This window comes from Tamandua tetradactyla, chromosome 12 (genome assembly GCF_023851605.1).
Source record: "Tamandua tetradactyla isolate mTamTet1 chromosome 12, mTamTet1.pri, whole genome shotgun sequence".
Lineage (NCBI taxonomy): Eukaryota > Metazoa > Chordata > Mammalia > Pilosa > Myrmecophagidae > Tamandua > Tamandua tetradactyla.
This window is the reverse complement of record NC_135338.1, coordinates 20,993,566-21,065,654: the sequence shown is the minus strand read 5'-3', so window position 1 is coordinate 21,065,654 and position 72,089 is coordinate 20,993,566. Positions and strand designations below refer to the sequence as shown.

At 38.9% G+C, this 72,089-nt stretch overlaps 1 long non-coding RNA gene across 2 annotated transcripts; it reads right to left on the bottom strand.

The window, feature by feature from the left end:
• Positions 1-28,432: 28,432 nt before the first annotated feature.
• On the bottom strand, positions 28,433-35,587 carry LOC143651860 (uncharacterized). 2 transcript variants are annotated; one of them, XR_013160293.1, is made up of 3 exons: positions 35,431-35,587; positions 33,817-34,070; positions 28,433-33,080 (listed from the first exon to the last, which is right to left on the bottom strand). It is a non-coding gene; the product is annotated as an uncharacterized LOC143651860 (long non-coding RNA). The 2 variants fall into 2 exon arrangements; XR_013160294.1 differs by having other exon boundaries at positions 28,433-32,064.
• Between the last annotated feature and the right edge of the window lie 36,502 nt (positions 35,588-72,089).

Genomic DNA, 72,089 nt, shown 5'->3' with positions numbered 1-72,089 from the left:
AGTGTGTTTAGATAATGGAAATTTTAATTCATTTCAAAGCCTCTGCACATGGGAGTGATTTTTCTCTTAACAGTAAATGTATTAATTAGAGGGAAGTGTGATTTATTCACTTATGAGCTTTTGCATAATAGGACTGTGTTTGCATAAGTAGCATTTATTTCTGATGACAAATATTTGATGTCAAGCAGGTAGTAGGCCACAAATGATTAAGCAATTTTCCTTACATGGGCATACCACTGTTTCACTATTTTTTTCATAATGTGAACAAACTCCTTCATAGCTCCAGCATCTAAGCCTTAACTAAAATCTGGATACATACCTTGCTGTAATATTCCTTGAAATCTCCTTCAGTGAGGGATATTTTCCCCAAATTATTTTATTTCTGGAATCAGATCATGGCTCTACAATCACTGTTCCATGAAATTTCTCCTGTTGAAGCCCACATATCTTTTATGCTATTTTTTTTGCCCTCCTGAACCATACTGACTGACCTTCAGTATGTAAAAGAACATTCTAAACTTAATTCCTCACTCATAGCCTTATTCTCACACTGTCATTTACATTGTCTTTGGTGACCATGTTCAGGCTATGTTTCTCTAACCTGAATTTCTCAAAGGTTTGGCCTCTAACAAAGAGAACTTCCCTTGTATTAATGCTTCCTAAGTTTGTCTCTCACCTTTCTTATGTCTGTTGACTCTACCCTCTATTCTCAATCATCACAAAGTTCTCACATGCCTCCTAAAGCCTTCTGGAGCTTCTAGTCAGCAATATATAGATAACATTGCTCCTAATAATAATCTAAAGTCATTGCCTCAAGACTTGATACCTAATGTCTGACTTCTAAGTCAATTCCTTTGCTTTGTTTCTCTGCTCTTGCTTTATGCTAAAAATAGCCATGTACTTGGCAATTGGTTCCCTGCAAATCCGTATCCCCTGACCTTAGCCATATCTTCTATGCATTCTTTTTTGTGTCCATCCAAGTGCTGTTCCTGCATTCTGACAATTCTCTCTCCTATCCAAAGACATCCTGTCCTCTTCTTTTCTAGTTAGCTTTCATCTGGTAAGATCCAATGGATGTGAGTCTTTCTTCATATTTCTTCGCCTCAAAATTTAACTTTATATTTAAACATCCTAAATCTTTCTAGTGTGGGTGTCAAGACTTTGGACAGCCTTGTCTGAAATCTTTTCTCCAATGTCATTGTCCATTTCAAGTTTTCTAGGACTCACTTTCATAAATTTAGGGCTCCTATCAATCCTGGAAACCCCCTTCCCCAAATGTGTTCTGAACATTCCCTTATCCATTTTGGCCATTCTTATCACCGTGTTCACCTGTGTATGTTTAATGGGGACTTGTACTGAATGCATATTTGTGTGGACTGTGGATGTTCATATGGCATGTTTCCCTCTGTATGTGTGTGTTTTCTCTCATTTGGACCAGGATAATGTGTTGTTTTCCTTGTACATCGCTTAGCACGGTGTCAGTCATCAAAAAGAATGGTTTCCTCCTCCTTTCTCCTCTCACTAAATATTTCTCCATTATAGAAACTGTGACATATATTTGTTAATCCTATTAATTGAGAATACTGTAGGATAGGTACAATGCTTTATTTATCTTTATTTTGCCTCTACTTTAAACAATACTGTGACATTTTGAAACCATTATGTACCTCAGAAAAGTCATGTTTTAATCTTGATCCAATCTTGTAAGGGCAGCTGTTCCTTCTAATCCTGATTTAACACCACAGGGTGGAAGCTCTTGATTGGATTATCTCCAGTTGGTATGACAAGTTGTGGGTGTGACCTGTTGATAAATGGAGATGTGACTCCCCCCATTCAAGGTCCATACTAGATTCCTTTAAAAGGGGAAATATTTCGGAGAAACTTCAGATGCAAATGCTTGGAGAACAGTTGCTTCACAGCTGTCAGAGACACAGATGTTTAGAGATGCTTGAAGTGCCAGCAGAGTGAGAAGATGCCTAGATACAGGCAGAGCCCAGTAGGCACATCACCATGTACCTTCCTATGAGATGCTAAGCAAGCCCAAAACCCAGAGTGTGTCCCAGATAAACTAAATGAAGACTCACAGATGCTTGGAGAGGAAACCACTGGCATGAGAGGCTGGAAACAACAGAGTTAGGAACAAGCAGATGCCAGCTACGTGCCTTCCTAGCTGACAGAGGTGTCCCAGATGGCATCAGCTCTTCTTGAGTGAAGGTAACCTGTAGTTGGTGCCTTAATTTGGACATTTTCATGGCCTTAGAACTGAAAACATGCAACTTAATAAATTCCCTTTTAAAAGCAATTCCATTTCTGATATATTGCATTCTGGTAGCTTTCACAAACTCAAACAAGTACCTAGCAGAAAGTAAATGATCAATAAGGTTTTGATGAATACATGAACCCTGGGTACTGGTTGAAGTTGATGGATGTCAATGAATAGCTTACTTTGGAAGTATTTAACATGCATTAAAATACTGAATAATGGGTCATGCAAGGCATTCAGCCATTAAGTTATGAAAGTAAGCAATAATGATTATTTTATAAATATTTTTAAATCTTCATTTATCCCTCATTTTATATATATTAAAAGAAGGTCAGTATGGAGTACTGACTTTTTCAGGATCACACAACTCATGAGTAGCAGAACACAAAGACCGGGAATCCCAGCATTTGGTTCTCTAGCCAATGATCCTAGTTCAATATGTTCTAAGGTGTTTTGTGTAATTTTGTGTTGAGATACTTCCAATTCTAGTTTACATATATTTTACATATATTGACGGGGAGTGAGGTAAGGGTACAGGGAATAGAGAGCAGAGGTAATAGGTTTTCTTCATATAAAGAAGGGGTATGTTAGAGGGAAATTCATGTGCACTTGGAGATCTGAGCCCACTGTAATATATCCTTAAAAGAAGAAACAAATTGATATATGTGCTAAGCTAATCTCCGTCTCTTGCTAGAAAATACTTTTACTCTTATAGGCAGCATACTATTTAAGTATTTCCTCTGCCCTTTTTTTGTTTGTTTGCTTGTTTTTTGGCATGGGCAGGCTCCAGGAATCGAACCTGGGTCTCCAGCATGGCAGGTGAGAACTCTGCCACTGAGCCACCATTGCCCACCCTCTATCCTTTTTTTTTTTTTTTTTTTTTTTTACATTAAGAATATATATATATTTTTTTATTTTTTTTTTGTGGGGTTTTTTTCCATTTAATTTTTTTTTTACATGTACAATCAGTAATTCTTAATAACATCACATAGTTGCATATTCATCATTTCTTAGTACATTTGCATTGATTTAGAAAAAGAAATAAAAAGACAACAGAATAAGAATTAAAACAATAATAGAAAGAAAAAAAAAAAACAAAAACAAAAAACCTATACCTCACATGCAGCTTCATTCAGTGTTTTAACATAATTGCATTACAATTGGGTAGTATTGTGCTGTCCATTTCTGAGTTTTTATATCCAGTCCCGTCCATTTCTGACTTTTTATATCCAGTCCCGTTGTACAGTCTGTATCCCTTCAGCTCCAATTATCCCTTCTCTTTTTTTTTTTTTTTTAATTAACGGAAAAAAAGAAATTAACCCAACATTTAGAGATCATACCATTCTACATATGCAATCATTAATTCTTAACATCATCACATAGATGCATGATCATCATTTCTTAGTACATATGCATTGGTTTAGAAGAACTAGCAACATAACCGAAAAAGATATAGAATGTTAATATAGAGAAAAAAATAAAAGTAATAATAGTAAAGTCAAAACAAAACAAAACAAAACAAAACAAAAACCTATAGCTCAGATGCAGCTTCATTCAGTGTTTTAACATGATTACTTTACGATTAGGTATTATTGTGCTGTCCATTTTTGAGTTTTTGTATCTAGTCCTGTTACACTGTCTGTATCCCTTCAACTCCAATTGGCCATTATCTTACCCTGTTTCTACCTCCTGCTGGACTCTGTTATCAAGGACATATTCCAAATTTATTCTCGAATGTCTGTTCACATCAGTGGGACCATACAGTATTTGTCCTTTAGTTTTTGGCTAGACTCACTCAGCATAATGTTCTCTAGGTCCATCCATGTTATTACGTGCTTCATAAGTTTATCCTGTCTTAAAGCTGCATAGTATTCCATCGTATGTATATACCACAGTTTGTTTAGCCACTCTTCTGTTGATGGACATTTTGGCTGTTTCCATCTCTTTGCAATTGTAAATAACGCTGCTATAAACATTGGTGTGCAAATGTCCGTTTGTGTCTTTGCCCTTAAGTCCTTTGAGTATATTCCCAGCAATGGTATTGCTGGGTCGTATGGCAATTCTATATTCAGCTTTTTGAGGAACCGCCAAACTGCCTTCCACAATGGTTGCACCATTTGACATTCCCACCAACAGTGGATAAGTGTGCCTCTTTCTCCGCATCCTCTCCAGCACTTGTCATTTTCTGTTTTGTTGATAATGGCCATTCTGGTGGGTGTGAGATGATATCTCATTGTGGTTTTGATTTGCATTTCTCTAATGGCCAGGGACATTGAGCATCTCTTCATGTGCCTTTTGGCCATTTGTATTTCCTCTTCTGATAGGTGTCTGTTCAAGTCTTTTTCCCATTTTGTAATTGGGTTGGCTGTCTTTTTGTTGTTGAGATGAACAATCTCTTTATAAATTCTGGATACTAGACCTTTATCTGATATATCATTTCCAAATATTGTCTCCCATTGTGAAGGCTGTCTTTCTACTTTCTTGATGAAGTTCTTTGATGCACAAAAGTGTTTAATTTTGAGGAGTTCCCATTTATTTATTTCCTTCTTCAGTGCTCTTGCTTTAGGTTTAAGGTCCATAAAACCGCCTCCAGTTGTAAGATCCATAAGATATCTCCCAACATTTTCCTCTAACTGTTTTATGGTCTTAGACCTAATGTTTAGATCTTTGATCCATTTTGAGTTAACTTTTGTATAGGGTGTGAGAGATGGGTCTTCTTTCATTCTTTTGCATATGGATATCCAGTTCTCTAGGCACCATTTATTGAAGAGACTGCTCTGTCCCAGGTGAGTTGGCTTGACTGCCTTATCAAAGATCAAATGTCCATAGATGAGAGGGTCTATATCTGAGCACTCTATTCGATTCCATTGGTCGATATATCTATCTTTATGCCAATACCATGCTGTTTTGACCACTGTGGCTTCATAATATGCCTTAAAGTCAGGCAGCGCGAGACCTCCAGCTTCGTTTTTTTTCCTCAAGATGTTTTTAGCAATTCGGGGCACCCTGCCCTTCCAGATAAATTTGCTTATTGGTTTTTCTATTTCTGAAAAATAAGTTGTTGGGATTTTGATTGGTATTGCATTGAATCTGTAAATCAATTTAGGTAGGATTGACATCTTAACTATATTTAGTCTTCCAATCCATGAACACGGTATGCCCTTCCATCTATTTAGGTCTTCTGTGATTTCTTTTAGCAGTTTTTTGTAGTTTTCTTTATATAGGTTTTTTGTCTCTTTAGTTAAATTTATTCCTAGGTATTTTATTCTTTTAGTTGCAATTGTAAATGGGATTCGTTTCTTGATTTCCCCCTCAGCTTGTTCATTACTAGTGTATAGAAATGCTACAGATTTTTGAATGTTGATCTTGTAACCTGCTACTTTGCTGTACTCATTTATTAGCTCTAGTAGTTTTGTTGTGGATTTTTCCGGGTTTTCGACGTATAGTATCATATCGTCTGCAAACAGTGATTGTTTTACTTCTTCCTTTCCAATTTTGATGCCTTGTATTTCTTTTTCTTGTCTAATTGCTCTGGCTAGAACCTCCAACACAATGTTGAATAATAGTGGTGATAGTGGACATCCTTGTCTTGTTCCTGATCTTAGGGGGAAAGTTTTCAATTTTTCCCCATTGAGGATGATATTAGCTGTGGGTTTTTCATATATTCCCTCTATCATTTTAAGGAAGTTCCCTTGTATTCCTATCTTTTGAAGTGTTTTCAACAGGAAAGGATGTTGAATCTTGTCGAATGCCTTCTCTGCATCAATTGAGATGATCATGTGCTTTTTCTGCTTTGATTTGTTGATATGGTGTATTACATTAATTGATTTTCTTATGTTGAACCATCCTTGCATACCTGGGATGAATCCTACTTGGTCATGATGTATAATTCTTTTAATGTGTTGTTGGATACGATTTGCTAGAATTTTATTGAGGATTTTTGCATCTGTATTCATTAGAGAGATTGGTCTGTAGTTTTGTTTTTTGGAATATCTTTGCCTGGTTTTGGTATGAGGGTGATGTTGGCTTCATAGAATGAATTAGGCAGTTTTCCCTCCACTTCGATTTTTTTGAAGAGTTTGAGGAGAATTGGTACTAATTCTTTCTGGAACGTTTGGTAGAATTCACATGTGAAGCCATCTGGTCCTGGACTTTTCTTTTTAGGAAGCTTTTGAATGACTAATTCAATTTCTTTACTTGTGATTGATTTGTTGAGGTCATCTATGTCTTCTTGAGTCAAAGTTGGTTGTTCATGTCTTTCCAGGAACCCGTCCATTTCATCTAAATTGTTGTATTTATTAGCGTAAAGTTGTTCATAGTATCCTGTTATTACCTCCTTTATTTCTGTGAGGTCAGTAGTTATGTCTCCTCTTCCATTTCTGATCTTATTTATTTGCATTCTCTCTCTTCTTCTTTTTGTCAATCTTGATAGGGGCCCATCAATCTTATTGATTTTCTCATAGAACCAACTTCTGGTCTTATTGATTTTCTCTATTGTTTTCATATTTTCAATTTCATTTATTTCTGCTCTGATCTTTGTTATTTCTTTCCTTTTGCTTGCTTTGGGATTAGTTTGCTGTTCTTTCTCCAGTTCTTCCAATTGAACAGTTAATTCCTGCATTTTTGCCTTTTCTTCTTTTCTGATATAGGCATTTAGGGCAATAAATTTCCCTCTTAGCACTGCCTTTGCTGCATCCCATAAGTTTTGATATGTTGTGTTTTCATTTTCATTTGCCTCGAGGTATTTACTAATTTCTCTTGCAATTTCTTCTTTGACCCACTCGTTGTTTAAGAGTGTGTTGTTGAGCCTCCAGGTATTTGTGAATTTTCTGGCATTCCGCCTATTATTGATTTCCAACTTCATTCCTTTATGATCCGAGAAAGTGTTGTGTATGATTTCAATCTTTTAAATTTGTTAAGACTTGCTTTGTGACCCAGCATATGGTCTATCTTTGAGAATGATCCATGAGCACTTGAGAAAAAGGTGTATCCTGCTGTTGTGGGATGTAATGTCCTATAGATGTCTGTTAAGTCTAGCTCATTTATAGTAATATTCAGATTCTCTATTTCTTTATTGATTCTCTGTCTCGCTGTTCTGTCCATTGATGAGAGTGGGGAATTGAAGTCTCCAACTATTATGGTATTTGTGTCTATTTCCCTTTTCAGTGTTTTCAGTGTATTCCTCACGTATTTTGGGGCATTCTGGTTCGGTGCATAAATATTTATGATTGTTATGTCTTCTTGTTTAATTGTTCCTTTTATTAGTATATAGTGTCCTTCTTTGTCTCTTTTAACTGTTTTACATTTGAAGTCTAACTTGTTGAATATTAGTATAGCCACTCCTGCTATTTTCTGGTTGTTATTTGCATGAAATATCTTTTCCCAACCTTTCACTTTCAACCTATGTTTATCTTTGGGTCTAAGATGTGTTTCCTGTAGACAGCATATAGAAGGATCCTGTTTTTTAATCCATTCTGCCAATCTATGTCTTTTGATTGGGGAATTCAGTCCATTAACATTTAGTGTTATTACTGTTTGGATAATATTTTCCTCTGCCATTTTGCCTTTTGTATTATATATATCATATCTGACTTTCCTTCTTTCTACACTCTTCTCCATACCTCTCTCTTCTGTCTTTTTGGTTCTGACTCTAGTGCTCCCTTTAGTATTTCTTGCAGAGCTGGTCTCTTGGTCACAAATTCTCTCAGTGACTTTTTGTCTGAGAATGTTTTAATTTCTCCCTCATTTTTGAAGGACAATTTTGCTGGATATAGGAGTCTTGGTTGGCAGTTTTTCTCTTTTAGTAATTTAAATATATCATCCCACTGTCTTCTAGCCTCCATGGTTTCTGCTGAGAAATCTACACATAGTCTTATTGGGTTTCCCTTGTATGTGATGGATTGTTTTTCTCTTGCTGCTTTCAAGATCCTCTCTTTCTCTTTGACCTCTGACATTCTAACTAGTAAGTGTCTTGGAGAACGCCTATTTGGGTCTAATCTCTTTGGGGTGCGCTGCACTTCTTGGATCTGTAATTTTAGGTCTTTCATAAGAGTTGGGAAATTTTCAGTGAAAATTTCTTCCATTAGTTTTTCTCCTCCTTTTCCCTTCTCTTCTCCTTCTGGGACACCCACAACACGTATATTTGTGCGGTTCATATTGTCCTTGAGTTCCCTGATACCCTGTTCAAATTTTTCCATTCTTTTCCCGATAGTTTCTGTTTGTTTTTGGAATTCAGATGTTCCATCCTCCAAATCACTAATTCTATCTTCTGTCTCTGTGAATCTATCATTGTAGGTATCCATTGTTTTTTCTATCTTTTCTACTTTGTCCTTCACTTCCATAAGTTCTGTGATTTGTTTTTTCAGTTTTTCTATTTCTTCTTTATGTTCAGCCCATGTCTTCTTCATGTCCTCCCTCAATTTATCGATTTCGTTTTTGAAGAGGTTTTCCATTTCTGTTCGTATATTTAGCATTAGTTGTCTCAGCTCCTGTATCTCATTTGAACTATTGGTTTGTTCCTTTGACTGGGCCATATTTTCAATTATTTGAGCGTGATCCGTTATCTTCTGTTGGTGTCTGCGCATTTAGACAGATTTCCCTGGGTATTGGATCCAAAAGTTTGGAAGATTTTTCTGTGAAATCTCTGGGTTCTGTTTTTCTTATCCTGCCCAGTAGGTGGCGCTCGTGGCACACGTTTGTCTGCGGGTCCCACCAGTAAAAGGTGCTGTGGGACCTTAAACTTTGGAAAACTCTCGCCGTCCGGGGGGTTCGCTAGCCGAAGCGGCTTGAGCCGGCCCGGGGTCCGAACGCAGGGAGGGTTGCTGGTCGCCGCAGCCCAGGAAAGAGCCCGTCCAAATTTCCTAGTCAGCCCTGGGCGACAAGCGTGGTGGGAGGGCGCCAGCGGCCGCGGCCCACCCGAGAGAGTGCACGTTCCCCAGGAGTCACGGGTTTGGAAGGGGCCTCCCCCACCCATCACCGTTCTCCGCGGCCTGGGGATTTCCGATCCAATTCTCTCAGTTGGTCCGGGGGGCTGCGCGTGGTGTGGGCGCCAGCCGCCTTGGTTTCAGGGGACCGCCTCTCCAATTCTCCCAGCCGGCCCGGGAAGGGGGAAGGGAGTAACTCCGGCCGCTTGTCACCCCTCCCGGTGAGGCCCGCGCGCCTCAGCGATCTCACCCGAGCTGCTTCTCTCAGCCAGCCAACGGTTCCAGGATGGGGTACACTGTCTTTTTTATCTCTGTTGTGGCTTTGGGCGCTTTCTGTATCGTTTCTACTCCCCTAGTAGCTGTCCTGGAGAAGAAACTCAGATCCGCGCGTCTTACTAAGCCACCATCTTCCAGGAAGTCTCCCCTCTATCCTTTTTAATTGCACTAAAAAATAAATCCATCTCAAGGGAGACTATACAACCAGTGCATTTACATGTACGTTTTTGGCAGAATTCAACCTATTCATTTCTTCTTTCATTAGAATGTATGACTTGCTCTGCTCAAGCCCAATACTGGGCAGAAGAAGCAACACACACAAGGTCAGAATGACTGGAGACTTCAGGAATTGTTTGGTGAATAGTAAGTTAGATTGCAGCAGCAGGACGATGAAGGGAGGTGGGAAGTGACCTAAATGGTGTCCTTATCATGGGGCTTTGGAGACTTAAGGTTTTGGAGGAAGAAAACCAATGGCTGCCATGTCTTAGAAAGCAGCCCTGACAGGGTGTGAGGGCTGATAGAAGGCCGTAAGCCCCGTCAGAGAAGACACCAGATCATTTTGTTCACCCTGAGTAAACCACCCCTTAATATGGTATCCAGTACACAGTGTGGATTTAATAAATATTTTTTGGAAGCCTGAGCGTAAGCAAGAAAACCCTTGGAAGCCTCTTATAATAGCTGGAGCAAGTGGTAACCAAAGGCATGATCTAGAGTGGTGACACTCAGAATTTTAGTGTTTGTCCTAATTTGAAAAATAGACTATAGGCTACAAAGAGATTAAAATATTCAAAGGATTGGTAAAGTAGCCACCATTTAATTATTTAATTATTTAATTAAATAATTAAAAAACCTTAAAATATACTTACATTAAAAAATCTTTATCTGGTACTGTTAATCAAACAGTACATAGTATTTCAGGTATGCAATGATTTTAAAAAGTGTAAGATCATACTTACTGTACGATTTCCAATAGAATGAACTGTTACAGCCTTCTGACTACATTATATTTTTAATACTGTTGGCTGTATATGGCTAAGGACAAGTTCATTCAAAGTTCATATTTTCCCTAATGCTGAAACAGTTGCAGTCAGCTCAGTTCTGCAACTGTGCCCAGACCCCAGACATCTAGTTGATGGAAATAGCAATGAGTTCTGACTCTCCTTCTCTCAGAATCCTCATCGAATGTCCTGCCACTAAACTGAAATACTTGAGACATTCAAAATATTATTTATTGTTTCCATTTGAAATGTATGCAAATTCTCATTTCACTTTGTTTTTAGAAGGACACATTCTAAACCTTCTGAGGGTATAGATTACCTTCCCTGCCACAGAAAAATCTCTTGATACATTTTTTTAAATATTGCAGAATTTCCAAAAAGTTCATTCAGCAAAGGCATAAGGTGCATCAAATCTTTTAGTTTTCCCATTTTTATGCCCAACTTGGTACGAGGACTATGAAAGCATTGGTAGTACACATACACCTGTCCCAGATCCTAATTTAGGGCTTGCATGCTAAGACCTGAAGTGCTTTTTCATTACATATTGCTTCATTTATTGCTCCCAGTTGATCTCAGATGTCTTTACTACCAACTGTTAGTGTGAAAGAATCCTCAAGGTGCAGTAATCATCAGTAAAATCCAATGAAGCTACATGGTTGGGATTGTTTCTCAAAAAGGAGCCTTGGGGTTGCTATTTTTATTTTTTTAAGAACAGCAGAAACAGAACAACAAAGAAACAAACATGCATCCATGGCAGGATTAAGTGGAAAAAACTTATAAATCCTTGTTATACACCAGCTCTGAGAAGATAGGTTCAATCTCTGCCACTACTTACTTCTGTCTTAATCCTATGATTTTTCTAGTTCTTTGACTTAGAGGGTTCAGGCACTTGTCAAGTAGCTAAAGCTGAAGAGCCCAAGGTTACTCGGATTCTCTGTAATTTTGTTTCACCGTTTGGGAAATAAACCCTACCACTGCTTTGTAAATTGTTCTCATATTCACAATGAGAAAGGGTTATTCAATGCTTTGGAGACTCAAAATGAAAATCTCTCTCCCTTAGAACATTAAGAAAATTCATTCCAAAGAATCAACTCTTTTAAACTTTGTCACCTATAACCAATTTGGAAAGAAAAGAAGCAGTGTGCAATTTCAAAGAAAGCTTCATTTAATTTCAAAATTGCATTTCGAGCGTACAGAAAATGTGAAGCACTCTTGTATCCACCACCCTTATTAACAAGTGTTAGCATTTTGCAGCATTTGCTGAACACTGTAATTTACTTTTCTTGTTTCTTTTGTTTTTTAAAGTTTTTATTAACTATTGAGCACATACAAATAACATGTGCAATATATGTGCCAAGTGTAAATAACAACAAAATGAATACTTTTTGTCTATCACCCAACTACAGAATTATAAACTCCTTTTATTAAAAAAAAGTTCATATTATTGTGAGCTTGCCAGTTTATCTCCACCCCTACCCCATCACCACCGAAAACTAGCACGTGGTTGCTACCTATGGCTGCTCCAAGAGAACAGCCATAGGGGCTCCCCATGGGGTCTCTCCAGGGGTGCTCCCAGTTCAAGGCTACCTTTGTCCTGTGATTCTTAAGGAAACTCCTGGGAATTGCATTCAGGTGGCTGCATTGAATCCTAATGCTCTTCTGCCTATGAGGGTGGGATGGGGGAGTTATGAGAAAGAGTTTTGAGACACTAACACTAAATGCCTCCATCCTGTTCTGGTCATCTGTGTTTCCTCATTACCCATTCAGCTTATTTCTGGGAAAATGTTCTTCTCTATATAAGTTTACCTATTCATTAAGCATGAAAATCGCAAGTGTCTATCAAGTACTGGTTCATCCTTTTCCAAGACACAGGGGAAGTCATCAATATCTGGGCGACACTGAAACATTCTTTGGGAAGGTTTTGAGAGTGGTGTGGGCAGAGAAACAGATACCCAGAAAAAAGTGATCATCTGGCATGCAGATCTGAACTGAAAATATGGCTGAAGGAGTATTTAACAATAACAGGTTCTCCTTCTTGGTTGTCTCCACCAAAAGTCCAGGGACCAAGCTGAAATGGTGTCCGTAGTTCAGAGTGAACATGCTGCCAATCCTCAAGGACTCCTTACTTCATGCATGATTCCACCCAGTTGTTGCCAGGTTTGAAGAGGAGAGCACCTGCCTTTTCCTCAACTAGTGTGTAAGGAAGTGCTTTGGGGTGGGAGGTCACCTATTTGCTGGACTACAAGAGCAAGGGTCATGTATCATGATCAAATGGGAGTATCTAGTATCATCCATCTCCAGTTAGGATAGTGGTGAAATTCTGTTCTTACTCCCCCCCCCCTTTTTTTTTTTTTGCTGCTGCTGCGATTGAAATTCATCTTATTAACAAAGAAGTGTGGTTTGGAGCTACTAAAAATAAAATGTAAGAATGATGTGGTCTCTGTTGCTGTTTCCTGCCCTCCTTGAGTAATTTCTGTAGACAGGTAACCCATTCAACCCTCTGTCTCTTTGTTATAAATGTCATGGCCACTCCCTTCTGCTTGAAGTTATATGAAGGCTCCTTTTGCAAGAGAATGACATAAACCAACGCATACTATGAGACTATAAGATATTATTGTGCTATCACCTTTTCTTTTGAGAAATATGTGAGTGACTCTTCCTCCAATTCAAATATACAGATTCTTTAAGGGTTCTGAAACATACATATCATTGAAAAATATTCTTAGTGTTCCTTTGGACAATACATAAAATTTTTAAAATATAGACCTTCAGAATTTATAATACTGGCCTCATCTAGGCTCCATTTAGGTAGATTCATTTAAATGTTTTATTTTTAGCCTCTATTATTTTAGATTGTTCCATTGGTAAGGGGTCTCTGAATCCAATTTGGGAAAATGAAATTTAGGAAGCACAGTAGCTATGGATTTGGGGCTGTGACTTGGGAATACTATTGTCCTCTCAGTTCAGGGATGGGTTTGGTGCCATAAAACAAACAGACATGGTCATTTCAGCCAAGTCTGTACATCACCCCCTCTGTCCTTGCAGGAGTATAAGGTGATGGCATTCAGCACCCCTAGGAGTGTAACAAAAATTCCTAGATTGATAACAAAATCTGAAGGTTCCTTCTGAAATATTTCATGTGACGACTTTAAAGAATTGGGTCTATCAGCCTTAGTGAAACTCTACTTCATGAATTTTCTTCTACATCCTTGAAATTCTTGAGTAGAAATTAGATAGAATAAGTCTAATAAATATGACAAAACTCATAATAAATGTTGAATGTTTCCTAACTTTAGATACTGGAATATTTATAAAAGTCTTTTGTTCAATTTTTATACCAATCTTTCAAGTAGATATTATCATTAGCCCCGTTTTTAACAGCAATAGAAAATGAGATATAAAGAATTGAGGTACCTGGCTTACATGCCAATACCAGGAAATAGGAAACTGGGATTCAAATCTCAGTTTGCCTGTTAGCAGCTGGTACTCCTTACCTCTCTACCACATTGCATGACCATATGCTCTGGCACAAAATACAACTGTGATCTCACAACCTTCTCAAAAGGGATCAGACAGTCCAGAGAAGGTATAGATGGCCAAAAACTCTGGTCATGTCAATACTGGTTGCTATAAGAGGATACTTGGCAAAAAACATCTTACACACATGGTGTGCAACCCACGCATCTCTATTTACATAGAGGCCCCAAGTGTTTGTGTTAACAGGTTTAGGAGATAATAAAAGAAGTTGTTGTTTGTTCTTTCTTTGTAAGTCTGCAATTAATTTTTAGGCATAAGTTTAAAAGGGGAATTCGTAAATTCACTAGACATTCGAGAGACTGGTGATCCAAGAAAGCATTTGTCTGTTGAGTTTAAAAGGAAGATCCTATGCAAAGGCAGTCATTTCCCATGTTGCCCACTAGGTGGTGCTTTGGTCTCACTGGTCTATTTAATGGGCCTGGATTTTTCTGCGTAGATGATCCACCCGGACAAAGCCCAATTCAAGGCTGATTAAAAAGACTGTGTCCGTTAGTTTGGTTCAGTTTAGGTTTTCTCTGTCATTATTCCTGCTTACAAGCTAGAGAATTAAACCCATCCACAAATTCTCGACACTCCTTGTACAACTTTATTCCAATAAATTATATTCACTCATTTTGGAAAAAGAATATCAATAGTTGGAACTAGCTTAGTTTTTTCATCAGCATGTTATCTGAATAGGCTACATGTGAAGAGTTTTTCCTCCTACAGAGTGAGCCGGTCATGACAAGTGTCTGAGACTGTGCTCAACTGAATTTGTTGTTTGAGTGTGCATGGAAAGCACATTGGCTGCTGAGATTGCTCTAAGACTTACATACACACACACCAACGTGATTTTCTTCTTTATGTTTCAATATCAGCAGAAACAAAAAGAGGAAGGGAGAAGGAGTTAAACACAGGTGATAAAGAGGACTGGGGGTTGGAAGGAAGCAGTTGAATGAGGAAATATAATTAGTCTAAGTTAAATAAAGTGAACCAACCTATATATGCTCAATTCACCCATTTCTGGGACCATGTAGGGATTTAATTTGTTGACTCTCTTATTCCTACCATCCAGGAATAATTTCCAGAGATATGACTATCTTGTAAATAAGATATGACTATCTTATACAGGCAGAAAACTTGCCTGGAAGTCTTCGGTATACAATAATATCTATTTATCTACTTATTTATGAATACCTATTATGTACCCAGCAGGGTGCCACTGGGGATACTATGATGAAACATTCAAGGAGCCTAAGGTCTAGCATGGAAGGTAAAGAGATGGCTGAAAGATAAAGGATTCAGTGCACAGCTGGATGTTTGTATGCACAGGTTGCCAGAAGGAAATGGAGTGGCCTGGGAGGACACAGAAAGGGCATCTAAGATGGGAAGGCAAAATGAGTGTGGAAGGATGGCCAGGGATTAGCAAGGGAACAAAGGAAAGGACTAAGAAGAAGGAGGAGGATATGGAAAAGCTAAAGATCTACGATGAATATGAGCAATTACGAGAGTCTGGTAGCCCACAAACTACTGATCTAATGGAAAGAGATTGGAAAGTGTGGACTGAGGAAGGGGCCAAAATCAGGGGGGCTTTGAGTAGGAAATTAAGGTTTTTCCCCTAAAAGCTATAGGAGAGCCTTGGAAGAAGGGTTTCATTTGCTGTCCACATAACTCTTAAGAAAGACCTGCCATTCATCCCCATTTTATAGGAAGCACATGAGGTTCCAAGAGCTCAGGTGTGTTACCCAAGGTCATCACAGAGCTTGTGCCCAATGGCCACTTACTATGCTTTGCTCCTCATGGGAACTTTAGATCTTGAACCTCCTTCTTGTACTTTATAGGCTGTTGAAGAATTGATTATGCAAGGACTGTTTGCTACCCTCAAATTGTGGACATTGAGGCCTTCGAAGGGTACAGCTATGATCATACCCATTTCACCTTTGGTGGGTGTGGTAGATTCAGCTGTCAGCTTGGCTAGGTGAAGGTGCCTAGTTCTATTGCTGTGGACATGAGCCAATGGCATGTGAACCTCATTTGTTGATGATTACATCTGCATTTGGCTAGGAGGTGTGCCTGCTGCAATGAATGATGTTTGATTTAGTTGACCAGTGCTTAAATGAGAATGCGCAATGTAGTACAGCCAAAGCAGCTCAGCATACCTTATCTCAGCACTCACAGCCCAGCCCAAGCTTTTGGAGATGCAGAAAGGAAACACTCCAGGAAAAGTCATTGGAACCCAGAGGCCTGGAGAGAAGGCCAGCAGAGATCGCCCTGTGCCTTCCCACATAAGAAGGAACCTCAGTTGAAAGTTAGCTGCCTTTCCTCTGAAGAACTGTATGTTAACTAAATAAATCCCCTTTTATTGAAAGCCAATCTGTCTCTCATGTGCTGCATTCCGGCAGCTAGCAAACTAGAACAGTGGGTGTATTTCTTTCAGCATTTTCCAATCAGAAATTCACAGTGATGTTTTTGACTTGGATTCTGAGTCCTACATTCCCTGCCTGTCTTACTACTCTTGGTGGTGGTGGGAAAGTATAGTGGGTATGTATGTTGGGGGCTGGGGAGTGGCGAGGACATGGTGGTAAAGATTTAGTTCAGGGACTCTTCAGCTTTTTTTTGCATGAAATTCACTTTATAAGATAATGTATAACAAGCAAAAAAAAAAAAAAAGAATTCCTGAATTGTTTTAATGCCCATTCCTGCTTGTAAATTCTTCCCAATTAAAATGTTATTTTAACTAATGTAGATAGTTTGATTGAATATCATAAGTACTTGGAATCTCAGGTAACACATGAGTTTTTGTTGGTTTATCCAGAGTGATCCCTTGATGAATCCCAGAATGATTTGATCAGTGACTGGAAAAGTATTTGCAAGCCCCCTTCAGGGAATGGTGAGAGTGGGGAGAAATTCAACTTCCCCAAGATGAATTCTTGATATTCTCACAAGCAGTGTGGACAACCAAAGCTATAGGCTGAGCCCCCAGTCTTGGGGTTTGTTCACATGAAACTTAAACCCACAAAAGATAGGTCAAGTCTACTTAAAATTTAGGCCTAGGAGTCACCCCTACGAGAGCCTCTTTTGTTGCTTAGATGTGGCCTCTCTCTCCAGCCAATATGATGAGCAGTCTCACCACCCTCCCCCTCTCTGCATGGGACATGACTCCCAGGGGTGTGGACCTTCCTGGCAACGTGAGACAAAGATCCTGGAATGAGCTGAGACTCAGCATCAAAGGACTGAGAAAAACCCTAGAATGAACTGAGAATTAACATCAAGAGGCTGAGAGAACATTCTCGACCAAAAGGGGGAAGAGTAAAATGAAGCAAAGTGTCAATGGCTGAGAGATTCCAAACAGAGTCGAGAGGTTATCCTGGAGGTTATTCTTACGCATTAAGTAGATATCACCTTGTTGTTCAAGATGTAGTGGAGAGGCTGGAAGGAATTACCTGAAAATGTAGAGCTGTGTTCTAGTAGCCATGTTTCCTGATGATGATTGAACAATGATATAGCTTTCACAATGAGACTCTGTGAATGTGAAAACCTTATGTCTGATGCTCCTTTTAGCTACTTTATCAATAGAAGAGTAGAACATATGGAATAAAAATAAATAACAGGGGGAACAGATGTTAAAATAAATTCAGTTTGAAATAGTGGTAGGTGAAGGCGAGGGGTAAGGGGTATGGTATGTATAGTTTTTTTTTCTCTCTATAATCGTTTTATTTCTTTTTCTGTTGTCTCTATTTCTTTTCTAAATTGATGCAAATGTACTAAGAAATGATGAATATGCAACTATGTGATGATATTAAGAATTACTGATTGTATATGTAGAATAGACTGATTTCTAAATGTTTTGTTAGTTAATTTTTTTAATTAATAAAAAATGATATTTTAATGGAGGACAAAAAAATGTCTCTTGCACAATATGATATTGGCTTGCCAAAACCCCCTTGGATTGTAACCATCTTGAAGTACTTTATTCTATTCTTGGCCTATCTATCCTCCAGTTTGCTTTGCTTTGACCTAGTGGTAGCATTCAATGCAGACCAGTTTTTGCTTAATCCTATATATACCAAAGTTACTTACACAATGTTGTCATTCAGTAACTGTCAGAACAAAAACAAAATCCCAACAACAGCCTGCTTCATTTTCTGTGGGTAGGCAATGCTCTCAGAGGAATTACTTAACTTATTCCAAAGTAGTTTTTGTTTTTGAAATGCTGAACGCACTTCTGTTCACATTAAATTTTGCCAACCACCTAATTGTCTATGACATGCTAAATCAGTCTTCATTGAACCAACTTTGCTTTCTCCTCAAAAATTGAGTAGTTACAGAATTTACTGATTTTTTTCAAATCAACACTCTGTGCCAATCACCAAATGCATGATAATCTGTAAGTAACCACCTTGGCTGATCCATCTGTAAAGTGAACAATGGTTTTAATGAATTTATTCATTATTTTTATACAAAGCAAAATACAAAGGGAATCTCTGTTTATCAGCTACATATAAAATCTCTGCTGTATAGCACCTACTGTGTTCAGATCAATAAATAAAATGGGAAACAAGACAAAAATTATCCCTGCCCTCAAAGGGTTTACAGCACCTGAAATTCTCATATGTTAGTGAACCACAGTTTCCTTTCTGAGGTGTGGTATGAAAAATCCATTGGGTCAGCACGTCTTTAAAAACAGAGCTGTATTCTCTCAAGTTGGTGGAGAACTGCAAATCTCCATGTGGGCTTGCTGAGAACTTGCTTCTCATTTGCCATGCTGCCTTCCCAAGAAACACAGCCCTCCCTCTGCTGCTGCACTGACCAGGTGCGAACAATAGATCCTCTCCTCAGTTCTCCAGATTCAGCTGAGACAGGCTGCAGCATGAAGAAGACTCCTCTGATGGATGAAGGTCCATGGAAGGGAGGGACACTGACCACTGATTATGGCTGCTTAGAGTCCACAGGCCTTGGTCTTCACCCATGGGGTCCCTAGAGGGCTCAATATGAGGCTACTTTTGAGTCTTAGACATGACTAGACTTCTGAGCCAAAAGCAAAGAAAGCAAAACCCAGAAAAGTACTTCCTTCTCTACCTTCCAAGGCCCACCTTCCAAGTCCTTAATTTCTATCCCAAGTTCTTGCTCACCACAGAGGATTGGTATTTGGAGGTATAACCTTGAGGAGAAGCCCTGTCTTCTGTTCAAAGGGATGAAATCTTGCCCTATTAAATACAGTAATACCCTACAGCAAGAACTCATTTCCTCATGGTTCTCTTGAGTCCTCTATCTGACCTCAGGATTTGTGACTTCCCTAGTGTGGGTGGCTGCTCTGTCCTCAAAATCTCATTGACCCTCTGCTCCATACTTTTGTTGGGTGCTCTTAAGTGTCTCCCTGATGTGTACGGCCAGAGTCTGAAAGATCAATCCTCCTTGGCTGCTGCTCATTTTCCACAGCAAGTGCCCTTCCCCTTCTCAGCTCACCAGTGCCCACTTGTGCCCTTTCTTGGTTGTTTCTGGATAAATAAACTGCCTAATGCAGAAGCCAGAAGCCAAGGACCAGGGACTGGTCCCAAGCATCTGTGTACAGTGGGGAGGAAATCTGTGAATCTGCACCCTCATTACACACACCTGGGATATCTTTATCCCCACCTCTGGTTCACACCTGTTTTGGTTGGTTTAAAGGTCCCCTGCTCTCTAAAATCTGCCTTGGGTTCCAGGCTCAGAAAGCAACTTGTGTGTGGGAAATAGTATTAGATTCAGAAAGCCATTTTCAGTAGACAGTTAGTGAGGGTGACTGAGGAATTTAAAATAAGTTCAACAGTTTTTTCATCTATCTGTTTTACAACAGGAATAGGCTAGTTGCCTGGGCTGGCACACTGAAATTGATAATCACTGTGTCAAATCTAATAGAGCCAATGATCATGTGGAGAACATGGACATTAAAGAAATAGTTACAAGTGTGATGAATGTTATGAAAGGAGAGATTCAAGGTATTATAGGTATATGGAGTGAATGAATTTAATCTAATCTAGGAGGTTAGGGACATTTTAGTTCAACTTACCCTTTGCCTAATTGAATGACCCGAGTAAATGATTTAAACTTTCTGTAATTAATAACATTCCTTTTATCCCTTCCCCTTAAGCCCCTCCTTGCTCCAGCCAAGACTCCGTGGTCTATGAACTGTTATGTCATCACAAGACATGGTCAGTGGAAGTCAGCCTGGCTAAAGAGACAAACCCATGGAACAAATGACACAGAAGATGTAGAATCAACTCCAGAGCACTGGGCCATTTGGAGCAAAAAATGTGGAAAAACAGCAAATTCTATGTTAGAGTTTGCATTTGTCTTTTTTATTGCAATATATCTGACACTTAGCACAGTGATCCTTAAACACCTGTGTAATGAATGGATGGCTGACCTCTGTCACTTTCTGTCCCCAGCTTCCTAGCTGACTTATAAGATTAGGGTTGTGTCTCCTTGGGAACCTAGGCAGGAGCAGATGACTCCATACATGGGAGAAATCATGAATTTGTGAAACAACCAGTGTTGTCTCCCTAGTTCAGGTCATCCGAGGCACGATGAGGTTTGCGTCCATCCATCCTTTCAGTGAGAACTTCTCCAGCCCTGACAAGCTGGGGTCCTGCTCATTATTCAGGGTTCACAACTCCATCTACTTCGGGAGATTCCTCCTTAGGTGAAAGTCTTCCTGCCGTGTCCTCCCTCCACTCACATTCTACCTCATTCCCTCCCAGTCATCTAGGTATATGTTGGATTCCATCATGGGGCTCAGATTCTACTAGGGTTGCTCGCAGGCTCTGGAGTTAGGGAATTCACTCAGGTAGTCTGGATGTTAGATGAGAAAATCATCCTGACCAGGAGTGTGCAGCTTCCACCCATGGCTAGGGTCAGCCACAGGACTCCAAGGCTATGAAAGCTAATTATAACAGTAGTTGGGGTAGCTTAGATGTCGTATGCCATAGATGTGATGAGGCAGACACCAGATTCTCATTTGTCAGCAGGCAGAGGCTCTGGGGATTGAATGATTGGCTGCAGGAAAAGGTTATAAGAAACTAAACCTTCTCCCCATGGGAACACTTGAAAATCAGCCTGTGGGTGTTTCCTTTCAGAATCAAGGGACCCTAGTTTGGCATCATACCACAACAACCAGTCTTCAGTGACAAGCAATTGAGAAAACAATCAGGGGTCCTACCATCAAAGGGAACCCATTGATGACCTTACTACAGGCTCCTGTTATAGTGAAGGGGGTTGGTAAATGAGGCAAGGTTAAAAATAAAGCAAATCCAATAAGAAAAGAAACAAAGTACATCAGAAGAAGTTATTTCTCCACTTTCTGATATCCTAGAGACTTCATGTGCATCCCAATGATAATTTTTATCATTCTGACCATTTTATATTAGTTTTATTGTTACAGGATTGTGCGCTTCTTCTGGTCATTGTTTTATTCATCTTTCTATCTCACTGTCCTTTGCATAGAGTAGTCCCCTTAATAAATATATGTAGGATGAATGAATAAATCAACAGAGGAGTGTGTGCTAAATAAACTTATCCTGACTTCCCTGATACTTTATTTTTATTTTTTTCTGTCTTAGGTTTTTAAGGTAGTACAATAAGCATCTTGATAATGTCTCATTATTTGTTTTAAAAAGAATAAATTGTCTTTTTAAGAATAAAATTTTTCTTTCCCTACATTGAGGGTGACATATATCTAGAGTACATTTAGGCTACTGAGCCTTTCTGATCCAGCATTTAGAAAATACAGTTGATGATCAAGTATCTCTCTTCCCACCTGTTATCCACTTATCAAAATCATATTCATCCTTTAAGAATGAGTTTGATTTTTACTTCCTTATTCAGTAAAGGCTTTCCTTGTCTACCAGAGCTGGAGAAAATATTCTTTGCCAATCTCTTTTACAACTAGTTAGCTGTCACTCATCTAGGCTACAGACATGGTTAAAACCCTAGCTTTGTCATTTAGGGCTAGTTAATTCCTTTCAGATCACGTTCCCTCACATGGATAATACACCTCTGTAAAGGCTGCCTGGTCTAGAGAGTGAGATGAAGGTATATATGTAAAATCCCTGTTCCAATAGCTGGCATTTAGAAAGGGTTCAATAAAGGCAGTTGCTCTTATTATTATTTGCACACATCTTATCTCACTATATAGATTATAAACTCAGGGATTATGTATCTCTTCCAGTAACCTAACACCTAACTTACTTGTTTTATGGGAAAGTCTATCATAGATACATAAGCATTTATCATATCACGAAAGTGATAAATTCTCTGAAGAAAAATGAATCAGAGTAAGAATGAACAGGATAAAGGATGAGGTGGTTGAAGAAGAGTTCTCTGAGGAAGCGCCATTTGATTAGTGAGTAATTAAAGTGAGGAAAAGAACCATGCTTGTGGTTGGGAGGAAGTGGTATCCTTGATAGATCCTGGAAAAATAAAACTAAAGAAGTTTCAGACATCCCAGGGGCTCAGAGACCAATGGAGTAGGGTTTTACGAAGGAGGCAGTCATCACAGTAGTCAGATGCAGCTGAGAGGTCTGGAAAACAACAACTGAGTATGTCCTTTGGGTTTGGCAAGAGGGAAGCCACTTTTGTAAGAAAGCAAGAGGAATGTCATGAAACAGTGAGGGAAAAACAAGGCTGTGTTGTTAAAAAGACTGTGTCGTTACCAGATGAAATGAGTAGAAGGGAAGATTATGGTTTAAATGGAAAGATTCAATTATGCAGAGGGAAAAGAAAGAGAAGTTGAAAATTTAAGATAGAAAAGATAACTGGTGGAGCATGGTCTTGTAGGTGCTGGAAAATGATGAAGGTAGAGGCAGGGGTGGGCGATTTGGCCTCGGTGGGAAAGAAGAGATATGCCACATGTAAAGAAGGAAGCATTGAATATAGGTAAGTTTAGAGAGGGCTTCAAGTTTCCTAAGAAATTCAAGGCAGAGTTTTCTACTGAGATTGAGGATGTGCCTGGTGAGTTTGAGGAGAGGCGCAAAAGTTTGAGATAGGTAGAACAGAGAGGAAAGCAATCCAAGAATATTTAAAAATCTAGTTTATTCATTTTGCTCTAGGGTGAAGTAAACCATTTAGTCCATTTTAGTACAAAAGGGCATCTCCATAGAAACAACCCCTAAATGGAGAAGATGATTTTTTTGCTTACCACCTTATCTTTATTGCAAACTTTTCTAAGTGAACACACCAATGACCCAAACTCTCTTTTAAAAAATGTACTCTGCTTATGCACATTACATACACATCACACACACACGTACATATGCATACACACACACACACCCCTACCTATACATCTTCAAGTCATAACTCATCTGAATAGTGGTGAATATTTTTAACTTCCTCTTAAATCTAGGGTGTTAGCATCTATAATTTTAAATATTTGTGTTTCCAAAATTAGGTATGTAATCTTTACTTGGTGCTACTTAATAGTGTAAAGTTGAGCCTCAGATCAGAGCTTAATTTGGCTAAGGAAGCAGCTGGTAACATTTATAGACATCTTTGCTTACTAGATCCAGGGTTTATAGTGAACACTTGGTCATATGTTGTCCCATTTAAAATCCTTACACCCATACTTTAAGCTGAAAGATGGGCAAACTGAGAGTCAGTGCTGTTAGGGAATTTGCAAGGTCACTCACCTTGTTAAGGGGCTTTGGGATTGTGAATTCAGGTCTTCCTGACCCTAAACACCATGTCACCCCATTCCACCCCATTGCAGCTAGAGGCTGATAACAATAGTCTTTACTTTTCATACTGAAGACACATTTCAGATCATGCTGGCTTGATTTCCCTGTTTAGTGGAGGGGGAGTGAAAAGTACATTTTAATAAGCTTCAATTAATTAATTTCATTTTTCTTCCATGGCTATATGGTCTCTTCAAAAATCCAATTCTGCTGAAATTTATTAAGTGCTTTCTATTCACTTGGAAAGGGCCAGGCACTTCAGGGTATGTATGGGTGAGTATGATTCAGCTCGGGCTTCAAGAGCTTACAATCTAGTGGGAAGATGGGGGTGTACAATTTTCTCTAATACTAGATTGAATGTGATAAGCACTGTAGAATGTGGCATTAATCCATAAATGCAAGGTTATGTGAATAATTAGGACTCTTACACAGGTCTTTATTTTAAACGTGATCATCTCATTGTTTGAATCCACACTGATGTAATAAATAAAGAATGAGTTACTTAGTGATGACATCATCTGCCCAGCTGAAAAGGTCAGCAACGTCAGTTCAGTTTGTGCCTTGGGAATGGGTGTTTCAAGGCTCAGTGGCACTGCATGACCTGCAGCTGTCCTGGGTTCTCTGTGGGTTTGGGCAGGCAACAGCTTTTTAAGACCTTGAATTACAACTGTGTGTGTGTGTGTGTGTGTGTGTGTGTGTGTGTGTGTTAGATGAAGTTGTTGTTGGCTTTTATTTTTCTTTTTCAGGTTGCTTTTTTGGAGTTAGGAAATCTGAATGCCAGAAATACTATGAACCCAGTATATAGGTCATATTCTGGGTAAACAATCCTTTTATATATTTTCTGGTTTTGAAAGTAGGTCAGTAGATGCTGCCATACCCCCATACCATTCTTTTTCATGTTTACTGCAATGTTTTGAAAGGAAGAAATCAGTGTTACCAACTTGAGCTAGTGCAATGTACCATTTGCAAATAGGAATTTAGTAAACATTTCCAGATGCTTCACTTACTGATCCCTTTTAGGTGTTAAGTTCCCTAGTGTTCACTTCTGAAAGGCACAGATGATATAAGTCTTACTTCTGCTTTCAAAGAGTTTATATACAAATACTATAGAAAGGTATAAATAAAGGGTTGGGGGACGGTCCTTCTATAGGTCAGAAGTAATATTCCTTGTGCCATGGTTGTGGGAGCACATGCCTAACTGCAGGAGCCATCGCTCCACAACCTTCCAAACACTCTGTACATTCTGTCCCACCCCAAGGATGTTTGTCTCCATATTTACCTGTACATCCTTGCAGTATTGTCTGCCACACTCCCCTGCTGCTGTTGGTCAGTGACTCCCTGATGGAGTACCTGCAGTGCATTTGGTGTTGCTTGGATGAGGTGATGGGTGCTTCTCTCTCCACTGAAGCTGCTTGGAGCTAGAACACAGAAGTGTTGGTTAAAAGGTGATTAATCTTCCCTAATGGCACTGTGCATTGCAAACAGTGTTTCGGCCACCATGTCTTCATTAGCCTTGATCCGAGTCCCCATTACCTCAGATTAGGTCATCAGTTATTTATTATAGAGCAGAGGGCAGAGGCCTTTCAATCAAGTGTCAAGTGCATGGAGTCCATTTGGAAAGGAGAAATAGTGGGGTCCCAGTTGTGAAGAATTCATAGGAGGGAAATGAGATGCTGTGTGTGGTCTGGGCCTCTGCTGAGTGCCCCAGGTGATGGAGGGCAGCAGGATGCTCTACAATAATTGCAGGGGACACACAGCAACAGCCCTTTGTCCACTTCTTTGCTTGCTGGGCAACATTCTTTGGTCCAAGGGATTTGGGAAGCTGTTTTCTAAAAGTGGGGCACAGAATTCTTAGTATTTGGGGAGTTAGGCATATTTCTTACAGTAGAGATTTAGAATTTACTATTCAGCCAGTAATAATCAGGCTATTGGGGATATAGGGGTTGATCACACAGACCAAGGCCTGCCCTTCTGAAGTTCACAGATAAACATACACCATGTAATCGAAGACTGTGATAATGCTATGAAGAAACATAAAGCAGTATAGGAAGAGAAAAGAATGTGACAAAGGGTGGTCAGAAAGATGTCTTTTTTTTACATGGGCAGACACCAGGAATTGAACCTGGATCCTCTAGCATTGCAGGCAAGCATTCCTGCCTGCTGAGCCACCGTGGCTCACCCGGAAAGGCTTCTTGAGCAGTGATGATGTGAAGTAAGAAGGAGCCCGTGGTAGGGAGAGGGGCTTCTGGGCAGAGAGAAGAGCTGACACAAAGTTCATCGTATAAGTGGCCTGCGGGCTTCTTTGTTTTTTGTTTTATATTATTGATTTTATTCATATTTTAGCACTGGCTGGGCATCAAAGTGTGGACGTAACATTCAGTGGGCTGGAGTAGGTAGGTCAGTAGCGCAGTGCTGGCGTGTTCTCAGTGGTCACGAACACAAGCTTCTGTCCTCACCATTTACAATTCTAGGAAACAACTCAAGGTCTTACACACAGGGGGTTGCTACCCTCCGTTGTCTAAACACCATATCCCATCATATCAGACGAGTCACTGGGAAGCTCACCCCTCTTTTCTCCTTCCTTCCCCTCTCTTCTCCTCCTTTCTGAAATATGAATGCCTCAAATTCTGGTTTTAAATGAATGAAATGTAACCCCAGGGATCTGAGTGAAGGGCTAATTACTCTTTGTAGGAATATGGTGTCATGTCCATATATTCCCTGCCATAACACTTTAACACACACATGCACACACACAAGTGACGTGAGCCCAGTTAGGTATTAGAGTGAGGTGAAAATAGGAAGGGGTGAATTTTATGGGCCACAGAAACACCTGGTGATTTTGTGTTGTTTTTGCCACAGGGATAGTGGTCATCCTCCTTTATCATCTGTGGAGACACCAGTGCCTTTTCAGAGGCCTATAGAATGTTGTAATCTGTATAACACTATAACTACCTCAAAGCCATACTTATAATGTCCATAGTCCTGATATAATGTTTCATCAGTTTCTTAAAATTCTGAAAATCATATCATTAAGGCTGCTTAACCTTCAATCAGCAACTTCTACACAGCTTCTGATACCAGCTCTGTGGGTACAAAAGCTCAATCAGCAACTACAAAGCCTGCAGTAATTCAATTCATTTCTGATGCTAACTACCCAGAGTTAGGAAGACTCTGCTGCAAGACTGCCCTTCAGGTACCAGTCACAATTCAGGGGGCCAGGCCACCCCCACTTTTGACCAGATGACCACAAATTTAGGAGTTGCCACCATAGCCTTCAGGTTTGATAATTTGCTAGGGCAACTCACAGAATTCACTGAAAGCAGTGTACTTCTGACTGTAATTGTATTATCATAAAAGATAAGAAGTCAAAAGAAGAGATTCAAAGGGCAGAGTCTGGATGGCCTTGAATGTGAGCTTCCATGTCCACTCCACGTGGAGCAGGAACACATCACCTTCCTGGCACAATGGCATCATTATTTATCAGTCATGGAGCTCTTCAGACTTTCTAGTATCCCATGTTTATATGGGATCTCATTATAAAGGCATGATTGATAAAATCAATATCCACCTTGACTGAACTCAATCTTCAGCCCCCTCCCCTTGCAGAGGTCTGGGAATTGGGCTGCCATGAGCAGATATGAGCTGGTGTGGGCTGATCTGGCAAAGCCTAATCTTCTAACCACATCAATGGTCTTTTCCATGTGACCAGCCCCCACTCTACGGCTGCAGGTGTGGCTGACCCTGCCCTGTAACTATCAGATGTATTTCTGGGTTCACTATGAAGTACAGAAGATTCTACTATCATAAGAAATTCCAAAGATTTGGAGATTGCTTTCCCAAGAATGTGGGACAAAGTCCAGCCAAGTTTTTATTATGCTACACATACTCATAATTGAACTACTATTAAATATACCATCTCTAACACAACAGCCCAAAGAGGTAGGCCATGTCCCCTCTACTTTACAGATAAAAACATTGAGACTCAAAAAAGGAATGGCGTTCCACAGTATAAATGGAAGGCTGAGATGACCCCTCAGATCTGACTTCATACAAACTTTTTGCACTATCAATTCTCTCTTGAAACATTCCACCAGCTTTCCCTACTTGAAACTTTATGATCTTCACTATTATTTTCATTCCTTTTGTTCTTAAGTCCCACGGAAACCTTCTTAGAAAAAATCATTATCTATTATTGTTCAACCCTATTCCTTTCTTCTTCAGGGTCTTTACCCTTTTATATCAAGATAGTTAGTTGCTCTTTTTTCTGTACCTATCTTTCAGCCTCAGTTGCTTCCCATACCAGCCCATCTTATGCACTGCTGTCAGATTTATTGCTCTAAGTAGCACTTTGCCATACTGCTGCCCATCTTACACTTGTTTGGGGCTCTCTGCTGTCCTTAGGGTAATATTCAGGCTCTGAACACTGGCTTCTCTGCTCTCCATAATCTGCCCCACCTTATGTATCCAACCTTATTTCAGTTGTGTGACTGAGTTCACTGTCCCGGGAATATGCCAGGTGTATCCTTCTCTTAATGCCTGTTTTCAAATGGCAAGCTCCACGGAAAGCACTATCCCCTTTTTAATATGTCCTAAAAGATCCAGATCAATTTCTACCTCCTCCATGAAATTTATCCTCCCTGAACCTGCCATTATTTTTTTTTTTTTTTTTTTAAAGGAAGGAAAGACAGAGAAGGAAGGAAGGGAGGAAGAAAGGGAAACATTTTTAAACATTTTCCTGAACCTGCCATTATTGATCTCTCCCTTCCTGAACACTTTCTCTAAACTCAAAAGGTCTATAAAATGGTGCCTTTTATTTTGTCTTTTGATAAAAAGTGCTTATCTTACAGAATATGTGCTTTACTTAGTTGACTTATTTTCGTCAGTGATTGGTAACAATGTTTAGTTGCAGCCAAAAGAAACACAACTAATGTTGGCTCAACCAATTAGAGATTAATAGCCTTAAGCAACAAGAAGCCCAGAAGTAGGCAGTTGAGGGTGGTGCAGCTGCTCAAATATACCATGTAGGAGTAACAACTTTTTAATCTTTCTGCTTTGCCATCCTTTAACTTTCAACTTCATGTTTATTTTCGCTTAGTCTCAACATAGTTGCTGCACCTCCAGGCAGGAGGATTGGAAGAGCAGAAACTCATATATGTCTTATTGGTCAGCCCTGGTCAGAATCATGTAACGTACCAATATGGAGAATTGAGTCTGTGGCTTTTAAGCTTCTTTATTAGAGGCAGAACTGGGAAAAATTGTGGCCAAAAATTGGTCTAACATAAACCATCCACCAGCTTAAGAAATCACATTCATATTATGTGTCTCTTTTTTTAGGGGAGGCATTGGAGTGAAAAAAATAAATAAATGTGAACCCTGGAGTTCTTTCCCATCTGCAGAGACCTGGAGGGGGCCCCGGGAGGTGCTGGGATCCAAAGCTGGGCTGTGGGGCCCCAGTGTTCTTGCTCACCTTGCTGGGCTGGGAGATGGGGTCTGGGGTCTGCTTCGGGAACCTGGACAGAAATGAGCTTTTGGGTCCCTGACCCCCACCCTGCCTCTGAGAGCTCCAACCTGTCAGAGGTCAGGACAAATTTGAATCACGAGGAAGCCTGAACTCTTGTTTCAGCAGCTCTGATGGGTGGGGACCAAGCATGGTTGGTTAAAGACTCCTCTGGCAGTGCTGGTTACTCTGGAGCCTAGATGCCCCTCAAACTGTTTCACTGTCCAAGAAGGTCATCTGTGCCTCAGTTTCCCCCACCTCCTTTTAAAAAAGGTGATAAATAGTTACCATTTATTGGGCTGGGAGCATTACATAAAATATTTCCATTCCTCATAGCCACCCTGTATGGTCACTATTATTATTATTGCTTTTAACAGATGGGGTGACTAAGGATTGGAATTCACTACCTTGGCTCCCAACCCCATGGTGAATGGTTAAGCAGGTTCTAATCCAGACCTGTTAAGATGCCAAAGCCCAAGCTATTTCCCACTACCTCTACTTCACTTCCTTAGAAAGAAAAGTAACAATCAACCCACATGCCAGCCACTCCTCGGGAAAGAGCACTTTTCCCTTGGTACCCTTGAGAGATAACAGTTATGAGGGGCATTTTATGGATGAGGAAACAGATTCAGAGAGGTTTCACAGGTTGCCCAAGGTCACACAGCCCAGTGGTATGGGGTCTGGCCCTCCAACCTGGGTCTGCCTGCCTCTGAGTGCTCCCTTTTTCCATGATGTCATAAGTGTGGAAAAGCAGTTTAATGAAACATGACAATTTCCTACAGTAGGCTGTCCTGGTGTTTATTGTCTCCCAAGGAACAGAGAAAAGGGAGTGTTTCTTTGGGAGAAAGCAGGTGAGACATTTGGAAACCCTCCTGATTATAAGAACTGTAAGGCTCCTGTGCAAGAAGCCAGCAGGGATTGGGGAACTTGGACCATCTGTCCATCCATCCATCCATCCATCCATCCATCCATCCATCCCTCCATCCATCCTTCCATCCATCCTTCATCTTTGATGGGAAACCAAGAAGACTGAGGTGTTCTGCTGGCCCATTTGCTTGGTTGTCTGGGTAACCTGGCCTGGCTATGACCTCAGGTATTAGTGAGGTGCCTCCAGAGTGCAAGAGGTAATTACACCTGGGCACCTCAGACCCTGTTGGTGGGGGTGGGGTGGGACTTCCCCTCACTGGCCCCTGCCCCTCCCTGGGGCATAAGGCAGGTCTTAGGGAACACTTAGGGGACAATATCAGGGGTCCAGGCTGGCCCCTCACTTTTAGCTCAGAGACCTGAAGCAGGAAAACCTAGAATGGGGGGAGGGTCTGGGAACTTGCTGGAGTGACTCTGAGGCCCCCCACCCTCCTGGGTCCAGGATTGACCCTGGAGGAAGCCTCCACTAAATCTTCTCCCTCACATGTCTATGTCCTCATGGCAGGTGGGAATTTGGGTGGGGTGGGGGTGGGAGAGAGAGAGGAGCAGGAAGATAGTTGGCTCAGGAAGCCCACTTGGCACTTTTGGCTGCTGGTTCCACTTCATCTTACAGACTTTTCCCAAGTCGCCCATCTTGAATAATGGTTCCAAAAGATCTTTCAGGGCCCTTTGGAGTTCCATCTTCCAAGAACCTCAGTTCCACTTCTGATTCTGGTACCCACTCTCCAAAACAACCCTGGATCTGCCAGTCCCAGCTTTTTTTTTTCTCCCAGCACCCTTGGGTGCTATGAGAAAAAATCAAGTATTAAGAAAATCTTCATATACTTATTCAAGTTTCTCAAGTGACTTAGCACGGATCTCATATATGCCATTTGTATAGTTAGAATCTTAAATTGAAAGGAAAAGAAATTGTCAGTTATCAATTTAAGTACAAAAGGAAATTATAGAAGACATTAGCCATCTTAGGTATGTTTAGAAAATCTGGAAACCCAGGGAAACAGATTCAGATGCTCTGCAGTCAGAACTACAGCCAAAATTGTACCTTAATATTAGTGCAGTGGAGCTAATACTGCTTCTCCTGCTGCCCCTGCATACAGCAGTGATGCTGCATGAATAATACCCTTGACATGCTCACACTCGTCGTTGCCACGGCTACTCTGGAAACTAGGTTCTGCCTGCAGAGCTGCTTCCACACGCTTTCAGAATGCCCATTTCTCAGTGTCTTGTACTTAGTCTCATTAGTTATTAAGTCAAAATTCAGGGGTAGTATGGCTCCCTGAAACTTCAGGGATAGTATGAATATATTTCTGGGTAAAGTGAGTTTCTGGCATATTTACCTGCTAAAGAGAAAGGTAAGGTGAATAGGAGTTACCCTCCCCCCCCCAAAAAAAAGAGTACATGAATTTCTCAAACATAGGGTGGCAAATTATATGAGTGACATTAAAAATTAAACATAAAAATAACCAACACATCATCGAAACAATATTATGCCCAGTGGAAGATAGATTGTTCCTCAAAAATAAATTGGGATTTCATTATAATGGATAAGTATATACTGGCAGCTTAAAAGTGCATTGGGACATACAAAAATCATATCAATTGGTTTGCAATAATAGAAAATCAAATAGAATATAGTCTTCAATCTTTTCTTTCTTAGGTAAGAAAGGAAAAATACTAGATTGTAATGCATCTTCATAGAGTATCAATTACATTTCTTAAAGAAGCAGTGACTTATCACACCCAAATTGCTGGGAGTATTTGTAGACTATGTAAATTCAGACTAACCATCTCATGGAAAAAAATTATAAAAACTGGGGAAAAATATTTCAAAAATCAGTTTAAAGTTAGAGCACAATGTTAAAAAGACAATTTAAAAAGTACAAGGTAAGGGAGGCCACGGTGGCTCAGTAAGCAGAGTTCTTGCCTGCCATGCTGGAGATCCAGGTTCGATTTCTGGTGCCTGCCCATGAAAAAAAAAAAGCACAAGGTAAATATCCAGTAAAAGAAAAAAAATTATAGATGCCAGCCTATCATTTATAACCAATTTCACGTTAGACACATCTTTCATTTCTAAAAGAGATAGCTGAAAATTCAGCAGAGCTATTAGCTTACTTTTAGGCTAAGGACAAAAATAGAAGATAAGAATACACCAGGAAATGGGTATGAGTACAGGTAAAATTCCATGGTTTTGAATTAGAATTTACAAAGGCTATACCTTAAGACTGAGGATAAGTCAGAAATAGACTTCCTTTATAGGGACTTGTTCTAGTTTGCTAGCTGCTGGAATGTGATATACCAGAAATGGAATGACTTTTAATAAGGGGATTTAATAAGCTGCTAGTTTACAGTTCTAAGGCCATGGGAATGTCCAAAAACAAGTCTATAGAAATGTTTGCTATAAGGCATCCAGGGAAAGACACCGTGGTTCAAGAAGGCTGATGACATTCAGCATTTCTCTGTCAGCTGGAAGGGCCCATGCCCAGCGTGGTGGCGTCCACCAGCTTTCTCTCCAGGCCTCTTGCTTCATGATGCTCCTGGGAGGTGTTTTCCTTCTTCATCTCCGAAGGTCACTGGCTGGTGGCCTCGGTGGTTCTCTCGTCCTTCTGTCGTGGCTCTGCGGCTCTCTACTCGCTCTCAACAGGAATCTCTCTGAAACGAGTCCTCTTCATAGGAGTCCAGTAGACTAATCAAGGCCCACATAGAATGGGGGGAGACACATCTCCATCTAATCAAGTTTAATATCCACAACTGATTGACTCACATCTCTGTGGAGATAACCTAAGCACGTTTCCAACCTACACTGCTGAGTAGGGATTAGAAGAAACGGTTGCTCTCACAAGATTGATTAGGATTAAAACATGGCTTTTCTTGGGTACACAAATCCTTTCAAACCAGCACAGGACCCTGTCCCGGCTTCAAATCATCTCAATTCTGAAATGGTTAAAGTCATCTGAGATTGCTGAGATTCACAGATACCTGTGAAAGCAAACAAAAGACATCTCTGTACAAAGATAGCATTATCCTAAGGCTGAAATGATTTCTCAGATGTTCTTATACAATATCTGTAACTTAATAAAAAAATAAATAGGCACAATGTGAGAAAGCCAATTTAATAGAAAATCATGAGAAACAATTTTGGGATCTACACTAGAAGTAGATCCCAAAGCATACACATAAGGAAGTTATCAGTACCACCTATAAAATGACTATGCTTAGTAAAACATTCAAAGGAAAAAAACATAAGGTTGAGAATTCAGGCAGGGAACTACAATATTTTTAAGTAACAAAGTATAATTTTATATTTTTATAGCCAATAAAATGACTGAAATTAAGAACATATTGGGGGGTATGTATAATATCACATTAACTACAGCTGAAAATAAAACAAATAAACTGTAAAAGTAAGAGGAAAATAAGAAAAAATCAGGTAGATAACATAAAGGAGGAGTGAGGACGCAAATACAGGAAAGGGTTTAAAAACAAGGTATACAGTAAGAATATCTCACATGTGTGTAATAGGTACCCAGAGACAACTGAGCAAGTGAATGGTATAAATGCATTCCTTAAAGAGAAAGTGTTTTAGTTTGTTAAAGCTGCCAGCATGCAATATACCATAAATGGAACAGGATTTATGAAGGAAATTTGTTCAGTTGTGAGTTTACCATTCCAAGGCAATGAAAATGTCCAAAGTAAGGCACCAGCAAGAGGTTACCTTCATTCAAAAAAGATTGATGCCATCTGGAACACCCCTGTCAGCTGGAAAGGCATGTGGCTGGCATCTGCTCACTTTCTCTACTAGCTTCTTGAAACAGATTCCCAGGGATGTTTTCTTTCTGAATCTCCAAAGGTCTCTAGCTGTGTGGGCTCTGCAGGCACTGAAGCTTTTCACAAAATAGTTCCCTCTTAAAGGGCTCCAGTAAGCAAGCACACCTTGAATGGGTGGAGACATATCTTCATGGGAAGCACCTAATAAAAAATTACCACCTACAATTGAGTGGGTCTCATCTCCATGGAAACAATACAAAAGATTCCATCCAGCAATACTGAATGGGGATTAAAGTACATGGCTATTTTGGGGTACACAACAGTTTCAAACAGGCACAGAAAGTGACTGAAAAATTTCCAACACTGATTAGTCATTAAAATATAGATTTAAGAATTTCTAAAATGTTAAAGAAGATTTAAAGAGGAAAATGAAAAAAAAACTAAACATAGGCACATTATAGTGACATTTCCAAGCACCAGTTACAGAGAAAACCTGAAACACATGCAGAAAAAATAATAGATTACTTTAAAATGAGCCATAAATGGATAGACAAATGACTTCTTAACAAAAACAATAAAACTAAAAGACAATAGATTGATATTCTACAATACTATGGCGAGTGAAACAAGTTTCAAAAATGAAGATGAAACAAAGACATTTATAGATAAGAATTTAGAGCATTCACATAACCATACTACAGGAAATATTAAAGCATATTTTTAAAGCAGAAGAAAAATGATCCCACTTAAAAGCTTCAGATGCCAGAAGGGATAATAAATGTTAAAATATGTGTAAATCAGCTGAATAAAACAATAATAACATATCATAGGTTTAAAATATAGAGAGATCTAAAATTCAAAACAATGATAGCATATATGCCAGAAGGCGGTAAATGGAAATACACTGTTCTATGCTCCAAAATATAATAGTAATAACTCATATTGACCTTACACAAGTCAAGGGTGAATATTGTAACCCCAGCTACTAAAATTTAACCCCAAATACTAAACTTACACTAAACCAAGTGATGTGAACTATTTTAAATAAGATAGAAAAGACAAGTTATGAAGAATGTAGGATTTTTTTTTATCAGAAGAAGATATGAAATGTTAATGAATATAGCACAAAATATTTAGGAGAACAAGGCAAGTTACAAAATTGATCCTGTCCATGAAATTCCATCATCCACTAATTTGGCATTTGCCCAAATATCTACCTACTTATATTTGGGGGATGAACTAATATTACTGTAGTATTAAAATTTATTTGTTCAAACTCAAAGAAAATAATTTATCTATTGCAAATTGACATGTAAATTAGAGATAGCTACTACACACATAATGTTTGTTTAGATGAGAGTAACAATTAACGATGTAAAACTAAGATGTATTTATATCTACCTTTAAAAGATAATAGATGATTTCACAATTCCAAGATCAACAGTATACAGGTTAAAAAAGAATCAAATGTGCAGAGCAAGGTAACTAAACACAATAATTTAATGTAACTTCCAAATTTACTTGCACCCAAAATGACTTAAATGCCAAAAGTAACACATACCCTCTGTTATTTGGAAAGTGGATGACTTTTTCAGTGACTACTTGACAGATTGCTGGATTTTTTGGTGCATAGAGGAGTAGTTGGTTTCCCTCAGGTTTACTGATGCTAACTTTTTTCTCTGTTACCATCAGTTTTCATTACACTGAATGTGGGGCACCTGATGAGAAAGGTCACATGCTGGGTGCAGAGATATAGCAAAGCTATCTCTGTGGGAATAGGCACTGATGTCCTGAAAAGACTAAAGTGTTGCAAAGTTGCTTGAGTCTAGGGCAGAAGGAGGCCTTGGGAAAGGTGTAACTTTTGTTTCATCCCAGCACAGGGAAGTAGATGATTCAGCTGGTGCTTCCTCCTTCCCGGTTCTTTGGTTAGGCTTTTGCTGCTTTCTTTACCTCGCAGCCCTATAAAATAAGCAGTGTTGAACCTCTTGGGGTCTTTGAGCCTCTATCAGAGTTCAGAGCCCCACCTGGTCCCAGCTTTAACTATATCTTTATCTCTTGTCTTTTTTTCTTAATTCCCCATCGCCTCACTTCAGTCCTGACACTGAGCCGTGCCAGCAACTGAAGTCTTACTTTTCCTTAGTTTTCTTTTAATGATTTGAAAACCTTCTTTTTAAAACTTAGAGATAATTTTTCCCTTGCCTTCTCTTATCTAGTTCCTTTCTACATTGTGGTGGCTTGAATCTGTTATGTACTCCAGAAAGCTTATCCTCTTTTAATTCAATCTTAAAGGTGGGGCAGATCTATTGTTGGATGGGGTCTTTTTGTATCCATGGAGATGTGACCCCACCCATTCAAGGTGGGTCTTAATCCTGTAAGAGAGTTCACTGAGAGAGAGCGCACAGAAAGGAAATACCCCATGAGAAACCAGAAGACCTACAGGAGCCGAGAAAAACATTTTGAAACCAACCCAGGAGAGAAGGGCAAGCAGACATTGCCATGTGCCTTAACATGTGTGTTGGCTTAAAACTGTTATATACCATTAAAAAACCATGCTATGTTAATCCAGTCATGTGGGGGCAGATCTACAGTTGGGTAGTTCCTTCTGATAAGACTGTTTCCATGGAGATGTGACCCTGCCCATTCAAGTTGGGTTTTAATCTGCTTAATGGAGTCCTTTAAGAAAGGGGCATTTTGGAGAGGACACACAGACATTTGGAGTTGCTGTAGGAAAATGCCCCAGGATATGTCAGAAACTGGGAGAGCCATTTGAAACCAGAAGCCTGGATAAGACAGTAGATGTCACCATATGCCTTCCCATGTGATGTAGAAACTCTGAACACAGACTGCCTATCTTGAGAGAAGCTATCCTCTGATGCCTTAATTTGGACATTTTCATGGCCTTAGAATTATAACTTGTAACAATAAATTCCCTTTATAAAAGCCAATTCCACCCACCAGAATGGCCATTATCAACAAAACAGAAAATGACAAGTGCTGGAGAGGATGTGGTGAAAGAGGCACACTTATCTACTGTTGGTGGGAATGTCAAATGGTGCAACCACTGTGGAAGGCAGTTTGGCGGTTCCTCAAAAAGCTGAATATAGAATTGCCATACGACCCAGCAATACCATTGCTGGGAATCTACTCAAAGGAATTAAGGGCAAAAACTCAAATGGACATTTGCACACCAATGTTTATAGCAGCGTTATTTACAATTGCAAAGAGATGGAAACAGCCAAAATGTCCATCAACAGACGAGTGGCTAAACAAGCTGTGGTATATACATACGATGGAATATTATGCAGCTTTAAGGCAGGATAAACTTATGAAGCATGAAATAACATGGATGGACCTAGAGAACATTATGCTGAGTGAGTCTATCCAAAAACTAAAAGACAAATACTGTATGGTCCCAATGATGTGAATCGACATTCGAGAATAAACTTGGAATATGTCATTGGTAACAGAGTTCAGCAGGAGTTAGAAACAGGGTAAGATAATGGGTAATTGGAGCTGATGGGATACAGACTGTGCAACAGGACTAGATACAAAATCTCAAAAATGGACAGCACAATAATACCTAATTGTAAAGTAATCATGTTAAAACACTGAATGAAGCTGCATCCGAGCTATAGGTTTTTGTTTTGTTTTGTTTTGTTTTGTTTTGTTCTTACTATTATTACTTTTATTTTTTTCTCTATATTAACATTCTATATCTTTTTCAGTTGTGTTGCTAGTTCTTCTAAACCGATGCAAATGTACTAAGAAACGATGATCATGCATCTATGTGATGATGTTAAGAATTATTGATTGCATATGTAGAATGGTATGATTTCTAAATGTTGGGTTAATTTCTTTTTTCCATTAATTAATAAAAAAAAAAGCCAATTCATTTATGGTATATTGCTTCCATCAGTTTTAACAAACTGAAACACCATGTGTTTGAGGAACCCTGGATACCATTGGCCTTTCTTCAGAGTCAAGGTATCTTTCTCTGGATGCTTTAATTGGGACATTCTTATAGCCTTAGAACTGTAAATTTGTAGCCGAATAAATCCCCTTTTAAAAAGCTAGTCCATTTTCTGTATATTGCATTCTGGCAACTTTAGCTAATTGAAACACATGTTATATCATTTTCTCTCAGCAGTTCAACTTAGAAATCTAAACTACTTGGTTATTTACCAAATATGATATTTAGGAGCTAGTAAACATAATATTAAAGAATAATTAAAGTACAATGATGATTAATTTTGCATGTCAGCTTGACTAGACTATAGTTCCTAGTTGTTTGGGCAAACACTAGTCTAAATAGTTCCGTGAAGATATTTTGTATATGTGATTAGTAGCTACAGTCAACAGATTTTATGTTTAGGAGATTACCCTCAATAATGTGAATAAGCAGCATCCCATCAATTGAAATCTACAGGGCAGGCCTGCCCTGTAGATTTCAAACTTACCAGCCCAACAATCAACCATGTGAGCCAATTCCTTATATATGTATGAAGTACTCATTTGTGTTTCCTTCTTTGTTGTATTCCCTCTCAAATAAGTAGGAAGCTCTATTATTAGGTGACGTAAGTAGAAAACCTAATTAGAAGTACCCCTGAAAACTTCATTCTCAACCTGACACCAAAATTGTAAGGTTACTTGAAAGGAACTATGATTGAATAAATAAACTTTTGACAGACCTGGAACATCTCAGTTTCACATGGACTTGAAAGGGGATAAAGTTCAATGATTCCAGGAGAAATGGCATTTGGGCATTTGATTGCTGGCAGCTTCACAGTGGAGGCAGTAAAACCCAGGTAGGGCATGTTTTACTGAGAAAAGGCAGGACTACAAAAGGAAATTACTAAGCTCCTCAATTATTCCTATGCCCCATGATTGAATGAAAACAGCAGAATCAGTAGACTTGAGGGAAATATGGCAGGAGACATCATTTATCTATCTCAGTAGCCACATTGGGCTGAACTAGAGCACTCCTCCAAACGCCTTTGCAATGGGTAACATCTCAAAAACTTGGCACATCCTTGTAGGGAGGGGAAGTCCAAGTATCAAAAAGTTTCATATTTCTACAGTCTGTTAGGATGAAGGGACTCAACCGAATTTAATCTGATTTATTGAAAATAAAAGCACATGATATTTTTTGAGCAATAGGTTGTTGAGTTAGATTTATGACTATACCAAGCATAAAACTTTTAGTTTTATTTCTAATCATATGAAATGATGCATGCTTTTATTCAAATATAACAGCCAGTATTTAAATTGGGTGCTATCCCTTAATATGCAATTAGACCTTTATGAAATACCACTTAAAATTAGCTGTGGTAGACTGTTGCTGTAAACAGTGACTTATTTACCTACCTTTATCTACTTCCCTGAGCAGTGCCTCCCACATGAACCCTGGATTTGGCTGTGTGACGTCTTTTGACAAATGAGACCTGAAAAACCTGACACAAGTAGACTTGAAAAGTGTTTATGCATTGGGGTTCATCATTTTTGTTCCTCTTTGGGAACCTGGAACTGCCTGCAAAAATTCCTGGACTATTGGAAAACACGAAACCTGTTGGTGAGCAGAGCTGAGCCAATCCACGCAAGGCCTAACATGTCTAGAGAATGCTCAAACTAGAAAAATTTTTCAGCCCACCCATAGAAGATGAGCTAAATTAATGTTATTTAAGCTGCTACATTTTGGAGCAGTTTTTCTGCAGCCAATCCTATTCCATAGTTACTGGAAAGAATGGTTAATTATTGAACATGCTTCTGTTCATTTTTAAACATCTTGGTTTAGATAGCAACTTATAAGCATACTCTAATTAAAAAATAAGAGCTGATATCCCAAGGTTGCAATCAAAACCAATTTGTTATATGTGGAGCTTGAGAGATTTCTGCATAAAATCCATCTTCTTTTCATGAGTTAAGAACTAATTAAGGGTAACAATCAGACAGATGGAAATAGGAAATCACAGCTTTGTCATGGGCAAATACTATTTTAAAATACGTCACTAAAAAAATTTGGAAACAGTGGCTGACAACTCTTCACCTCAGAATTAAATTTACTCCTCCAATTAGAGATGAAGTAGAAAAACCATAGAATCACAGGCCTATAAAAACATCTTTATGCTATAAAATAAATCAAAGTAAAATAATAGCGTGCATATGTGGATCTGTATTAGTATCTAATCATTTACCACTAATTAATCCAATTCTAGACACCTGTGGTACAATGAAAGAAAATAAGAATAAGAATTTAAAAGTCAAAAATCATGAAAAAAAAAAGAATTCAAAAGTCCTTAATATATACTGCCTGATGAACAGCAAACATTTTGTAGATATTAATCTATCTCTTTACAAGGCTAGAGGCAATGGAAAACCCTGAGAGGTTTCTAATGAAAAGCCTGAGGAGGCATCTCTTATAGCAGCAGGTCACATGGAGGTGTCCTTCCTGCCAAAATATGTGGTTTATTTAGCTTGCATTGATAACCCTTATTCTTTCTCACAAAAGCTTTTGGCTAGTTTGATTCTCTGCCTAGTGCGTGTTAATTGCCTAAACTTTGATGAGTCCTGAACATTTTGCATTGCCATCATCCAAGTTATTTTCTTGCAAATATCTCTAAACATCAAGCCATTGAGTCTCCAGGTTATCAACTTCCAAATCTGTCTCATGAAAAGACTCTCCCTTAACATGAAACCTCTCCAGCTTCAGTCTGGCTTACTACCCTATTGCAGAAGTCAATCTCTGGTCATTCTGTCAAAATAGCTTTGCATACATTACCAGAGATTTCAGGGTCAGGAAAGCCCATGAACCCTAATCACCCATCATTTACCTTGATCTTCAGCAGAATTCAGTAATGTTGACCTTTCTTCCTTTGTGAAGTGTTCTCTGTATTATAAATCAATGGTGACCCACTGAAGGAGCAAATTCTACTCTTATAAACTCTATTACTCTACTAGGCATTGTATACCTCAACCCTCACAATAATAAATTATAAACAGTTATTATTTATAATTTTACATTTGCTTCTGTGGGGTAAGAACAATTCTAAGATCATCCTCATATTCTCTGTCACCTAGTGTTCATGACCAGTTTAATGCCTACCCTTGAGTGTGGGAGGGACCTATGACTTACAAATATTCAATAGACAATGAAAAAGGTGAAAAAATTTGCATATGTAATTACAGTACCCAAAACTATTATTTTGAATTAAAAAAAGGAAAAATATCCTGCTGAAGCATGGCCTGCTAAATCAGGTGAAACCCATCAAAAGAACTCAGAAACTCTTCTTGCAGATATAGTGAACTTAGGGACCATGTGGGAGAAGCACACAGAAAAGGAATGGTGATCAGCCTCTAGCAAGAAAAGCTTTCAGATAACAGCCTGGAAAAAGCCAGCATCCTCAGTCATGCAAGGAAACCAGTTCTGTCAACAACCTCAATGAGTATGGAAGTGAATTATTCCCCAGTCAAAACTCCAGCTAAGAGTGCAGCCTAAACAAATCCTCAATTTGGCTAAGCTGTGCCCAGACTCTGACCAACAGAAACTGTGAAATAATGAATGTATGATATTTCAAAATGCTAAATGTGATATAATTTCTTATGCAATAATAATAAAGTATAGTTATTATTTTATTAATATTTTCCCAAGAAGTGGTCAGAATAGCTCATGTTACACTGCAGAAGCAAACAACCCTCAAAATTCTAGAGCTTAAATCATTGCAAGTTTGTTTCTTGCTCAAATTCAGTAGGTTGTGGCACATGTGGCAATTTTGGCCTTAGATAACAGTAGGGTCTATTAATCCATTACAACAAAGTAAAGGACAGAATATATCGTACAGAAATAAATAGTATTATAGATTTAATTGTTTAGAATAAGTTATTTTCATATCATTTATATTTCTCAGGAAATTAGAAGTAAGTGAAATAAGAATAGAATGATCAGTAGGTGTGAAATAATAATCTCAGTGAGTGAGTGAATTGCCTTGGGAAATATTAGAGGATATCAAATAGTCAGTTGAACTCACTTGAGGTTTTGATAATATACTTTGAGATCATTCTGCATGATTTTTTTTCTCCATCCATGTTCAGTTTTTTGGGAGAAAACATGGAATAAACAAAGCATGCATTTACATATTCCTGAGGTTATGCCTGGAAAGAATAACAGGAGAAGAGAAACAAGGGAATTAAAATGAGTGTAATGCAGTGATAATAAAGCTGAGACAGGAAATCAAGTTGCATAAAAAGGAAAATGAGACATGTAAGGGACAATGGATTTTAAGAATTGGGAGATCAATGGATAAGAGGTAGATATAGGGTTAAAAGATTTGTTGTAAGAGAAATATAATAAGAAGTGAGATGGAATTATAAGACACAGTGCCCAGAGAATGAGATGCTTGAAATTAAGACTTATAGAAATGTTGTATTTATTGATAATGACAAATTTGACAACATGGCTGAGGAAGTGGAGTGAAAGACAAAATTTTAGGAATCAAAGAAGTTGACAGTATCAGGATGTATCATATAGAATGTAATCATCAGGGATGAGAACAGGAGTGGTGGCTAAAAGTACTTGGGTATAGGTGCTAAATGAGAAAATGAGGGGTGTAACTGCAATAAAGAAAGAAATGAGGGGTGTGACTCATACAAAGAAAATTTGTATGTGACATAATATGATGGTGTGTGTTTCAGAGACCCTAATGTTGTTTTTATATTTAAAAATTTTTTTTTAGTTATTGGCTGACTTGGAAATTATTGCTAATCACCTCTCAGTTCTGCTGACTTCACCCCTGACCTTCATCCTAGAGGAACCTTGGATGAAACTCAACATGGCAGGTATGATTATTAATTTCTTAATTGATACAGGAGCCACTTACTCTGTCTTAAACTGCTAGTCTGGACCTACCTCCACTCAGATTTGCTTAGTTATGGGAATTGATGGTAAAATCAAGACTAGGACCTTTACTACCCCTCTTTTTTGTAGGTTTAGAGATATTCTAGCCTCCCATCAATTTCTGATTGCCTATGGATGAATTTCTACCCCCCCCCAGAGGTAGAATTTCTTCTTTCCTTTTGGGCTACCTCAACACTAGTAAACCCAGCTAGTATTTACCCCACGGTTTGCCCCAAGGGCCCTCTAGAGCAGAGCTTTTTAGCATCCCAAAGGAAATCCTTGAGCAAATAGACCCCTCTGTATGGGATGAAGTCATCCTGGGCAAGGCCAGACAAGTGTCTCCCATCAACATTCAGGTCAAGTCCAAAGTGCCCTTTCCCCATTGAAAACAATATCCCCTTAAATGTGAAGTGTTGGAGAGCCTCCAGTCAATTATTGAGAAATTCCTTGGAAATCAACTCCTAGTCCCATTGCTCACCTTGTGAGACTCTCCTAGGCTCTTTGTGGAAAAAATTCAACAGCTCCTTGCAGAAAAAATCCAACAGCTAGTGCAAGAGCTAAGGGCCATCAATAATTTTGCAATTCCTATCCATTCAATTGTACTTAATCTTTATACCCTGCTAAACCAAGTGTCAGAAAGTGCCCCCTAGTTCCCAGTTCTAGATCTTAAAGATGTATTTCTTTGTATCCTTCTTCATCCTAACTCTCAATACTTATTCACTTTTAAATGGCAGAGACCTAATAATAGGGTTCCCCTCCAGCTCACTTGGACAAGGCTGCCCCAAGGGTTTCAAAATTGTCCCCATATCTCTGGAAATATCTTAGCAGAAGAACTTAAGGACCTCCAACTGCTTCAGGGCACAGTCTTGCAATATGTAGATAGCCTATTCATCTGCAGCCTGAACAAAGAAGCATAAGACCTCAGTACTGTCCAAGTCCTAAATTTTCTCTCAAAATGGGATACTGAGCCTTGGTCTCTAAGGCTCAAATTTCCCTCCAAGGAAAGTTCACCCTTACTCCTGGGAAGAAAGAAATTTCTCTAGACAGACTCCAAGCCCCTTTTAAGTATACCCCCTCTACAAACAAAAATGTAGCTGCAATTTCATAGTAATACAGATGAATTTGGATTGCCAGGTTTGAAGAAATTGGTCAGCCCTTATACCAATCAGTGGCCGGGGATAACCATCCCCTTAATTGGAAAGCAAAGCAAGATACAGCCTTTAACACCCTTAACCAAGCCCTGACCAGTGCTCCTGCCCTGGGACTTCCAAACTCTGACAAACTCTTCACCATTTAAGTTACGGAAAGGAAGGATGTAGCATTAGGGCTGCTCACACAGAACCTAGGGACCAACCTTTGGCCAGTAGCCTATTTTTCTAAGCAGATGCCACTGCACAAGGATGGCTGCTCTGCTTAAGAATAGTGGCCACCACAACTCTCCTAGTTGGAGATGCCTCAGAGCTCACATGGAGCAACCTCTCACTGTCTTCACCCACCACCAAGTGCAAGATATTCTAGAAGCCAAGTGCTACAGGTGGCTAATGAGCAGCTGACTAATAAGATATGAGGCTCTGCTAGCAGGTTCACTTAAAAACCAGAATTTAATTTAAAAACCTCCAAATCAGGCTTCCCTGTTACCACACAGAAGTGGATACTTCCCTCATCCATTCATGCCTAGAATCCCATTCCCAGTCATAGTCTAGCAGGCCAGATCTAAAAGATAAACCCCTCAGAAATCCTGAGGAAGAATGGTTTACAGATGGAAGCAGCTTTATTGACAAGGGGACAAGGAAAGCAGGATGTGCAATAGTCAGCTAGACTGGAATATTTGAAGCCATAGCCCTGCCCTGGGGGAATCCAGCTCTAAAAGCAAAATTAATTGCCTTCACCCAAGTTCTAGAACTGGGACCAAAAAAAACACTAACTCTCCACACCAAATCCAAGTATGCCTTAGTCCTCCATGCTCATGCAGCACTGAGGAAACAGCAAAGCTTTTTCACAAAAGGTGGAAACCCAATTAAACACAATTGAGAGATACTCAATCTCTTAAATTCCATTCTCTTATCAGCAGAAGAAGCCGTGATTCATTGCCCTGGCCATAAAAGATGATACTAGCACAGCAGTTGAGCAAGAATGAGCTGCACACCTAGAATTCACTCTTAGACCTGAGGGATGGTATGTAGAAAGATGTAAAGTACATCTCCATGGGGCTGTACAGTGGAAAGTTATTCAAGGACTCCATCAAGCATCCCACCTGGGGCAGGATGCACTAACTACCTTGCCAAGAAAATTTTTGAGGTCAAGGAATAAGGAAGACCATTTAAAAAGTCACCCAAAGCTGTTCACTGTACCTGACTAATTATCCAGACCAAGTTGAATCAAGACAGCCCCCTCCTTTAAACCCTCCTGTCCAGCTCTGAGAAACATACTCTGGGGAAGATTGGCAACTTGATTTCAGGCAAATGGGATATAAATATCCTAGTGTTTATAGATACCTTCACTGGCTGAGTAGAAGTTTTCCTTATTCAGAGTGAAAAAGCCAAAGAAATAGCTAAATTTTTACTAAAAGAGCTCATTCCTAGGTTTGAGTTGCTAAATTGTTCCAAAATGATAATAGGCTTAACATTACTGCCAAAATCACACAAGTTCTTCACGAACCCTAGATATTAAATAACTGCACAGCACATGGCAACCCCCAATCCTCAGGAAAAGTAGAGTGGGAAAATGCTACCCTGAAGCAAACCTTAGCCAAACTGTGGGAAGAGACTGCCACTTCATGGTTAACCAACCTGTCTCTTGCCTTTTGCAACTGTCAGTTGTGTCTCCAAAGGAAATCTGCACCTCATTCCCTTTGAAATAATATATGGAAAAGCCATTTCTCACAAAAGACTTTGTTCTAGATTCTGAAACCCATGGGCTGACTAAATATTTTATTAACCTAGGGAAAACTCAAGAGCTTATCCAAAAATATGGGAATAAAGTTCTCCCACAGCCCACCAAAGACTCCCCCAGTCTACCATCAAGCCAGGAGATATAGTCTTAATCAAGATTTGGCAAGATGATAGGCCCCAGTCCCAGCTAAAACCAAAGTGGAGAGGACCCCAGGCTGTGCTGCTTGCTACTCTCACAGCAATTAAAGTATCAGAAATTGCCAGTTGGGTGCACTTATCACATATCAAACTTGTCCCTGCAGATGCCCCAAAATCACTCTGACAGAAACAACATATACCTGTCAGCCAATAAGCAACCTCAAGTTCCTCTTCTCCAAATACTGAGGACATGAAAATGCAACATGAAGCAGGAAATAGTAATTCTCTCTCTCTTTTTATTCTTTTTCCTTCCAAACCAATGCTACACTACATCCTCTCAATGAGTTAGCTCAGTGAACAGCCCAAGCACTCAATCTGTCACAATGTTGGGTTTCTGTGAGCCAATTATCTGCTACAATAATATTGCCTACAAACATAATCCATTGGGGTACAGCCCAACTTGCCCTAAACCCAGAGTGATCATCTTCACTTGAGGGTCTTCCCTTTCAGAAGCTGGGGGGCAATCCATTAGGGGCAGGGACACTTTGCCCCACCTCTAGAGTAGCAACTACAAATCCATTAAGCCCTTATTCTACAGTAGTGACAACTCTGCTTTTCCAAGTAGAAATGCTGTGGCCTAGTTTCACTCCCATCACAGAACCTTGCTACTTCAACATTTCTGTCCAAAATACCTCACTTTTCTTCTTTGCCTTCACTCTAAACTAACAACCAGAGAAAACTTAGGGACACTTGGTGAATCCAAATGCCACATCATTATTCCTATCCAAGCTAGTGGCCATAATCAAATAAATCAAATCTAGGTTTCAGCGGCTGTGATGGTTAGATCCATGTATCAGCTTGGCCAGATGATGGTGTCCAGTGGTCTGGTCAAGGAAGTGCTTGCCTAATGAGAGGACATTTCATGGACTTAAATCCTTAGTCAGTTGATTGCATCTATAGCTTATTACATATATAATCAATTAGGGGACTATCTACTGCAATGAGAGATTGCAATCAGCAAAACCTTAACAGTTTTATAAGGTATAATGATGGCTGGTTATTCTTAGACATGCTGGATACAATTATGCAAGAAAGGGATGAGCTGAAGGTTTCAAATCTGTAACTTAATGCCATATGAAAGATGTAAAATTTCTATGTGGAACCTGAAAGAAAATCTTATATCCTAAGGTCATAGACTTGAGGTCTCTGAAAACCAGAGCCAGTGTCTCACTGTGCAAGTAGCAGATTGACAATGTATACTAAATCTTCAACCTTGCAGGGAGTCTGGCCTTAAAGTAAGGGCATTCACTGGAAAAGAATGGGCTTCTGAAAATTGGGATAGGGACATATGGATTGATAATGATGGCAGTGAGGACATCAAAACCTGGATTCTGCTGAGTCTTTGCTAGATAAATTTGTAATGATCTGGCCTGAGGAAACAGCTACCAATCTCCAGGCTGCCTTGAGGAAACAGCTTCCAGGCCCCCAGTCTGCCCTGATGAGTCTACCATCCAATCTCCCCATGAAAATTTAATCCATCAGAGCCTGCTAAACCTGTAACTACCTCCCCTGGGGGAATAGCCCTCACTCCTCTCTATAGAGAGATTAATCCTGGCATTCCTTGGAGTTTTATCTGGTGAAACAGGATTAACTATAATTAGGCAAAAGTCCCAACAGACCCTGAAAGGGAAGGTGCAAAGTGTAACCCGTGAGGAGGTACACTATACCCTGAATGGCTGCATGAGATTTCCAGTTTATATAGATAGAAATAAGGCGGATGTGTGTGGGAATGGATTAAGGGTGTGGGATAATTGTGGAAAGAATATATATATAGTCGGATCAGGCTGAATTTATTGATATGGGCGCACTAAGTTGAGATTCTGCTAAATGTTGTAGCTCAGGGGGATAGAAAGGGTGTTGACACATTGGGTGGTTGTCTGAAACATGAATCAAAAAGTGGCTGACATTACCTGAGGTCAAAATACCAGAACTGTCCTGATATAATGTAGATGAGGGGATCCAAAGGCTTTGAGGAATTGAAATGGTAGAGAGGATTATCAGGAAACAGATGCTCACACACCCCAGGTATATCCGATGACACAGCTTTTACCAGCACTTTGAGGAATAAATTGGTGAAACTAGCCCCATTGTCCTTGAACAGCTCTGTAGTTGCCTTTCTGTAAGTCAGATATTACTGTGGGAACTGTTGTCACTGAGCTGGCATCCTTAAACACAGGTGGGATGATCAGATCCTGAGTTGGCAGAAGCCACATGGCAGCAGTGAATTGTCAAAGATAAGGTGGGTGTGGCTACCATAATGGACAGCAGACTTAAAGCAGAGGTCAAAATAATCTAATTTGTAGAGACTTATGGCATTGGCTAGTAGATTATAGGGTACCTCGAAGTAAAGTAGATGGTGTTTTCACTCGCTAATACTGGTAGAAAGCAGTATACCTGAAATGGATTCCCTTTTATAAAAGGGATTTATTGAGTTACAAATTTACAGTTCTAAGACCATAAAAATGTCCAGACTAAGGCATTAACAAGAGAATAACTTCACTCAAGAAAGGCCTATGTTGTCCAAAGTTTCTCTGTCACATGGGAAGGTACATGGTGATGTCTGGTGTCCTTCTCTCTCAGCTTCTGGTTTCATACAGCTGTTTCAGGTCCTCTGGGTCTTCACTTACCTTCTCTAGGGTAGGCTCTGGGCTTTTAGCTTAGCATTTCCAAACATCTGTGTCTTGGTATCATCTCTCTTCTCTCTATGTTGACTTTAAGCTCTCTCTATATTTTCTGACTTTTATTCTCTTCATAGAGGATTTCAGAAAAAGTATTAAGACCCACCTTGAATAGGTGGGTCGCATCTCCATGGAAACATCCTAATCAAAAGATCCCACCCAAACAGTAGGTCTGCCCACACAAGATTGAATTAAATGAACATGGCTTTTCTGGGTTAAATAACAGTTTCAAATTAGCACGGATGGGAAGTCTACTAAATTTTTATTTGATTTGGATAAGCAAAGGAGTTCTATGCTAAGTGAACAATAATCTAACTTGAATTACAAAAACAGAGTCACAGCCCCTTAATCAATTCCAAAGCTTCAGACAGTTTACAGACCTAAAGCCTCTTGAAAGAAGGGAAAGCTAGGCACACTTGGGGAAAGACCCTGTGACATTGCCAAAAACTTATGCTGTCATACTTCCTCTCAGCCTTCCCCAGGGAGACCTATGGCCCTTTACCAGGGTAACCATGCACTGAGGAAAAGGAAATGATCAAATATTTGGGGGATTAGTAGATACTAGATCAGAAATGACATTAATTCCAGGGAACATAAAGTATCACTGTGTTCCGCCAGTCAGAGTGGGAGCTTATGAAGGTGAGGTGATCAATGGGATTTTAGCTCAGGTCTGTCTCACAGTGAATCTGATGGGTCCCTGATCCATTCTGTGGTTATTTCCTCAGTTCTAGAATACATAATCGGAATAGACATACTCAGTAACTGGTAGAATTCCCACATTGGTTTGGTGACTTGTGGAGTGAAGGCTATTATGGTAGGAAAGGTCAGGTGGAAGGCACTAGAACTGTCTCTATCTAGCAAAAAAAGTTGATCAGAAGCAAAACTGGATTCCTGGAGGGATTGCAGAGATTAAGGACTGGGAGGATGCAGGAATGGTGATTCTCACCATGTCCCCATTCAACTCTCTTTATTTGACCTCTGCAAAAAAGAGATAAGTCTTGGAGGATGACAGCGGATTATCATAAAATTAGCCAGGTGGTGGCTCCAATTGATGCTGCTATTCCAGATGTGGTATCGTTGCTTGAACAAACCAATACATCTCCTGATATTTGGTATACAGATATTGATCTGTCAAATGTCTTTTTTTTCTTAACACCTGTTAGTAAGGACCACCAGAAACAGTTTCCTTTCAACCAGCAAGGCGAACAGTATACCTTCACTGTCATACCTCAGGGATATATCAGTGCTACAGCTCTATATCATAATTTTGTCCACACGGAACTTGAACATTTCTTCCTCCCACAAGACATCACACTGGTCTATCATATTGATGATATCATGTTGTTTAGACCTAGTGAACAAGAAGTAGCAACTACTCTAGACTTATTGGTAAGGCATTTGCATGTCAAGGGATGTTAGATAAATACAACAAAAAATACAGGGGCCTTCCCCTCAGTACAATTTTTTGGTGCCCGATGGTGAGAGTCAGATTGATATCTTCCTTCTATGATGAAGGATAAATAGTTGCATCTGGCCCTCCCTATAACCAAAAAAGAGACACAATACCTAGTTGGTCTTTTTGGATTTTGGAGAAAACATATTCGTCAATTGGGTGTGCTCCTCCAGCTCATTTACTGAGTGGCCAGAAAAGCTGCTGGCATGAAGTCTATGTTTTTTTTATTTTTATTTTTATTTAAGTGTCATATAAACTAAATAATAACAGATTCAATGAAATAAAACAAAATTAAACTAATGGTAGTAAGTTGATGTATAAATGACCAATTAAGAAGTAGAATTATAAGGATAAAACTACTCTTTAAAAAATTAGAAAGAAAGCAGAAAATAAAATATAGACAGAGTTCCTAAAGGTAATTAAAATTCCCACCCTTTGGCACATAAAATAAGAGTACAAGAAAGAAAGAAGGAAAAAAATTAATCTTCAATTAATCCTAAATTTAATCATCAGAAAATTGAGAGGATGATAATATCTCTCAATATTTGAAAACTAAGAAGTCACGAGGATAGGTGAAGAAGAGGTCAGGGCAGCTCTTGGCTACCCGGTACAATTTTAAATGTTACCACCACTGATGAAAAATATCATATATTTGGTTTAAGCACTGTGCAATAAGCTAAGAAGGTTTTTGATATCTGGACCTTGAAAAATCAGATATAGTAACAAATAAGGTAATGGTTATAACACTAAAAATAGTTTAACATAATTTAAGTTCAGACTTAAAAGCACTGAACAGCAAGTATTAAAATTGTCCAAGCAGACTAGGGATCTCTAAGTAAAATTGATGATTATACTACTTTCTCTCTAAATTGCATAATGACATTTTATCACTGCAGCATTCTGTATAGTTATGAGAAATGCTTATAGTATCTTGTTTAAAAACCTATGAGAAAAAGTAATGATACTAGATAAAGTCCCTATATATAAAATCACACAGTATAAGTGTATGAAGGAGAATTAGAATCACACTGTAAGTTTTAGAATTCTGTGCAGAACCTCGACATTTTAAATGGTCTGAAAATATCTGTCACTTTTACTTATTTCTTTTTTATTTCAAACATTGGATAGTCTTAGAACTATTATTGAAGTTATCACATTTATAATAAGGTAATTGAGAAGAATTGGAGCTTTGAAGTAAAGATAAAATAAACTAGTTTTTCATAACAGAAGAGACAGAAAGAGAGAGAAGAAGGAGAAAGTACATGAGTGGTTGTGTGTTGGGGTGGAAAATAAGGGTTGATAGGTATGAGTCTAATATGTTCCAAGATTTGATACCTTCACCAGACAACAGCTGGAGAATCAACTTTTATTCTATAGTATTTTAGCAGGAAGGAAGGAGTGTGACAATAGAATAAGATAAGATTTTTCTCAGCTTCCAAGCCTCTCCTCAGGAGAAAATTGCCTGGCACGGTAGTTCTTGGGATAAGATCTTTTATCTACAATGTGGAAGTACTCATAACTGAATCATAAGCTTCTATATCTCTGTTTCACTTTAGATATTATTATTTATGCATTTTATCATGACTGATGTTTATATCTGCTATGAGTACCTAAGTGGAAAGTGATGGCATATACTCCACATACAAGCCATTTGGGGACTATGATTTTGAAACAAAAACTATAAAATGCTCTTTCTGTGTCTTGAAATACATACATATATATATATATATCGATCTCACTGGGGTAATGATATCTGCCTTGCATAAACCTCAGAGTTTTAGGAAGAGTGAGTAAAATAAAGATGGTAAAAACTAAAACAAAAAACCCAGCTGTGTTAGTTAGATTCAGTTGTCAACTGGGCCAGGTGAGCATATCTAATCTTATTGCTGCGGACATAAGCCAATGGTACGTGAACCTCATCTGTTGCCAATTACATCTGCAGTCAGCTAGGAGGTGTGTCTGCTGGTGAGTGACGTTTGACTTAATTGGCTGGTGCTTACATGAGAGATCGCAACGTAGCACAGCCTAGCAGCTCGGCATTCCTCATCTCAGCACTTGCAGCTCAGCCCAGGCCTTTGGAGATGTGGAATGAAGTCACCCCGGGGAAAGTTGTTGGAACCCAGGGGCCTGGAGAGAAGACCAGCAGAGACCATCTTGTGCCTTCCACGTAGGAAAGAACCTCAGTGGAAAGTTAGCTGCCTTTCCTCTGAAGAACCAACAAAATAAATCCCCTTTTATTAAAAGCCAATCCGTCTCTGGTGTGTTGCATTCCGGCAGCTAGCAAACTAGAATACCAGCCGTATAAAAATGTAAATTTAAATTCAGGATATTGTTGCAGCATATGTTTCTGAAAAAAAAAGCCTAATTTATATGATTAAATTAACATTAGTGGGAAAAATTGGATTAGGAGGAGAACAAGGAGAGGAGCATATTTTGCTATTTAGATTTTAAAATCTGTCTTTTTAAAAAATCTATATTAAAAATTATAAGATATTCTCATGTGCACTATACAGCTACTCAAAGTCACCTGAGGAAATTAAGTTCAGGTTGGTCTTACTCTGATTTGCTATCAGTTATGACTGCAATTGGTCTTGCCTCTGTTAACTCTGTGGGGCCCAGAATTCTCTTGGCCAGATGAATTGTACTAAGTAAGTACAGTTAGAGAATGGATGTCTGAACTGGAGCTGGGTTAACAGAAATCTTTTCACTGGAATCAATGTACATCACACTCCATTTGCTTGTGATTGATTATGACAGGTAATGAGAAAGGAATTCCAAGACTTTTTCGTAAGAGGTAAAAAGTGTATCAACTGCATAATGTACAGATGGTGGTGAAATGAGGCTTTCAAAGTACTAAAATACTAAGTAATTGTGGCAGTACTGAGAAGACTGAGCTGTTCATCACTCAGTTTGAGGTGTGACACTCAACATGCACATCCTTCTAACATGCGTATTATACAAGGCTTGCATTCCTTCCCCATTAATTAGAATGGCATTCTAAGTTAACTGTGAATGGAATTTTGGATTAAAATAGATCTAAGAAAAACCGCATAAAAATAACTTATTAAAAAATCACAAAAACCATCAAATTATATGTTCAGTTGGTATTGTACATTTGATTGTTAAATGGGGTTCAGTTTACAAAGTTATTCAAGTGTTGTAATTTGCCAGGTTGCTGTTAAAAATACCACACAATGTTTGGCTTAATCAACAAGAATTTATTAGCTCACAGTTTTAGAAGTTAGGAGTTCAAAATCAAGGCATCAGCAACGACGTGCTTTCTCCCCAAACCTGTAGCCTTGTCACGCTGGCTTGTCACCGTCTTTGGCTTGCGTTTCTGCCTCTCACCGCCTGTCAATCTGCCTTGTCTTGTGCCTTCCCTGCCAGCTTCTGTTGACTTCTGGCTTATTCCAATGTGGCTTCTCTGACTTCTGGCTTCCAGTTTCTTCTCTTTATAAGGTCCCCGGTAGCGTGGATTATGACCCAGCCTCACTCACTTGGGCCACATTTTAACTAAAGTAGCATCTTCAGAAGACCCTAAATACAATGCTGACTGCAAGGGGATTACACCTACAGAGATATGGATTAGAATTAGGGACATGTCTTTTGTAGGGCACGTAATATCACAAAGAGCTAGATTTAGTTTTGTTTTATCTATGATCATGATGACTGTGTTTTTCTATACCATAAAAAGGAAATCATGAACTAACAAAGAGGCCAGAAAATGTGTAAAACCCTTGTTAATCAAGTGATATACCAGAAACATTTTGACTATTATTTAAGGATATGAAAATTAAATAGTTTCACTATTTGAGGGATCCTAATTCACTACCGTTATTTTATTTGTTCTAGAATACAGAGAAAAAGAAAATGCATTATTTTTAGATGATCCATAAAGTTGTTGATACAATTATACCATATATATAATTACCTGACTTGTGTACTCATTCTCCTGTGAGTGTCATCTCCAAACTACTTGTAGCTATTACCTTTCCTGGAGAATTTCTTTTAGCCAAATGGGAGCTGTTAAATTGCTCAAGTGGGAGTAGACCACAGCCAATGACTGTTTCCCATGGGGACACCAAATACTGGTCCCCTTGCCCCAAAGTGGACCAACTCTGTGGTACAATTCATTATTCAGATTTCACTGTGGGGTCAGGCTAAAGAAAGTCTCCAGGTAAAACTAAACCATGGCTTATGTATCTCTCTTCATCTCTTTCTCCTGAAAGCACTACTAAATAAATTATTTTCTTAGGTAACTCCCTCTCAGGTTCTAGTTTAGAGAAGCATATGTAAGTTATTTCATTTTTTAAAAATTCAGTAAACTCAGGAACAAGTGAGAGAACATAGCAAAACTCTATATAATTTAACAGCTCTCATTTTCAGTAAAATAAATATTTAAAAATTCATATTGATAAATGTAATATGTTTGATGGTATGCCAATGCTTTGGAAATATTTGTTACAAGTTTATGTAGAAAATTCTTAACTTTAGGAGAATTGCCCCAAATATTTCAGGTCTGGAAAGCAGATTGAAGCCATTCATAAAATCTTGCTTATTACAGAAAATTAAGTCCAGATGGATAGCAGAGGAGAGAGCCATGGACCCAGTGTTAACAATGTATTAATTTTTTTATGAGTAGTTTGGCTGAAAAAGTAAAAGAAGCTAAAAAAGGCATGTGGGCATAAGGGAACATCAGGATATCTCTCACAATAGTGAATAGTGTATTGCTGAAAGATGTTTGCATGGTTATTTCCAATAACCTTTGCCAGTAAGTATTAAACAGAATATATCATGGCTATTTGAGCTCATGAAATGTTGTAAAAGAAAAGCATAGGCTATGCCATTTTGGCAAGCATCCAAAAAAGACATGGATGAAAAAGTAGGTTCTTGTCTGGAATGCCAGCTCTTACAGCATAAAAATATGAAAGAGATACTAATGAGGAGACCAGCAGCTGTCAGAGTGTGGGAGCAAGCCGGCACATGAGAAAACAGTTATTACTACTATTAGAGACTTGGAATTGTTATTTCATAGTTTGGAATCACAGACATAAAAACAGGTGAGATAAAACACAATATAGTCAATATTCAATATTGACAAGTATCAATAATTAGAATACGATTTTAACAAAGTATGTTGTTTAGGTGTATGCGAACAGTTTTGAAACATACATAATTTACAAGTTAAGTTATGCAAAAAGTTTGGATTATTAACTTACTCAAGAGTACCCATGGAAGGAGGGGTGAGTGTTTGTTAACTTTAAGGTCCTCAAATCACATACGTATGTTTATATCTGTAAAAGTGTGCTAAAAAGAGCTGGCATAGACAAGTTGAATTCTGATAAAATGTAAGGATCACAAAGAAGCATTCAAAATTAACTGAAATATTGTAGTTTTAAAAATATACAATGCTAAGTCTTACACTAAGCAGAATACATCAAATAATGAACCCTCTAAAATATCTATGGTAAATATAGGTTGTGATTATTTTGACAAAATATGTGGATAAAGGATTTGTTCATTGTGCTGAAATTGTGTGAACACAAACAGCCATGTGGCTTTAAAGGTCTATATTTTTCTTTTTGAGTAAGTAGTTCACAACTGATCTTTCACATATCGGAACTGTGAACAGTCGGGTTCATCTGTACATGAAGTATAGCAAACACTGTATATTTCACATTTTGATGTTTGCATCATATTTGTGGGATTTATTTTCTCATCCACAGAAGATCAATATTTGCTTTTTACAGATGTTATCACTAATGATCTCAAAATTATTTCAAAGATTTAACACTAAAATAATATTACAACTTAGCATAATTCAGACCACACTGACCATAGAATTTGGGGCAATGTTTGTTGATTCTATAACAGCAATTCACTGTGCTTATTATATATTTTGAGTGTATAGATTCTATCATTGAGCATATAAAATGTTGTCCATGTATTCTTGAGTTTAAAAATGAATGAAATGACAAAATAAAAGTAAGTCAAGAGCAATATAAGCTTTTAAAAACAGTACTATGCAATTCATTCAGGTCTCATTTGTCATATAAAAGTCTTGTTGTGGATATTATTTGCTTTGTAAACTTTCTTCAAAATCTACTAGTGACAAAGGTAGTTTGCTGATACTTCCAGAAGGCAATATACCAGAGATGGGGTGGCTTTTATAAAGGGGATTTATTAAGTCACAAATTTACAGCTCTAAGACCATAAAAATGCCCAAACTAAAGCATCCAGAGAAAGATTGCTTGATTTGTGAAAGGCCAACGTCTGTCACATGGGAAGGCACGTGGTCACATGGGAAGGCATGTGGCTGGCACCTGCTGGTGCTTGTCCCTGGTTCTGTTGCTTCCAGTTCCCAATTCTAGTGGCTTCCTCTCTAAGTGTCTGTGGGCCTTCACTTAACTTCTCTGGGGCAAAACTTTGGGTTCTGGCTTGCTTAGTATCTCTTGGGGGCACATGGCAATGTCTGCTGGGATCTGCATTTATAAATGTCCACATCTAGGCATCTGCTCTTTCTGTTGGCACTCTAAGCAACTCCAAATGTCTGCATATGTACCAGCTCTGGTACTTATCCATCTTCAGCTGGCTCTCTAAGCTTCTGGTGTTTCCTGGGACTTTTGTATTTCCAAAAATCTGTTTCTGCCTCTGTCTCTGCCTCTGCATCTGAGGGCTCTTCAAAATGTCTCTGCTTTTAAAGGACTCTGGTAAACTAATCAAGACTCACCTTGACTGGGCAGAATCACAGTTGCATCTACTCAGAAGGCCACACTGACAACTGAGTGGGTCAATCTCCATGGATACAGAAACAATCTAATCAAAGTTTTGACCCTAAACAATAGGTCTGATCCCACTGCACTGTATCCAGATGGAAAGAAAAATGGCTTTTCTGGGATATGTAACAATTTCAAACTAGCATGGATAGTTACATGTTTATCATAAACTATAATCCATTAAACAATATTTAAATTTATTTGGTTTTGAATTGTGGATCTTATGTCTTTTTCCTTTTGATAAAGTCACATTATCTTTGTTTTCTCAATGATGACATGATGTAATTTCCTGTTGTATTTTCCCTCACAGGGTTGTTATAAGCATAAATGGTTTAAGTACCACATATACTAAAGGTTTTATTAGCTTTATTAACTACCCAAAAATTCTAGGGAGCACTCTCAGTAAATGTTCTTAAAGATACAAGAGTCATATTGTCATATTCCTTAGAAAAAAAAAGAAAGAAGCAGATGTTATTGATTCAGTTTCTCAATGCCTCTTCATCTGAATATGAACCAAAACTCAAATAGAGAAAAGAATCACCATGGGGCAAAGATGATGAACAAGCTTGTCTGCTATGTTTCTTTCCAACTTCCAATATTTTCCCCCAAGAAAATAGCTGCTATTTGGAACATGAAACAGAATAGCTTATGTCTGGTTATCATTCCAAGTTTCTCATGTTCTCATTAGAAAACCATGTGTCACTAAAACTCCTGGCCAAAAAAGAAACAAAAAGAAAAGAAAATGAAGTGAAAGTGAAAAAGACTCCATGAGGATTAATCCATCATTTAAGCTATACAATTAGGATGTAAACTCCATGAAATCTATGAAGGCAGAGTATTTATATGTTTTGTTTATATATCTCTAACTCTAAGAATGTAAAAAACTGCTGGAATATAGTAAATAGTAAAAAATATTCATGACATTAATGAATCCCTTATTTGAATTTGGACTGCATTTAAGAATAGTAATTGTTTTAGGGCTAACCACTACTTCTAAACATAACTCTTTCCTAACATTGTTCTTAAGATTGTTTATTTGTAACATTGTTCTTTTCTATGCAATGTTTTATTTTCCTCTAGTTTCATTCAAGTTTTTTGTTTGTTTGTTTTTTTGGTCGCCTTTTAACATCTGAATTCCGAGACTTGGAATTTGATGTTTTTCATCACATTTGGTAATGTCTGTACATTCTCTATTACTCTTCTTTTTCTGAAACGCAATTCCACATATTTTAGAATTGCTCCACAGGACACTAGAGTTCCTTTTCATTTTTCAGATCATTTTTTCTTAAGTTCTTGAGATTTGATGGTTTCTACTAACCCATCTTCAAAATCACCAATCCACTTATATGCTCACTCTGATATGTGCAGTTAAGCTTATTGTGTCGAATATTGTACCTTTCTATTCTAGAATTTCCATTTTGTTTGCCATTGTTGATGTGTACATTTATATTCAGTCACTATGACCATGCTTTCCTTTAAGTTCTCAAATGTGTGTAATATTTGCTTTAAAGGCTTTGTCTCTTATTTCCACATCTGAGTTATCATTTTGTCTGTTTCTAGTGTCTTTTAAAAAAAATATCTGAACAGTAGTTCACATATGTTGCATATCAAATAGATTTCTAGTTTACCCTGGTCATTGTGGATAGCACTTTGTAGAGTTCGTGGATTCTCTTATTTTATTATGGCAGTTAACTTTTTCTCAAGTGGGTGGGTAACTTATTGCCCATTCACTCCAAACTTGTGGAGGGTTGGTTATATACTTTGTTAGGACACATGCTAGAAAATCTAAGGTTTTTAGCAAGCATCTCTAACTTGGCAGGGCTCAAACTCCAAACTCTGTCTCCCTTATTTGGACGGCAGCTGAAATCACTTTTAGACTTAGTCATACATTTCAGTCTTTTTATTGTTTTCTTTCTGAGCAGCTCTTAGCAATCTCCCACATGTTTGTCCAGCTCAGGGTCAGTGAGGAATTTTAGAAGATTATACGTGCATTTTTGGGCAGCCCCTTTTATGACTTTCTCCTTCCTTAAATTCATCACCTTAATTCCCATACATGCTGGTTGCCTAAAATTATGTCTTTTACAACCTTAAGCTGATAGGATTTCAGCTGGTAAAACTGCAAGTTTCTGTCTGAATTCTAGTCTCCATGTTCACTTACATGGGAGAAAGCAGTGTGTGCTTGGATTTCACCCAGTTGACTTACCTTCTGAAAGACTAAGCCCTCTGAAATTCCTTCCTGATTTTGATAGTTCTTAGTGCCTCCTTAAAATTATTTTTTATTTCCAAGAGTTTGTTATTAACTCTTACATTATAGTTAACTTTGGGCTTGTTGTTCCAATAGACACTACTCTGCCATTTCTGGCACTTGAACTCACTAATTTATTCTGGTTGTGCAGTACCTAGGCGCTGCTCTATGATTCCTTTATCATATTTCTTATTTAGATTTTTACCAAAAGTTTTGACTTTGATGAGCCACGGGGAACATATATTAAGGAACATATTTCAAGAAAACATTAAAAAGATATTAGGTAGCAATGCATTCTTACTATGTGATGTGTATACTTGAATTCACTGTCAATTCCTCTAAAAATCTAGCTTAAAACAACCAATTTGTATTTTAATGCTGCTTATTTTCTCAAATTTAGTAACATAAAATCTGAGATTTAAAAGCATACAAAAAGATGAAAGATTGTTTTTCAATTTATTATTTGTGATATAATAGATATTTGGTTCCTGTCATCACAACATATTCAGAAACTATCTTAGAGAGTGGTTCACACACACACAGCAACAACAGCAATAGATAGGCTAAACCCAACAGGTTTGTCAAATTTCAAGAATACCTTATAATTAGATATATAGTAATTATATAATAAGAAAGAAATGAAGTGGTTCTTACAATTTAGTATATATATATATATATATAAAATGACAAGTACATTTTTGCTTCTAATATTAAGGAATTGGGTGATTAAAGTTGATTATATTTTTTCATGCAGTTAAGTATTTCTCAAATAGCAACATTCCTCCCCCTGCAAAGTCTCAAAAGAAGTTTGAAGAGTGGTAGACTTAGTTAAAGGGCATCTTCCTGATATCTCTCCCAGATGATTTTATTCTCAGATGGGTTCTCTTCTCATTGTTACAAAAGGGCTGCAGAAGCTTCCAACCTCAAACTGTCTCACATCTTTTCCAGCAGTTAGCAGAAAATTTCTTTCCTTAGCAGAAAATTCCTTTCCTTAGCAGAAAATTCCTTTCCTTGAACTTCAAGTAAAAGCCATTGTTTCTAACTAACTCTGATCAGTCATATGAGCATTTTGATCTGATCATATTTGTCAGGAATATTTGATATTTTGATTGAAGAAGACATCGGTCATATGATTAAACTCTTGTCCAAAGGCAGATGGCATCCTATCCAAAATATGTAACTGAGAATGACTGCAAGCAGGATTTTCTTAAAGAAAAATGGTGATATAGATATTAGAGGGTCACGATACAACTAATATCTATGAAATACTCAATTCAGCTCAGTGGTTTTCACCTTTTAGTTGCAATTAATTAGCACACAATGAGCTCTCTGTGCAACACTCTACTGAGAGCTGGTGTAATCAAATTCAGGTTTATGGTCAAAAAGAAAAATAAAAAGGGAAAGGAAAAAACAAAAAGCATTAACCTTCCTCACGCAGCCCATAATAATACTATTAATAATACTATTAATAACAAGCCTCACATTTCATTACTCTCAAGATGTTTTCCTCTTTTCATTCATATTAAGCTTCTCAAACTGTGGACAACAAAAGATCCCCACAACAAAAACACAGGTAATAATTAGTATGTAATTCTGTTCCATATTTTTTCTCTTTGATGTGTGTTCAGGTTGAGCTGAGGAATGGAGAGGCTCATGGTAGGGTTATTTTGAGGCATTTTTTTAGCTTCTTATTAGCAAATCCTTATTAGCAGCATCTTATTACCTGCTTTCCCAGATAGTTGTGACATGTTTTGAGGATAACTCTTTTTTCCATCAAAACCATAATGCCTACTTTAAAGAGTTCTAGAAAAAGAGAAGAAAAGGCCAATTATATTATAAAATACCTCAAAAGTCACTGCACTACATCACTAGTGCTTTTACAACTTAGGCAATATTAAATTATAGAGACTTTAGTGAAAAAATATATTTTGCATTGTATCCAGTCTAGCAGCAGTAATATGTGTGTCATGGTTAGGGACACGTGTCAACTTGGCCAACTTGCAGTAGATGTTTATCTGATTGGGCAAGTACTGGCCTGTCTGTTGCAATGAGGACATTTCATAGGACTAGGTCATGATCACATCAGCTGCATCCACAGCTGATTCCATTTGTAATCAGCCAAGGGGGAGTGTCTTCTACAATGAGTGATGCTTAATCTAATCATGGGAAGCCTTTTAAGGAGGACTGAGGGGAGACAGGCCCCATTCCTGCTTTGGCTGGTGAGCCTCTCCTGTGGAGTTCATCCAGGCCATCCATTGGAGTCATCAGCTTCGCAGCCTGCCCTGTGGATTTTGGACTCTGTGTTCCTGCGGTCACGTGAGACACTTTTATAAATTTTATATTTGCAAGTGTTCCCTGTTGATTCTGTTTCTCTAGAGAACCCTAACTAATACATCTTGGTACTGGGAGTGGTTCTAAAGAAACAGAATCATAAAAATGGATTTTTATGAATGGTTTTCTACTCTGACTGGACTCAGAGACACTAGGGATTCTGATTCCTCTAATCAGAATGGCACTCCCAATCCATGGAGTGAGTTGGCAAAGGAGATCGTCAAAATATCATATTTGATTCTCCTAATGCTTCGCTTGTACGAAGCCAGACTCTGGGGGATAATGTTTTTGACACCTTTACAGAGTTTTGTAGAAATAAGAGTTACAGAGATGTTGGTTGGTTGTTGTTAGATACACTGGCTACATTAAGGGGTGAGAGGGATGGGCTTAAGGCTTCAAACAAGAAGCTTAAGCGCCGTCTGAAAGATGTAGATGTTTCTATGAGTATCCTGAAGGAAAATCTTATTTCCTGTAGCTGTAGACTTGAGATCTTTGAAAATCAGACTCAGAATGTTATCGTTAGAGTAGCAACTTTACAACGTAATCTGAAATCTCAGTTTTGCATGGTGTCTGCCGTTAAAGTGAGGGCATTGATTGGAAAGGAGTGGGACCCTGAAAACTGGGATGGTGACATATGGATTGATGATGATGTTGGGGGTGAGGTTGAAACCTTAGGCCATGCTGAGTCTTCTCTAGATAACCCTGTAATAGTCTGCCCTGAGGACATAGCCACTCCACCTCCAACCTGCCTTGAGGAGTTGGCCACCCAACCTCCTCCTGAAGGGATTAGCCCTAGAGTGATTAATGCTCTTTCACCAGATGAAACTGCAAATGAAGGCCCTGAAGCAAATGGCTTGAAAGATATTTCTAATTCTTTTCATGACCCACCCCCACCACTCCTCATTTCTTCCAGACCTATAACTAGACTAAAGTCCCAACAGGCCCCTAAAGGTGAGGTACAAAGTATCACACATGAGGAGGTACGTTATACTCCAAAAGAACTGTGTGAGTTTTCCAATTTATATAGACAGAAATCAGGGGAATATGTGGGGCAATGGATTTTAAGAGTGTGGGATAATGGTGGGAGGAATATAAGGCTGGATCAGGCTGAATTTATTGATATGGGCCCACTAAGCAGAGATTCTGCATTCAGTGTTATAGCTTGAGGGGTTAGAAAAGGTGTTAACAGCTTGTTTGGGTGGTTGGTTGAAACATGGATCAAAAGGTGGCCAACATTACCTGAGGTTGAAATGCCAGAACTGCCCTGGTATAATGTAGATGAGGGTATCCAGAGGCTTAGAGAGATTGGAATGTTAGAGTGGATTTATCATGCAAAGCCTGCTCTTACACCCCAGGAATGTCCAGAGGATGCACCTTTTACCAGAACAGTGAGAAGTAAATTTGTGAGACTAGCACCATCATCCCTAAAGAGCTCTGTGGTTGCACTTCTCTGTAGGTCAGATATTACTTTAGGAACTGCTGTCACTGAGCTGGAATCCTTAAACACAATGGGGATGACAGTATCCCAAGTTGGCAGAAGCCAGGTGGCAGCACTTAATCACCAAAGACAGGGTAGATGCGGCTATTATAATAGACAGCAAACTCAAAGGATGCATCAGAATTATATGACATGCAGAGATTTGTGGCATTGGCTAGTAAATCATGGGGTACCTAGAAATACAATAGAAGGGCAGCCTACTAAATTCTTGTTGGAGCTGTATAAACAAAAGAGTTCTAGGTCAAGTGAACAGAATTCTAACCTGAATTACAAAAACACAGAGTTACGGCCCCTTAATCAATTTCCAGACTTGAAACAGTTTACAGACCCAGAGCCCCTTGAATGAAGGGGAGGCCAGTCCCTTTGGGGGAGAAACCTGTTACACTGCCACAAATTTATACTGTTAATCTTCCTCTAAGTCTTCCCCAAGGAGACCGACGGCCTTTTACCAGGGTAACTGTGCACTGGGGAAAAGGAAATGATCAGATATTTCGGGGATTATTAGACATTGGTTCAGAAGTGACATTAATTCCAGAGGACCCAAAACATCACTCTAGACCACCAGTCAGAGTGGGGGCTTATGGAGGCCAGGTGATCAATGGAGTTTTAGCCCAGGTCCGTCTCACAGTGGGTCCAGTGGGACCCCAGACCCATCCTGTAGTTATTTCCCCAGTTCCGAAATGTATAATTGGCATAGACATATTGAGCAACTGGCAGAATTCCCATGTTGGCTCTCTAACTCATGCAGTGAGGGCTATTATGGTGGGAAAGGCCAAGTGGAAGCCACTAGAACTGCCCCTACCAAGCAAAATAGTAAATCAGAAGCAATACCGTATTCCTGGAGGGATCGCAGAGATTACTGCCACTCTTAAGGACTTGAAAGATGCAGGGGTGGTGATTCCCACCACAGCCCCATTCAACTCTCCTATTTGGCCTGTGCAGAAAACAGATGGGTCTTGGAGAATGACAGTGGATTATTGTAAACTCAACCAGGTGGTAACTCCAATTGCAGCTGCTATTCCAGATGTACTATCATTGCTTGAGCAAATCAATACATCCCCTGGTACCTGGTAGGCAGTTATTCATCTGGCAAATGCTTTTTTCTCAATAGCTATTAGTAAGGACCACCAGAAGCAGTTTGTTTTCAGCTGGCAAGGTCAGCAATATATTTTCACTGTCCTACCTCAGGGGTATATCAACTCTCCAGCCCAATGTCATAATCTTGTTCGCAGAGACCTGGATCATTTCTGCCTCCCACAAGACATCACACTGGTCCATTATATTGATGATATCATGTTGATTGGACTGAGTGAGCAAGAAGTAGCAGCTACTCTAGATTTACTGGTAAGGCATTTGCGTGTCAGAGGATGAGAGATAAATCCAACAAAAATACAGAGGCCTTCCACCTCAGTGACAATTCTAGGTGTCCAATGGTGTCGGGCATGTCAAGATATCCCTTCTAAGGTGAAGGATAAGTTGCTGCATCTGGCCCCTCCCACAACCAAAAAAGAGGCACAATGCCTAGTTGGTCTTTTTGGCTTTTGGCGACAACATGTTCCTCAATTGGGTGTGCTACTCCAGCCCATCTATCGAGTGACCAGAAAAGCTGCTAATTTTGAGTGGGGACCTGAATAAAAGGAGGCTCTGCGACAGGTCCAGGCTGCTGTACAAGCTGCTCTGCCACTTGGGCTGTATGATCCAGCAGATCCAATGTTGCTAGAAGTGTCAGTGGCAAATAGAGATGCTGTCTGGAGCCTTTGGCAGGCCCCTATAGGAGAATCACAATGCAGATCCTTAGGATTTTGGAGTAAAGCCTTACCGTCTGCTGCAGATAACTACTCTCCTTTTGAGAAACAGCTTTTGGCCTGCTACTGGGCCTTAGTAGAGACTGAACGCTTAACCATGGGCCACCAAGTTACTATGAGACCTGAGTTGCCTATCATGAGTTGGGTGTTGTCTGACCCACCAAGCCATAAATTTGGGCGTGCACAGCAGCACTCTATTGTAAAATGGAAATGGTATATACGAGATAGAAGGCACAAGTAAGTTACATGAAGAAGTGGAACAAATGCCCATGGTTTCCACTCCTACCACATTACATTCTTTTCCCAGACCAGAGCTATGGCCTCTTGGGGAGTTCCTTACAGTGAATTGACTGAGGAAGAGAAAACTCGGGCCTGGTTTACAGATGGTTCAGCACGATATGCAGGTACCACCTGAAAGTGAACAGCTGCAGCATTACAACCCCTTTCTGGGGTATTCTTCAAGGACAGTGGTGAGGGGAAATCCTCCCAGTGGGCAGAACTTCGAGCAGTGCACCTGGTTGTTCATTTTGCTTGGAAGGAAAACTGGCCAGGGGTGTGTTTGTGTACTGACTCATGGGCTGTTGCTAATGGTTTGGCTGGATGGTCAGGGACTTGAAAAGACCATAATTGGAAAATTGGTGACAAAGAGGTCTGGGGAAGAAGTATGTGGATAGACCTTTCTGAGTGGGCTAAAAATATGAAGATATTTGTGTCCCATGTAAATGCACCAGAAGGTGACTTCAGCAGAGGAAGAGTTTAATAATCAAGTGGATAAGATGATCCATTCTGTGGACACCAGTCAGCCTCTTTCCCCAGCAACTCCTGTCATTGCCCAATGGGCTCATGAACAAAGTGGTCATGGTGGTAGGGATGGAGGTTATGCATGGGCTCAGGAACATGGACTTCCACTCACCAAGGCTGACCTGGCTACAGCTACTGCTGAGTGCTCAATCTGCCAGCAGCAGAGATCCACACTCAGCCCCTGATATGGCACCATTCCCCAAGGTGACCAGCCAGCTACAACTTGGCAGGTTGATTACATTGGACCACTCCCTTCATGGAAGGGGCAGTGATTTGTTCTAACTGGAATAGACACATACTCTGGATATGGGTTTTTTTTCCCTGCATGCAATGCTTCTGCCAAAACTACCATCCATGGGCTTACAGAATGCTTAATCCGTCGTCATGGTATTCCACACAGCATTGCTTCGGATCAAGGAACACACTTCACAGCAAATGAAGTGCGGGAATGGGCACATGCTCATGGAATTCTCTGATCTTACCATGTTCCCCATCATCCAGAAGCAGCTGGATTGTTAGAACAGTGGAATGGCCTTTTGAAAACTCAATTACAGTGCCAACTAGTTGGCAAAAACTTGAAAGGCTGGGGTAATGTTCTCCAGGAAGCTGTGTATGCTCTGAATCAGCGTCCGCTGAATGGTGCTGTTTCTCCCATAGCCAGGATCCATGGGTCCAGGAACCAAGGGGTGGAAATGGGTGTGGTGCCACTCACTATTACCCCTAGTGATCCACTAGGAAAATTTTTGCTTCCTGTCCCTGCTACCCTGAGTTCTGCTGGTCTACAGGTTTTAGTTCCAAAATGGGGTGTGCTTCCTCCAGGAGAAACAACAATGATACAACTAAACTGGAAGTTAAGATTGCCACCTGGTCACTTTGGGCTACTTATGCCTCTGGAACAACAAGCCAAGAAGGGGATTACATTATTGTCTGGGGTAATTGACCCTGACTATCAGAAAGAAATAGGACTGCAACTACATAATGGAGTTAAAGAAGAGTTTTTTTGGAATATAGGAGATCCCCTAGGGCATCTATTAGTACTACCATGTCCTGTGATTAAAATCAATGGAAAACTGCAACATAATCCAGGCAGGACTACTAATGGCTCTGAAATTCAGGAATGAAGGTTTGGGTCACCCCACCAGGCAAAGAACCATGGCCAGCTGAAGTGCTTGCTGAGGGTAAAGGGAACATGGAATGGGTAGTGGAAGAAGGTAGTGATAAGTATGAACTTCGACCCCGTGATCAGTTACAGAAACGAGGACTAATGCTGTTTGGTTCATGCTATACTGTTTAAGTTGTAAGATATCAAGTTTAAGAATGAATGTTGCCTAAGGATTTGTACCCTATTCTGAAGAGATTTAATGTGTTTCCAGTTATATGCAGGACAGTTGAGTATTGTCAGGTAAAAGGAAAAAAAATGTGTGCATATTTGTTTTCATTTGGAAATTAAGTATGGTTTAAGGTGATATATATATATAGGTGCCAAGTTGACAATGGGTGGACTGTCATGGTTAGGGACATGTGTCAACTTGGCCAAGTTGCAGTAGCTATTTATCTGATTGGGCAAGTACTGGCCTGTCTGTTGCAATGAGGACATTTCATAGGATTAGGTCATGATCACATCAGCTGCATCCACAGCTGATTCCATTTGTAATCAGCCAAAGGGGAGTGTCTTCTATAATTAGTGATGATAAATCTAATCATGGGAAGCCTTTTAAGGAGGACTTAGAGGAGACAGGCCCCATTCCTGCTTCAGCTGGTGAGCCTCTCCTGCGGAGTTCATCCAGACCCTCCATCGGAGTCATCGGCTTCACAGCCTACCTACCCTGTGGATTTTGGACTGTGTTCCTGCGGTCACGTGAGACACTTTTATAAATTTTATATTTGCAAGTGTTCCCTGTTGATTCTGTTTCTCTAGAGAACCCTAACTAATACAATGTGCTTCCATTCTATCATAGGAACCAGGAGTGTAAGCAATACCAGTTATCCCTTTAGAGCTGACTGGCACTCTTAAATGAAAGAACTTTAGAGAGACCAGTATTTATTGGGAGTACCTTAATTAAAAGAAAGAACAAATATTGCTGTGTCTGATCACTTAATGACAATTTATTGTATGCAATCAGTTCAAGTATTATGGAACTCTATTTTCTTCCTATAGTTTAATGTAAGCCATTATATAATGTAATCTGTGCTCCCCGTCACTCCTTTAAGATCTTTTTGTGCAATGACTCCTTTAGTCTGCAAAACAGGAAGGTATTAATTTTACTCCCATTTTACCTTGAAGAAACTGAGATATTGAGAGGTAACTCCCATTCCATTGGCCATTGTTATATAGTTGCTGCAAAATATGACCTGGATACAAAAATCAGACAGTCTGGCTCCAGTGTCTGGGCTAGTAACTCCTAGACTACATATAAAAAATATTTTATATAAATATATAAAATATTAAATGATTCTGTTTAAAGGAAAATACATGTATTTCTGAATCATCCTTGTAATCTCCCTTAATCCCTATCCCCCAAATCCCCGAGAAGTACTCCCCTGACCATGCCTTGGGTCTAAAATCACACTTAAGTTTATCACCCTTATTTTACATTACAAGAACAAAGTTGTAAATTTGTTCCCTATTAAGGGAATTTTACTCTTACAGAGGTAGATGAATTATGTACACCAAACTAGATAGCTTCTTAGTTTTAATCTACATTCCTGTGGGTGTATACCCCTTATAATAGGATCTGTTGAAAATATTGAGTTAAAATATCACCCAACTGAATGAAGTTGGGTCTTAATCCAGATTACCAGAAAACTTTTTAAGCAGAAGAAATTCAGAAATAGTCAGGGAGGAGGTAGGAACCAGAGGTCAGCAGGAATCTGGAAGAGAAAGTGAAGACATCACCATGAGAAAGCCAAGGAATCCAAGAGCTCCTAGCAAACTAGCACCAGAATGCCAAGTCTTCAAAGAGAAAGCATTGCCTTGCTAGTGCACAGATTTTGAACTTCTAGCCTCCAAACTGCAAGCCAATTAACTCCTGTAGTTTAAGCCAACCCACTGTGTGGTATTTGCCATAGTAGCTTTGTAAACTAGGGCACTTATTGTTGCTTTTCTCTGTATTTCTTAAAATATCTTATTTTAAACTACTTTTTTTTTTTTTTTGCATGGGCAGGGTTCGGAGCAGGCATCAGGAATCGAACCCCGGTCTCTGGCACAGGAGGCGAGAACTCTGCCACTGAGACACTGTTGCCCACCCTGAACTACCTAAACTTTTAAGTCAGTAACTGATGATATCAATTCATGTTGAGAAATATTTTGTTTAAAAAACATGTTTAGTGATTAAAACACTAAATAAACTCTGGTCTCTCTGAAGTTCTTTTATTTAAGAGTGCCAGTCAGCTCTAAAGGGATAACTGGTATTTCTTACACTCCTGGTTCCTATGATAGAATGGAAGCACATATTACTGCTGCTAGAGTGGTTTAAATGCAAAATATATTTTTTCACTAAAATCTCTACAGCCAAGCCAGATAAATCTGACTTCTAAATCTGTCACTTAGTTGCTATGTGACCTTGGCTAAATTACTCACCCTCTCTGTTCTTCAGTTTCATCATTTAAAAAACAGGAGTAGTATTATTACTTATCTTATACAATTATTATAATACATATATTAGTATATAAATCACTTAAATCAATGTCTAGCATATAATAAGCATGAATTGCTAGGGATTTTGAATTGTATGACTTTGAATAAATTATTTCACGAAGATACAGTTTCTTCATCTGAAAAATGGGAGTAAATAATAGTTGTAACCCAGTGACAATGTTTTGTTTTAAAACATTGTAGTACATTTCTAGTAATTAATCAATAAGTGAATAATAAATTAAAAATATTTCTACTATTGATTTTATAATTTTTACTATTATCACGGTAACACCTAATCCAGTTTTCCATCACTTTTGCAAGCCAAAACTGAGTTTTATGTAAACAGAATACCAATAAGTGACTTTTAAATGAATGATTGCATGAATAATCTAGGAGAAAAATTTCCCTGGGCTAAGAGTGTAATAGGGGACATCAGGGTCAATAAGAAAGAAACTAACAAATTGTACACTACCCCTCCCTTTTCTGAATGCTCCTGATGGATTAGTGCATTGGTAAAGTGGTTAAATGAAAAATCATACATGGAGCATATTCTCCATACCACATAAAATCACAGTAGGTTTTCCTAAATCACCTTATGTTTACTTTATAATAGAGAATCTGGCATGTATTTGTACAAACATCTGAGAGAAGAGCCACACATACTTAAATTCCAGCAGTTGACTAAGCTCTTCTGTGAGCAAGAGATTAAAATATTATTGACTTCCATGTTCACAAAACTATCAGTCTCTGTAATTTATCACTATCAGGATTTGAGATATTTCTGTCAACTGAGGCATTGTATATTAACTCCTGTTGCCATGATTCAGAGGTAGTGTGCATTAAAGCTTCAGAGGCATGTCCCACCAGATCATTCCTTTGATCCATTCCACAAGCTTGCCTTTCAAACTATGGGTCTCTGCCATTAAAAAAAAAATATTCTCAGCAGAAGACCCAGAAATATCTAATGTTTTGCTTGGAATTTGGGGGCTGGGTTAATCTAACCTTATGCCTATTTCATTCCTGTTATTTAAAAATCATAGCAGTAAGTACAGAAACTGCTATGCTTCTTTCCCAAACCCCATTCCTACACAGCTAAACTTCACTGCGCTTTGGATAACTTACCAACAGACAATTGTGCTGTGCCTTGTATGATGTGCTATTCAATTGTCATGAACATTCTCTCCTTCTGGTCATCCCACCCAATCTCATGGCTTCCTTTGTGACCCCTGCATGGATAACCTCCAAATTGTATCTTCTGGCTTATAAGGGCATTTCAAACTGCCTGTAGATACATGGGAGACTTACAGTGAGGCTAATGAAGCTAAAATTTGAGGGCTGCTCATTTCATGGGTCACTTCCAAGGGCCCTAGCAATATGTTCCTATACTTTTATAGAATTTGCACCACTTAGATATTTGACTGCAGTCAGTTAAGACCACTTTTAGTTCAAATAAATTCACTTTTTTCCCCACTTAGGTGTGGTGTATAATTATTTTAATGTGTTGTTGGATTTGTTTTGCTAGTATTTTGTTGAGAATTTTTGTATCTATGTTCATTAAGGAATTTGGCCGGTAGCTTTCCTTTTTTATAGCATCTTTACCTGGTTTTGGTATTAAAGTGATATTGGATTCATAAAATGAGTTAGGTAGTGTTCTTCTTTCCTCAGTTTTATGGAAGAATTTGAGCAGGGTTGGTGTCACTTCTTTTTGGGATATTGATAAAATTCCCCTGGGAAGCCATCTGGCCTTGGGCTTTTCTTTGTAGGAAGATTTTTGATGACTGATTAAATCTCTATTTGTTACTGGTTTGTTGAGAACTTCTATTTCTTCTTGAGTCATGTGTTTCCAGAATTTGTCCATTTCATCTAAGTTGCCTAGTTTGTTGTTGTATAATTGTTCATTTTACCCTCTGTGCTGGTTTGAAAGGATGTTTGAAAAGGATGTTCCATAGAGAAGCCATGTTTTAATCCTAATCCCATTTTGTAAAGGCAACTGTTTCTTCTAATCCCTATTCAGTACTGTATGTTTGAAACTGTAAATAGATCATTTCCCTGGAGGTGTGATTTAATCTAGAGTGGTTGTTAAACTGGATTAGGTGGAGACATGTCTCCACCCATTCAAGTGGGTCTTGATTAGTTTACTGGAATCCTATAAAAGAGGAAACATTTTGGAGAAGAGAAGATTCAGAGAGAGCAGAGCAGAATGATATAGCTATGAGAAGCAGAGTCCACCAGCCAGCAACGTTGGAGACGAAGAAGGAAAATGCCTCCCGGGGAGCTTCATGAAATAGGAAGTCAGGAGAAAAAGCTAGCAGATGACACCATGTTCGCCATGTGCCCTTCCAGATGAGAGAGGAACCCTGACTGTGTTTGCCATGTGCCCTTACACTTGAGATAGAAACCCTAAACTTCATCCGTCTTCTTGAACCAAGGTATCTTTCCCTGGATGCCTTAGATTGAACATTTCTATACACTTGTTTTAATTGGGACATTTTCTCAGCCATAGAAGTGTAAACTAGCAATTTATTAAATTCCCATTTTTGAAAGCCATTTCATTTCTGGTATATTGCATTCCAGCAGCTAGAAAACTGGAACACCTTCTTCTATTATTTTTTTGTACTTATTCTATGTATTTATTCACTTTATGTCAACAATTTCCCATGTCATACCGATGTATCTAATTTATAACAGGGTACTTATACACTAATGGGGACTATTTTTGGAATGCTTTTGGCTGCTGTCTTAACTTCTAGGGATTACCTAATTGCTTGTGAGCGATCAGGTTACCTTGGATAAAATTTTTAAGTGATGTGTATTTATCTCATCGCAACCATATCTTTATAGCACTGACTGTACATACAAATAAAGCTTACATGGTTAAATAATATAGTTAAGTAATACTGCAGTAAACAAACATTTGCTGGTTCTTGTTTTTTTTAATATTTTCATTATAAACAATGCACCAACATACCAACATTCTTAACATACAAACATTCTTGACATGGTTATAATCAAGGGGTCAA